General features: G+C 39.1%; 1 protein-coding gene across 9 annotated transcripts; it reads right to left on the reverse strand.

The window, feature by feature from the left end:
• Positions 1-6,067: 6,067 nt before the first annotated feature.
• Positions 6,068-48,527, reverse strand: elna (elastin a). Of its 9 annotated transcripts, none has more exons than XM_063907168.1 (56): positions 48,269-48,527; positions 36,539-36,607; positions 36,011-36,058; positions 34,897-34,995; positions 34,633-34,659; positions 24,062-24,211; positions 23,857-23,928; positions 22,425-22,454; positions 20,967-20,999; positions 20,502-20,579; positions 20,193-20,240; positions 19,997-20,059; positions 19,642-19,668; positions 19,473-19,538; positions 17,811-17,852; positions 17,626-17,709; positions 17,483-17,533; positions 17,310-17,363; positions 16,868-16,921; positions 16,619-16,666; positions 16,453-16,506; positions 16,154-16,198; positions 15,908-15,955; positions 15,735-15,788; positions 15,436-15,480; positions 15,191-15,238; positions 15,018-15,071; positions 14,753-14,797; positions 14,484-14,531; positions 14,311-14,364; positions 13,966-14,010; positions 13,715-13,762; positions 13,544-13,597; positions 13,184-13,228; positions 12,883-12,930; positions 12,692-12,772; positions 12,331-12,375; positions 12,123-12,215; positions 11,810-11,878; positions 11,506-11,700; positions 11,183-11,305; positions 11,000-11,080; positions 10,847-10,879; positions 10,666-10,734; positions 10,435-10,554; positions 10,224-10,346; positions 9,928-10,071; positions 9,652-9,711; positions 8,674-8,760; positions 8,551-8,586; positions 7,348-8,239; positions 7,226-7,252; positions 7,114-7,128; positions 6,964-6,993; positions 6,780-6,806; positions 6,068-6,110 (listed from the first exon to the last, which is right to left on the reverse strand). In XM_063907168.1, the coding sequence occupies exons 1-51, from the start codon at positions 48,342-48,344 to the stop codon at positions 8,109-8,111; spliced, it is 3,444 nt and encodes a 1,147-aa protein (XP_063763238.1). In that variant the 5' UTR covers positions 48,345-48,527; the 3' UTR covers positions 6,068-6,110; positions 6,780-6,806; positions 6,964-6,993; positions 7,114-7,128; positions 7,226-7,252; positions 7,348-8,108. The 9 variants fall into 9 exon arrangements, with proteins under 9 accessions (XP_063763238.1, XP_063763239.1, XP_063763237.1 ...); XM_063907169.1 differs by having other exon boundaries at positions 10,666-10,728; positions 12,331-12,378; XM_063907167.1 differs by having other exon boundaries at positions 12,331-12,378.
• Positions 48,528-68,823: the final 20,296 nt, after the last annotated feature.

Here is a 68,823-nt window from a genome sequence, read left to right on the forward strand (position 1 = left end):
TCCTGGTGGGCTGTAGTTAATCATGAGCCGGCATTAAAGAGTCACAGAGAAACTGACATGCATGAAACAGACTGTGGGAGGAAACTGGTGAATCCAAAGTAATCTAATTTCATTCATTCATTCAGAGATCAAACCACTGGCTGTAAGAAACCAGACGTGCTCTCTTTGAAATAATCCCAGCAGCCGTAATCTCTGATGTTCAGGAAAAGGCAGATTATGATGACAATGTGCCGTGCCATCTGCACCGACAAGCACACACAGAATCATTGAAACACTTTCCAAACAACCTGAGACGGAGCAGAGAGACTGAAACTACTTATTATTGCTGCCTCGTGTGGAGATTTGGGTGCATGCTGAGATGTGAGGAGGATGTTTGTACCTTGTTGAGGAGTCAGTGGGGCTGGCACATATCCGCCTAGACAACATCAGAGACAAATGAGAGAAAACGTGGTGCCATAAGAATAATGCTGATATGAAACCACTCTGGATCTGTCACAGTGGCTGATTTATTTGTCCTGGACAGGATGCGGTGAGACATTAGTATAATATCACATGAGAGGCACGTCTGATCCAGACACGCTCCCAGTGTAATCAAGTAATGGGTGTGCACAGAAAAAGATGTTTTCCTGTCTGTGTTTTGTATTTAAAATAAATTAAAGCTAACTGGAGAGAAGGTGCTTAAGGTTTTGCCTATTAAGCGGCTTCCTTTGAATAATATGAGCTCAGATACTGCCACATTTTCTTCTGATGTGTTTTTCAAAAAGGGAAGAAGATTACAAACATCATTCAAATTTCAATTAGCTCCACTGTCTGTAGTAATCCAATTAATCTTAGTGTAATTAGTTTCTCAGCAAAGAAAAAGGGCAGGTTGTCATTATTCAAACACAATTTAATCCCCTGAGGTAAACTCAGCCTCCCATGTGTGTTAAAAATGAGTGATGGATATTAGAAAGGAAATTAGGTTTAAAGTTAAACCACCGTTTCTGCCTTCGTGAGCTAGAGAAGTATGAGTAATATGAATCATTTCTATAATGCTAGTATGTCATCCAAACCATGCGTCTTTATGATCTTATGGTATCATTTCTTTACTAAAAGTCAGGATTTTTCAAATTTGATCAGAGATTAAACTGAGATTGCATTCTCTGTACTGTACGTCAGCTAGCAAGACAGTAATTATACTAGTTTTCTTAGGGGAGATTAGATGGATACCCGAAATGAACAGGATTTGTAGTAGCATGGTGTTTAAATTGTCAAGAACAAAAGGAAGCAGAAAAGATACATTGTCGAACATAGTGGTCATTCTGCTTTAGTTCTCTCCCTTTCCAAATCCCCTCAGCTCTAAAGGGGAAAGTGATGAGTCAGTGTTCCTGTTCTTTCATCCATACAGCTGTGTTACCTCCCGATGGGCATTAATCCGCCTTCTGATCCAGAAACAATGATGAAAAGTTAAAATTGTCCGGCTCCAAATCCTCTTCTACGTAAAGAGGTTTGGCCAGCATATTCTGGTATATGTTAGACTTTGGATGGCTGCAAAAACAATAATGACAAACAAACAAATGAACCTTTCTGTAACTGTACTGAAGAAAAAATGCTAATGACTACTTTCATCAAGCAGCAAGATCTTAAAATGAAAATCTTAAAACGTTCTTCTTCTCTTTTCCCTGCCTATTTAAGATGAATGTAGCTTTATGTAATCTGTTGGGTCCTTTCCACTGATTTATAAACCACAGGGCACTACACAGCAGGCTGTTTAACACCTAGCATTTACTTTGTCCGCAGGCACAGACATGCAGCGAGAGCAGTTGTCATACCTTGGTAGTACTGTTGGGGGTAACCTCCTCCATAACCGGGGACCACTGGAGCCACAGGAACCGCACCTGTAAAATTAAAAAGCTTTACTTACTGTACCGTGAGATGCATTGACAGAACAATATCTTCCTATCCTACTGCTAACGACAATATTCATAATACAATATAATTATTAGTTTTGTCAGTAAATCTGTTTACATATGATCATGCAATTTGGGAAAGACCACATAGTAACAACTTCAAGTGACAGTTTTAGGGACATCTAGATTGGTTGAGAATATTATTATTATAATATAAATCAATATATGCCACGTGTCTGTTTGGCAGGGCAGGCTGTTCCCAACAGGAGTACATGCATTTATTCAAAAGAAGAAAAACACTCCAGAAAAAGGGCACATTTACTCTAAGAGGTCTGTCTGTTCTCGAGGTGGTACAGTACGTACTGTGAGAATTATAGCGTGACATATTTTAATAGAAGCCAATTATTATTCACCATTTGGCAAACCCCTCTGTTTGAAAAAGCTATTGGCGAACAAGAAAAGTTATTATACCATCTGTGGAAGCATTTCACACAGACGCATATCTCTCTGGCCTTTGGGAGGAGGATAAGGGGAATGGGTTTTAAAGAGCAGCCTGGTCGGGGTCTGTGGGGCCTTGAGAGGAGCTGCTGCTGTGTGATTACACTCATCCCAGACTGACGGCCAGAGGAGGAGGACAGGACCACAGGCTACACTGCCCAAACTGTAAAGAGTGTGGTGGGCAGCTGATTTGAAATGTGTCTCATATAACCTACTATTTGTTTTTGCAGATGAAAAAGTCCTAAAACGGCGTATGAGGATCATTGTACATGAAAAATTAAATAAAACCTCTGGTGTTAGAACAACGTCCTCACACCACAGGCTGTGTACTTGTGGTTTTTGCCCAAAATCACTATATTATCAGGCATACCGACATTGAAGAGACAATTCCAATTTCGAACACCATAGTGATTTGAGTTCTCTCTTCGAAATATACTTCCATCCAGGTCCAATGTGTATTTACTTTGACCCATAATGGCCCCAATACTGTGTCCTAGCAGAGAATGCTAAACAAACGTATGGTTTTCCTCACCTGGCTGATAAACACCGCCACCTCCAAGATTACCGTAGCCTGAAAAGCAGATAAACAAATCTAAATAATCGGTCTGCTCTTATGATTTTTGTGCAGTGAGTATGACCAGTTATAGTTTTGTGGTTCCTATAGCTGTTGTTGTTTCTCCCTGAGGTGAAGTTAGTGGCTCAGCTGAGGTCCCAGCAACAACATCATCCGAACGTCTTCTGGCAGAGTTTTGCTATTTCAGAGTAATTCTCCAGGGGTTTGTGTTATGTTCCAACTGTAACACTTTGATGTTGTACACAGTTTCACTAACAGTTATCAGTCCCCATCAGGAAATGTTGTGTTGTTGACTTCAACTTGCTTCATTTACAAACTCCTACCGGCACTGTAACACTGCAGGGAGTACAGCCTCTGTGGAGCTGGAGTCTGTAAAATGTTTGGCTTTAAAGTTATTTGCTAGTTTGTCCTAAACCTACTTGTTCTTGATTATATTTATATTCATATGAACAATACTTTTTTACTGTGTTCATTATTTTTTATGTCATGTTGGTGTGGTTTGGGATGAAAAAAAGGATCCCCTATATGTTCTTATGCCCTTGTTGATGTCACAGTGTTGATTGTTTAATTTATTATGTACAGTACGTACATAAATGTTTGGTAACTTGTATGTTTTGTGCCTGAGGACGAGATGGTGCATCTCAAGGGGGTTGTCCTCTCATTATAATTTTAAAAAGCGAAACACAACTAACATGGCAGCTTTTATGTGTTGACTAATACATGCATTTTTCTTGGGACTCATCAGTTTCTCAGAAAAACACTGAATAGATTATGTTCATACCGGATTGATTTTAATACAATTAACTTAAGTAGGAAGCAATGTGGAAGACTGAGTATGAATACATATGAACCTGTCAATGCCAACACCTCCTCTACTCTAGAGTTTTTCTAAGCTATTTGACATTAAATTATGTTTCCATGTGCTTTAACAGTAACAGGTCTGTTACGCTACCTGGTTTGGGTGGTTTAGCTCCACCACCAGCACCTCCCAGTCCACCTGCAGCAGGATACGGCAGCCCACCTGTCACAAGAGACAGAGAACTCGCTTAGAGTTGATTACGTTAACTTTGCTGTCCTGCACAGGATTGTAAACCGGCTTCAACAACTGTAATTACTGCCTCCACTATAACACCAGAGGATTTTCTGCATCAAAGTTTCCAGCTTCTCCTTCCTGACACTTCCCCCCCCACGTACAAAAACTTATCAGCATGTCGGTCAGTTTCCTGCACAGGAAGTGCAACGTGATGCCATCTCCTGACTAACCGTCACTTTGAGCACTGAGCAGAACGTTAGAGTTTGTTATGTTGTTTTTTAAATTAGGGAGACATTGTGTAAAAGTGCTGTCAGGCTCCTCTCCTCTCATACATACCCTGGCCATAACCATGTTGATATGGCCTGTATCCCCCTGAATCATGACGACAGAGAAAAGGAGCATTATTGTCTGTTTGTTTAACTTACCTCATACAGTTCGTGTCAGGGACGGGCTGATCAGAGAAATGGTAATAATAAAAAAACATTCTAATAATTGTTTTGAAATATGATTTAAACCCTATGAATTGAAAAAGGAAGAAATGGGGTTTTACGAATCCAAATTAAAGGAATACATTGGATGTTTTGAAGTGGGGTTGAAGCAACAGACAGGCCCACCCTAAATTATTTTCTTTACTATGTGGGAGTGTGCTGAACTATGTGTCTACTGCAGGGAATAAGCTGACTAAGAATAAATGCCTAATACAAACCACATTTAATGAATCCAAACCATCCCTGACGCCTGTGTCAATGTTTGTAAGGTTCACACAAAATGTACGTTTTAACACCTCAAATAAAAATGTTTGTGGTTTCTAACCTTGGTAGCCTCCTGCTGCCAGTGGTATTCCTGCTCCTCCAGCTCCACCAGAAACTACAAAAAGCACAACATAAGAATGTATTAGCCATATCATGCTAAAGTCAAAACATAAGTATTTTATATAACCTAGATGGAGGTGTTTGTGAAATGTCTACAACATACCTTGAGGTTTCAAAGGCTTTGCACCAGGCAGAGTGGATGCTCCGGTACCAGCACCATAAGGAACTGAAAACCAGAAATAATTAAAGTCACTATATTTTAATCCAAGCATTAAATGTTTATGTAATTAAAAATAAACTAGCCTCCATAGTTATATCCGTTCCAATAGGGATATCCACCTCCGACTTGACCAACACCTGGAACTGAACCTATGGAGCAAAAACAAGAATGGAGGGGTAGAGTCAGAAGATTAAACAATTGCTGTGAAGTTAGCTTCATGACTACTTAAAAACACTACAATCATTTTCGAGTCCAGGGATTTGTTTCTAAAATGATTAAAGAATGTTAACACTTAGAAAACAGAGATTAATTAAACATGTAAGGATCCTTTATTGTAAACTAGGTAAATGTAGGTGTACCCAATAATGTGTGTGTGTAATGTTTGTTTTATCATTAGTGTTATAGTCTCACGGAACCAAACACTTTTTTTTCAGGGACAATAACATTTGGAGTAAAAGTAATGCAGAAAAATTATTTTGCATTTGGTCTCAAGTCCATCACACGTAAAATAGTGCAGAAAGGCAAAAAATACTGCAAACCTACAGAGGGATGAAAGTGATGACTCTTCATTCTTTTGGAGTTTTAATTGAGTAGAAAAAAGACCTGATGCAGCTTTTCCTAATATATTAACTGCTGCTTTAATCGATGCGAGTTGAGTCATCAACTGTCCAGACAGAATGTGCACAGTAAGGTAAATACAGTGTGTGAAAGTATATATTTAACATATAATAGAATCATTAAAGGTGTATTGATAATATTATTGGGCAGTTTTCATTCTTAAATAACAACATTATCGCTAACACTCGTAATAAGGTATGTAATATTTAACGATAATGCAGATAATCTTCAATCAAACAAATGTGCTTTTATTTTGTTGCAGCTACATACAGTAGAGGCATTCATGTGTATGGTAATACCACATAGTCAGGATCTACTTACAGTATATGAACAATTGTTGATTATAAAGCAGGCAAAATGAGAAAAGCAGCTATGTTGCAATATAAATTCTGATGAATTATTTATTAGCCATATTTACCTGGTAGGAACGGTTTAGGTGCTTTGCCACCTGTGCCAACACCAACACCTGAAAACAGCAGCGCTTAAAATGAATAAATTCACTGAAGACATCACAGACAAATGACAGACAGGGCTGTTACATCTGTCTCCATCATGTGGCCACACGGATGTATCACATGAAGTTTCAAAATACAGCTTGAGGGTTGATAATAACAATTAGATCAATTAGATTTTAAATCCTGAGTTTTAAAAAGAGTCCGGTTAAGCCTTAAAGGAGAAAAGAGATTAATACGTTAACTTCTTACATTTTATATCACAAAATATGTTAAGTAATGAATACATTGCAACACAAAACAATTAGCCTATCCAAACTATTAACAGAAAGCTGAGCTTTGGTTTAAAAAGCCAACAGGGAAATAAATATATAAAGCATCAAAAATACAACTTCAAATATTGTTCATAGAGTTGTAATACTAAAGAACGGTTTGGTTACTGTATGATATTGCTAAGACTCAAATGTAGCTGAATGACTTTCATTGCTATTAAAAGAAAGATTTTTACTAAGATGTTTAACATAATAATTGATTTGTTTAAATATGTGATTAGGTTCAATAATTCAGATGTTGTTGAAGTATGAGGTAAACTTTGAGGTAGGCGTGGTATCATATCGTGACCTAACTCTTATATTTTTTACATTTCAGTCAATCTCAGACACAAACACAGGCTGTTTACTTACCAGGCTGGCCTTGGCCAGTAGGACCAACTAAAACACAAGCAGAGTTACGGTTAGTGAATGATACGCATGTTTACAGAAAGAAGGAGAGCAATCTCTCACAAAAATCTATATTTCATACAAATCCCACATGATAATGTAAAACAATGAATGGCTCTGTGCAAAAGGAAAGGCATAAGTCTCCTACCACCAGAGGGTACTGCAACACCTGCTCCACCTGTGACACAAATACAAAAAGGTGGAGTCAAAAATCTAATGTCTGAATGAAAGCTGCGGAAAAAGATAGATTGTTGCATATCTTTTGGTATATTTTCAATATGAGAGAATCTTGACATACCAACACTTGTGCCAGCTGTGAAATAAAACCAAAAAAGTGAACATGTTAACTATCTAATGTTTGTATTTACAATTCATTTTGAAAAAACAATGTTGTATGCAGAACAACTCACCACTGGGCTGAAGGATGGCACCAGAAACTGTAAAACATCAGGAATAAAATTCCATTAAAACAAGATTAAACATACAACAGATTCTATAGTGAATTAAAAATATGCAATTATTTTGAACCCACCGCCTGTTTTCACACAGCCACCATGAGAGTAGGAAGTTTAACAAATAGAAGAAAAAGAAAATGAGTCAAATTGTCTTTTATCATACAACATTTCAATAATCCTGTCAGTTTCGTTTGGTTACATTTATAACAATGACATATAAAAGTAACTAAAACTAGTAGGGAGAAATATACAGGAATGATAGGAGCGAGACCTCATTTAGAAATAATGTAAAACATGTATTTAACGTTGGAAAATTGTGTCAATCAAGCAAAAAAAACAGTGATTGTGTTAGTAAAGAAGGCAAGATTGCACAAAATAAGTACTGTTGAAAATAAAGGACAACATGGGACCACAACTGAGATAATAGTTTGAGAGCGGCAGACAACAAACACACGAAATGTACCTCTCTTTCAGCAGTACATCATAGTCCTGTACTGTCATTTCTGTCCTTATAAATTATGAGTGTATTCCTCATTATAATAAATTCATGTGAGTGAGAATAAAATATGGCAGTGGAGGTTGCTGGGAAACCAATTCAGATTACCTTTATTCGTCCCACAGGATGGGAAATGTACATTAACCAAATACACCAACAGGTTTAAATGGTGATGTGGCTACACTTAAAATATTGTGCTCTTGAGATTTGATTATGTAATCATAAAGATTGTAAATCTGGATGCTGATTAAAACATTGACCTGCAAAACTAAAGATTCTGAAGTGTGTAATTAAGATATTCATTATTATTATAATAATAATTATTATTATTATTGGACTGTCCTATTCTTCATCAGAGAGAAAAATGAATGAATTCAATATAAATACCACAGATTTTATTTTAGAGCCAGAGGTTTCATGCAAACAGCAAGTCTTACTGGGCTGCGGGACCTCTGCGACAGTAGGCGTGGGCTCTGCCAAAAGACCACATGTCAAAGTTTCAACCATTAAAAAAGCGCAGAGTTAGAGAGGCTAAAAGAGGCAGAGGCTGTGAGGGAGAGAACAATACTGCCACAGCTGGGACGCTGTAAGCCCGAGATGGTCAATGGCTGCTAGCACTAGCAATACAAAGAACATGTGTGGGCAAGAAATGGATGAAAAAAATTATGATTTAGTAAATGATGGCACAGTATATACTGTAAGCGGAAATGGAGCTTCCCTTTCCACATCTATGTGTATACGTTTAAAATCCTACTACATGCAGAGTAATAGCATTTCACTGTACCTGGTTTAACAGTTCCAGAAGCACTTGTATCCGTTGCTATAAGATCAATAAAAACATGATTCATAATACAAAACATTTATAAAGTCAAATCTAAGAAATATGAGTCACTATTTTCTCCTTCACCTGGCACTCCAAAAGCAGAACCATTTGTGCCAACCCTGACTTCTGGAGTAGCTGGTGTCACACCAACACCAAACCCAGAGACACCTCCTGCAAGAAGCACACAAGGTTAAAAAATACATGCCACCGTTATCTGAATGCTAAGAAAGAAAACAAAAAGCTATTGTGCGAGTTTGTCTCCAACTGAAATGCTAACAATAGTGGCTAATAGTGTATCTGATTTCTCCTTGTCTAAAGACTCGATCGTGGTCATTGTTTTGATGAAGAGACAGTAATAGGAAGATCTGAATTTGCTTTTGGTTCCTCTATAATGCATTTATCTCAATGTGACCAAATAACACTGATAAATAGTAAGTCTAGATAGGAGCCTTTTACTGTCTCCCCCCCAAAAATGGTGTTTAATGTGATAAAGTTATTTGTTACCTTTAAGGTACACATTTATTGTTTGTGATGAACAAAGTAACACGCAGAAGAGAAATGCTACCTTTACCTGTCAAAGGAATGTACTTTCTATAAAACCAAATAGGGTAATTTAAGGCAATTTTGTAAGTTTTATAATGAAGTTAATTGTCAGCTATTGTGTTTCCTGGTCCTCTTTGTTTAGTTCATTCATGTGAAGTTAATTTAGAAAGTTAATCCACTATACTTGAGGGGTTCTTGTAGTTAATTGAACACAGCTTTCCCCCCTGTTTATACTTATTCTCCAACCTCTAATCCTGGACATGTGGAAGAGTTTGTCGAACAGATGATTTTAGGAAATAGGACGTTTTAATTAGTATAACTGGACAAAATGACTGAAAGAGTTTCCAGACGCTCCTTAACATGATTTTGTGCTTTCACACCGCCTGGATATTCCGCATGACAACTCAATAGTCAAAGTCTATAATATCATCAAAATCTGAATAGTGACACAAATGTTGTCATGTTGTAAGATGACAAATAGCAGCACTACTGTCTTTACAATAAATGTACATGCCCCACCTCCTCCTGCCACTCCCTGTACTCCTGTTCCTAACCCTGCTCCAGCTGTTCCTGTCAGACCTGAATAGGGGAAAAAGAGATCATCTTCATTTCAATCCGATTATACACAACAAATGAACAAGTGTGAATATATATATATTTTTTGCACCAATTAATATAATCTAATAAAAAGTAGAATAAATTACAAATATACATAAATGTATAACATTGAAGGTTCTATTGGAATACATTCATACACAGCTCAATGATTGGTGACTGTGTAGCTATTTATTTTACCGTATTTAGCAGCTTTTGCAGCAGCAGAGTATTGTCCACCTCCTGGGAAATAACCGGGACCTGCTGGTACTCCTCCTACTCCTGGTACTCCTCCTGCTCCTGGTACTCCTCCTGCTCCTGGTACAATCCCTGCTCCGGGAACTCCTAATTAAGGCAAATGAAGCAGCTCGCATGATTAGTTTGGTTAGTAAAATGTAATAACAAGTAGATTAAGACAAAAATAATTATTGAAGACTGCACACTTCCTTTAAGTCAACACGTGAGTGTATGCCTCTGAATATGGGATATTTGTGTACCGTATTTAGCAGCTTTCGCAGCAGCAAAGTATTGTCCACCTCCTAGTCCTGGTACAGCGCCAGGAACTGCTCCTGTTCCTCCCAGTCCTGGTACAATCCCTGTTCCAGCGCCTCCTGCAACTCCTGTTCCATTTGAAAATTATTTATTTCCAATAGGAATGAGGTAATTTACATGAAAATGTCTCTGATTGTGTAGCATTTCTACATTTACCATATTTAGCAGCTTTTGCAGCAGCAGAGTATTGTCCACCTCCTGGTAAATAACCGGTACCTGCTGGTACTCCTCCTGCTCCTGGTACAATCCCTTGCACAGCTCCTCCAGGACCATACCCTGTCAGGGGGGCACCATTATGTTTGTTACTGAAAAGTCATTGCATCATATTGAATTATCAGAAATGTTACAACAGAACCACTCTGCCTATGCTTATTTTTAACAACTTACAACCATAGCCACCGACACCAGGAAGTTGCTGTCCTGCTCCACCTGGAACTACGCCTCCTTGGCCTGCTCCTGACAAAGAATCAATTTTTCTTACAATGTTAGGACTAAATATAAAAAAGAACAGAAATGATCTGAAATGATAACCATGACACTACGTAAAATGGGTAATATCCGCTCTCACCATATTTAGGAGGTTTAGCACCAGCCGCCAAAGCTGCAACACAGCATGCCCAGAAGAGGGTGAGAAGAAGAGACGTGATTTTAGGATTAGAACCTTTTTGGTCAGTAATAACACATTCCTTATCATGTACTGTAGATAGAGGGGCGAGCTTACAGCCATATCCTGGTAAAAATGGGACTCGTCCAGGGACTCCACCAGCACCACCACTTGGAACAACCCCTGCACCGCCTAGACCTTGATGCCAAAGACAGATAATTTAGTCATGCCCACTCACTTTAAATTACTACTTGCAAGATCTATAGTTCTGGTTAGCAATTTATTTTGAAACTGGGTTACCATATTTTGCAGCTTTAGCAGCAGCTAAAGAGTGTCCTCCCGTTCCTCCTACTCCTCCTCCACCTAGTCCGCCTGTTCCTACTCCTCCTGCTTGTTGGCCTCCTGTTCCTAGTCTGCCTACTCCTGTCAAAGACAAATGTATTTCCATATGAATGGTGGTATGGTTTAATGCAGTAAATTATAAGCCAATTTAATTAACTATCTAAGTGCTTTCAAAGTCACGGCAACACAGCTTCTCCATCTATGTAGTACTGTATATACATTACCCTTAATTAATCATGTTATCATTGAGATCAAGATCTTTTTTTGTTAGTGAAACATACCATATTTAGCAGCTTTGGCAGCAGCAGAATATCCTCCTTGTCCTCCCAGTCCTCCAGTCCCTAATTGTCCACCTTGTCCTCCAAGTCCTCCGGTTCCTAATTGTCCACCTTGTCCTCCAAGTCCACCGGTCCCTAATTGTCCACCTTGTCCTCCAATTCCTGTGGTCCCTAATTGTCTTCCTGCTCCTCCTTGTCCTGTAGTGTGCAGGGGCAAAAACTCATGATACCCAATACTTGTACTTGTGAAAACACAAAATACACAAAGACAAAAAATACATTTTACAATTTGATTTATACACTATACCATATTTAGCTGCTTTGGCTGCTGCTGAATATCCCCCGAACACTGGTGCACCTCCTGGTAGTCCTGATCCTATTTGGAGCCGGCATTAATCAAGATGCTCTTATTGAATTCAAGGTTAAGTTATGAAGATATGTTTATAAGTTACTTAGACTGGTGGATATATAATGGAAACATAAATGGAAGCATATAACAGCATTTCTTTTAAATAAGTTAGTAGAAAAAAACAAAAGAACAATGCTATTCACTTTTCAGTTATAAGAATGACGGCTGTACATTTTCAGTTCAGCTTTTTATGTCTTTTGCTAGATCATACCTCCTGGCACCTGCCCTGGATACTGTCCACCAGTGCCACCAACACCTCCACCACCAACACCTCCACCACCAACACCACCTGCCACACCCAAACCTGCAGCAAAGAGCACAGACTCTGGTATGATCCAACTATGTTCTTTAATCATGTAACACAACTATATATTTAGTTTGATAGAAAAGCATTGTAGGTAATAAATGTGTTAGGCTACCATATTTAGCAGCTTTAGCCTGAGCCGGTGAGATACCTCCAGAACCTACTTCGAAAGAAAGGAAGAAGAAAGATTCAACCATTGAAGCGGTGAGTCTTAACAATAGTGAAGATGTATGCCATGTTGTTATTTTTCTCCAGCAGTGTGGCTTTTCTTTTTGTTCGCTCACAGCTAAGTTTGGTAACTTTTCTACCCTCCCTCTTTTTAAAGTTCGCTATGGCTTTTCTAAAGCGATTCATTTTTTGAGCTGATTCATTTGAATGGGACGAAGCATAAATATTTTTTCACTTGGTTACCGCTGCCCAACAGCTGAGAAGCTCTTTACATGGCTTTAAAATTGGTCTTTCGTAAGGTTTCTTACCTCCTGGCAGTTGACGTGGATACAGTCCACCAGTGCCAGCAACACCTCCAACACCCCCAACACCGCCAACTGCACCCAAACCTGGAGCAGAGATCACAAATGACAAATATGTTCTGCACTGATGTTTAACCCATAATGTAATGTTTTCTTTTTGTTAGAAAAAGCATTATAGGCAATAATGTGGTAGCTACCATATTTGGCAGCTTTAGCCTGAGCAGGTGAGATGCCACCGGTCCCCGCTAGGGTAAAAGAAAAAAAATACATTCAGAATTCTCTCATCTTCTCCATTGTTCTAGTAAAGCTGAGGGCTGTGGTCAAAGGCCTGGTGTCCCTTTCCTCCAAAATGGTCTCATTTTAAACATCAGCTTTAGGCAGAATTATATTTTTCCAACATCCAAAAATACTGTTTTCGGGTGTGGATTAAGGTTGTATCTCATGAGGGTGTGAAAAAGAGACATTTTATTTTCTAGTTTTATTTCCTTGATACCCTACCTCCTGGCCCCTGCCCTGGATACAGAACACCAGCACCGCCAACACCTGAAAAATAAATCAAAAACTTTAGTAAGATACAAATGTGTTTCTTTACTGATGTTTCCGGAATTGTATTGTGTTTTCTTGGTACAAAAGCATTGCTTGTAATAAATCAGATGACTACTATATTTGGCAGTGTGAGAAGGTGAGATGATACCAGGCCCCACTGCTACAGAAAAAACAAAATATGGATTCTTCCTCTTGTTCTGTTTTTAAATATGATTATCTCCACCTAACCACTAAATATAAGCAGACATTTTTTTCTCAAACATCCAATGGATTAAACTTTGAGGGTGTGAAAATGGTACCATGATACTCTACCTCCTGGCACCTGCCCTGTGTACGGAAGACCAGCACCGCCAACATTGCCAACACCTGAAGAACAAATATCAAACAGTGAGATAAACGTGTGTCTTTACTGATATTTCACACATTGTATTGTGTTTTTCTTATCAAAAAAAGGGAAGAAGAAATGGAAGCATATATAACTACCATATTTGGCAGCTTTAGCCTGAGCAGGGGAGATATTACCAGTCCCCACTGCAAAAAAATGAAAATACATTCAGCATTCTTTGGTTCTCTGGTAAAGCTGAAGGCTGCGGTCTAATTTCCTGTTTACCTTTCCTTTTTTTCTATAATTATCTCCACTTAACCATCAAAAATAGGCTGACTGTTTTCTCAAATATCTAATAGATATGAATTCAACTTTTAAAGAATGAGACTGTAATAAAAGTATCACGTACCTCCTGGCAGCTGCCCTGTATAAGGAACACCAGCACCGCCACCACCTGAAGAAAAAATATCAAACTTTAATAAGATACACGTATGCGTGTTTTCTTGGTACACAAGCATTGCTTGTAATAAATCATATAACTACTATATTTGGCAGCTCTAACATGAGCAGTTGAGATGCTACTGGTCCCCACTGCTTAAGAAAGAAAGAAAATCCTCTCTATTGTTGTCGTTTTTTCCTATAATTATCTATACTCAACCATTAAATACAGGCAGACTTTTTTCTCAAATATCAAATTGATGTGAATTAAACTTTTAAGGCATGAGGGTGTGAAAATGGCATCATGATACTCTACCTCCTGGCAACCGCCCTGGATACACACCACCAGCACCACCAACATTGCCAACACCTGAAGAACAAATATCAAACAGTGAGATACACATGTGTTTCTTTACAGATGTTTCACACATTTTATTGTGTTTTTCTTAGGAAAAAAATGGAAAAGGAAATGGAAGCATATATAACTACCATATTTGGCAGCTTTAGCCTGAGCAGGGGAGATATTACCTGTCCCCACTGCAAAAAGAAATAAAATACATTCAGCATTCTTTGGTCCTCTCTATTGTTCTAGTAAAGCTGAAGGCTGGGTCAAATGTCTGGTCTCCCTTTCCGTTTCTTCTATAATTATCTCCACTTAACCATCAAATAAAGGCAGACATTTTTCTCAAATATCTAATAGATGTGGATTAAACCTTTAAAAGGCATGAGGGTGTAATAACTGCACCATGATATCTTACCTCCTGGCACCTGCCCTGGATACAGAACACCAGCACCGCCAACACCTGCAGAAGAAATAACAACCTTTAGTGGGATACACATGTGTCAAATGTCTGGCCTCTCTTTTTCCTTTTTTCCATAACTATTCCCCTCTTAACCCACAAATATGAAAAATAATCCCAACATTAAACAAAACAGTTTCAGGTGTGGAATAAACGTTTAAGACATGAGGGAGTAAACATGACGACACACTTTAAGTTGGTTTTTTCTCCCTCTATACTCTACCTCCTGGCACCTGCCCTGGATACAGACCACCAGCTCCACCAACATTTCCTATACCTGAAGAAGAAATAACAAAACTTTAGTAAAGTACACATGCATTTCTTCACTGATGTTTCACAAATTGTATTGTGTTTTCTTGGTAAAAAAACATTGATGGTAATAAATGTGGTAGCTACCATATTTGGCAGCTTTAGCCTGAGCAGGTGAGATGCCACCGGTCCCGACTGCAGTAGAAAACAAAAAGACATGTCAGCGTTTTTGCTATTGTTCTAGTAAAGCTGGAGGCAGCGGTCATGTCTCGTGTCGCTTTCCTTTTTTTCTATAATTATCTCCACTTAAACATCAAATATAGGCAAAATATCCAATAGATGTGAATTCAACTTTTAAGGCATGGTGTGAAAGTGGTACCATGACACCCTACCTCCTGGCACCTGCCCTGGATACTGACCACCAACATTGCCAACACCTGAACGAGAAATCAAACTTTAGTGCGATACACATGCATTTCCTCACTAATGTTTCACACATTGTATTGTCAAATGTCTGGCCTCTCTTTCACTTTTTTCCATGATTATTCCCCTCTGTTAAATATCAAATATGAAAAAAAAAATCCAACATTAAACAAAACTGTTTTTTCGGATGTGGAATAAACATTTAAGTCAAGAGGGAGTAAACATGACAACACACATTTAGTTGTTTATTTTTCCCTCTATACTCTACCTCCTGGCACCTGTCCTGGATACAGACCACCAGCTCCACCAACATTTCCTACACCTGAAGAAGAAATAACAAAACTTTAGTACAGTACACATGCATTTCTTCACTGATGTTTCACAAATTGTATTGTGTTTTCTTGGTAAAAAAACATTGGTGGTAATAAATGTGGTAGCTACCATATTTGGCTGCTTTAGCCTGAGCAGGTGAGATGCCACCGGTCCCGACTGCAGTAGAAAACAAAAAGACATGTCAGCGTTTTTGCTATTGTTCTAGTAAAGCTGGAGGCAGCGGTCATGTCTCGTGTCGCTTTCCTTTTTTTTCTATAATTATCTCCACTTAAACATCAAATATAGGCAAAATATCCAATAGATGTGAATTCAACTTTTAAGGCATGGTGTGAAAGTGGTACCATGACACCCTACCTCCTGGCACCTGCCCTGGATACTGACCACCAACATTGCCAACACCTGAACGAGAAATCAACCTTTAGTGCGATACACATGCATTTCCTCACTAATGTTTCACACATTGTATTGTCAAATGTCTGGCCTCTCTTTCACTTTTTTCCATGATTATTCCCCTCTGTTAAATATCAAATATGAAAAAAAAAAATCCAACATTAAACAAAACTGTTTTTCGGATGTGGAATAAACATTTAAGTCAAGAGGGAGTAAACATGACAACACACATTTAGTTGTTTATTTTTCCCTCTATACTCTACCTCCTGGCACCTGCCCTGGATACAGACCACCAGTTCCACCAACATTTCCAACACCTGAAGAAGAAATCTCAAACTGTTAGTACAGTACATGCATTTCTTCCTGTTTCACAATTGTATTGTGTTTTCTTGGTACAAAAACATTGCTGCTTATAAATGTGGTAGCTACCATATTTGGCAGCTTTAGCCTGAGCAGGTGAGATGAGACCGGTCCCGACTGCAGCAGAAGAAAAATACACTCAGCTTTCTTTGGTCTTTGCTATTGTTCTAGTAAAGCTGGAGGCAGCGGTCATGTCTCGTGTCCCTTTCCTTTTTTCTATTATTATCTCCACTTAAACATCAAATATAGTCAAAATATCCAATAGATGTGAATTCAACTTTTAAGGCATGGTGTGAAAGTGGTACCATGATACCGTACCTCCTGGCACCTGTCCTGGATACTGACCACCAGCTCCGCCAACATTGCCAACACCTGAAGGAGAAATCACAAACTTTAGTAAAGTACACATGTGTTTCTTTACTGATGTTTCCAAATTGTATCGTGTGTTCTTAGAATAAAAGCATTGCACATAATAAATGTGGTAGGCTATCACATCTGGCAATTATAGTCTGAACAGGTGAGATGCCACCGGTCCCCACTGCAGCAGAAAGAGAAAACGCATTCAGCATTCTTGGGTTTTTTCTTTCGTTCTATTATAGCTGAAGACTGCGGTCAAATTACTGGCGTCTCTTTCCTTTTTTTCTCCATAATTATCTCCACTTTACCATCAAATATAGGAGGAAGTGTTTTTTTCCAACATCTGACAGATTTGTATTATACTTTTAAGGCATGGTGTAATTATGGCACCATGATACTCTACCTCCTGGCACCTGCCCTGGATACAGACCACCAGCACCACCAACATTGCCAACACCTGAAGAAGAAATAACAAACTTTAGTAAGATACACATGTGTTTCTTTACTGATGTTTCACAAATTGTATTGTCTTTTCTTGGTACAAAGGCACTGCAGGAAATAAATCAGGTACGCTACCATATTTGGCAGCTTTAGCCTGAGCAAGGGAGATGCCACCGGGCCCAACTCCTGCAGAAAAAAACCCAAAATACATTTATTTTTGTAGGACTTTTCTTTAGTTTTACAACAAATATTTTGACAGTTCACTAGTAAAAACACACCAGTTCCAACAGGATATCCAGGCCTCGACCCAGGACCAACCTGTCCTCCAGGAAGTCCAGCACCGCCATTTCCATAGCCGTAACCTGAAACATTGTAATGTGAAACATCACTCATCACAGAACAGATGCCAATGCTGTGCGAAATGTTTGCAAAGAAATTGTTAAAATGAAGAAACTTGTTTTACCTAAAGGTAGTTTGCCACCTCCAGGTTTTGTCCCATAGCCACCTGACGGGAGAAGAAAAAAAACCACTTTTCTCATAACAGCACTCGTCCAGGTAGAAGTAAAATGTATGAGTTATCTCATGTAATGCATTGCTGAGTTAGAATTGTGCTGGTAAGTGTTTTAGGTAGCAGCTGCTTTTGGTAAGCCTCCTTTTTCTGTGTTGTGTATTCCTGTAGCCTCTCGGGATGAATTGTGTTATTCACTAATGTGTTCTCTTAATCAAGGCTGGCCTGCACCATGACATTTATAGATGACAGTGAAACATGATTATCCACCCTCCTCCTGTCTGCTAAACTTGTGTAGCTTGTTTTGCCTCTATCACATAGTCCATAATAATACCCAATCTGTAAGCTATGGCAAAAAAGTTTACCTCGTATACAAATAGATGTGCAGTATACCACTTTCTTTAGATATCCTAACAGATCTTTATGCAGGGTGCGATTTGTAGGGGGGGATGGTGAGGATTTCCCCCCCTCTGGTTTTCCTATCCCTACCTCTGCTAAATTATTTTTATCTCCGGTGGGGACAAGGATTTCCCCCCCTTGATAGCGATGAATGCAACTTAACTGCTAGCCTACTTAAACTCTTGAAATCTAACGATCTTCAGTGTCTTTACATCAGAGTAGGCTATTCAGCAGCCTTCTGGCAGACGGTGCATATTTCTGAACGTCATCGAACACAAAAACATTGTAACATTTTTGTGCGGGAACTTCGCAGGAAAAACAGCGCTGAACCAAACATGAAACGCGTTCAGAGCAGCATATCATCTTACTTTACAGGACCCATTTGCAGAATTGTGGATAGAAGAGGGCCGAAATGCTGCAGACAATGCCCCGATAGGAAAAACAAAAAAGCCACCACAAATTTGTCACCAGAGCCGACTGTTTACTTTGTCTAGTTTTCCAGACCTGTCCCTGAGTGTTGACAGCACGTTGTGCTATTTAGTGAATTATTTTGAGTGTTTGATTTAAGTTAATTGGAGGGTCTTTTCATGGAGAGCATTGATGCTGTTCTATGGTGCTTTCTGCCTGTTAGTGCGTAAGCATGTTTTTGTGACGTTGAATAGAAATCCATGTATGGGTTATTAAAAGTTTTGCCATGTTGTGATGGGGACTAATCCACGGACCCGAAAAAAGGGCCTGTCTACTTTTTGCGTTTTTTTCTCCCTAGTTATGCAAGTTAAAAGTCCAATGTTCTTGTCTATGAATAAATAAAAAAAAACATCCCCCCCTCTGTTTTTTTGTCAAATCGCACCCTGTCTTTATGTATAAATTCAGTTTTGTGTAGCTTTCCTGCTTTTATTCAGGAGGTTTTTTTCAAACTAAAAAACAAGGCTCGTCAGATCGCTGATTCGGATTATGTTACAGCTGTTGAAAATCCACAACTACCATTGGCCAATAATGACTTATTTGGCAATTTCTTGTACATTTCAGTCATTTGGATTTTTTTTGTGCCCCTGCCAAACTTCATTCCTATATGAATCAGCAATTTTCAAAGTCAGCCAAAATATTTAAAGATGTTTTTTTGTTTTGAATAGCATACTGTATATATAAGGTTTGAAGAAAATCCAAATGTAAGAAAAACCATCTGCTTTGACAAATAGTGACCCCTATAGATCTCACCTTGCACTTTGGGTGATTTGAGGGGGTATCCGTGGAAAAGTCCTGGCTGCATCGGGCCACGACCTCCTATGACAGAATACGTATGTACAATATTGATGATCAAATACAAATGATACTAGCAAAAATGTAAATGTATGTTTGTAATACAGCATGTTATAAATCTAGTTACCTGGTCCTACTTGTCCTCCTCCTCCATCTGTAACAAGACCAATCAAACAATCCAATCAGACACGCTGATACAAGAAGATGATAATGGGAATGTAATTATGAGACAAGTTTTACCAATGAAACAAACACTGGACCTAAAAATAAATATTAGCTGAATATAAATCAGTAAACTGCAGTCCATGATCATTTTGACAGCCAGCCTCCTTTGTACTGTCTATTGAAGTATTGTATTGTAATGTTTATTTTATTGTTTTATCTGCTACAGCTGTTCCCTGTGATTTTTTTCATTTCAAACAGACATGCGATGGTCATTAAATGATCAAAAAATTACCCAACACTCGTGGGTGAACCCTTACTAGACTTTTGATTCAGGTCAGTTCCTGTCGCCACCCCCGGCAGAACTCCACGTCCACCAAACCCTGAAGTAGCAATGAGAAAACCAAAGACAACACATGTTTCTCTGTACAGTACTTGTTTGCTTAAACGCTGCCCAATCACTTGATGAAAAAGTTGACAAATAGTGCCTGAGATAAATCAATGAAAGAAACAAACCTTGTCCAGGTACCAGTCCACCTTGGTAAAGTCCCGGCACTCCGACACCTGCCACAGCCAATCAGAGGATAGTATTGCTCTTCTGCAGCCACAATCCAAAATGTCTTGCACACTAATCTACTTCATTTAATATATTTTGAAATTGAAATACTTTAATAGCATGTGCATTTCACATATATTTTAAGCAAAATATTCCCCATATGATGAATATATGAATGAACTAAATATTTGATAGGGATTTGCCTTCTACTAAATTGCATCCTGTCTGCCTACTTCAGCCTTTTTAGTTTTTCGTTGAGTCTCCCAAACCTGGCACTTTAGAAGCTTTCTTTCCAAGACCACCACCAACACCCCCTCCTGGAAGGCCGGTCTGAGGAATAACAGGTCCTGGAAAAAAGATTAAAAGTTACTACATTTTACAAATAATATAGGAGGTGAAAAACAAAATCATCTTCTTTAACTGGAAGTCCAAACTACTTTGCCTGTGGTTTCTGCCTCCCAAGGACTCTCAACACTGATAATGAGTAACTGTGAAAGTGTTTCTTTATTATATTACGGAAAAATACTATATTTGCCACCCAAAGTGGCTCCCGGTCAGAGAAATAAATCCGGACAAAGAGCCAATTTGAGGTTTGCAGTGTTGTAGAATTCCTAAAGCATTACATTTTCAAAAGGAATGGGAATAGTTTTATAAGTCCCTGTGGGAGGCAGAAATCACAGTATGACCATCAACAGTGCAACATGTAATAAAAAATAATGAGGTGTATGTCTTGCCTCCAACAGGAACTGCGGATCCAGTTCCTGTGCCTGTGAAAAGTACAAAGACATAAACACACAAAATTGGACCAAGTGCTCAGTAATCAGACGTTACTTGTGAAATCAAAATATATTTAAAGTATCAAACGCAAAAGTACTAGTTTTGCACAACAGACAGTTTTAGAATAGTAAACCTAACATTTTTGAGTAATTTGTATAATGGATGTTTTAATGTGATCATCTCTTTAATGAGGCAGCTGGTAATGGTAAAGCTTTTATGTAAATGTTTAGCTTTTACAGATTTTTTTCCAAAGGATAATAACGTTAATCCTAAAGTAACTGATTATAATTATTTTTTATTACATTTCTTTAAAGCAAAGTCATCAAATAGATAAGCGGAGTCAAATATTTGCCTATGAATTGTAGTTGAGTAAGTAACAATTGTACTTCAACAAAGTAGTATAGTAAATGTACTACTTGTAAATGTTAATGTAAAAATTTACTGAGCACCATTGTAGAAAGAGGATATTAATATAGATGTCCAGGTTTGCCATTTATATAGCCATTGAAAACATTTTGTGAACATAAGAGTCAAGAAAACCGTACAAAACAAGTGCTCAGTATTGTTACAACCCATGGCCACTGGAGGGCCCTGTGATACTGAGAAGAGGGATGAACAGGTTGCTTGTGCCAGGTTATTTCGTTTCAGCAGGGAGCCATCGAAGGACTGGACTTTGCTGTAGAGAGCGGCTAATCGGGCTGTACAAGCCTGCCATCATGCTATGATCAAAAGCAACATGGCTGAGTTTAAATGAAATCAGTATAGTCAGCCAGCATGCCTGGCATTTTCCTTGCCTCATCAAATGCCTCATTTCTTTGGCTATCCCCTCATGCAGGAAATGAGCCGTCAACTTAACTCGTAAGGGAGTTTGGCAGCAGGATAAAACACATTGGTTTGTTTGTTGAAACATTTTGGTACATTTTTCATGTTGAACTCCCCGGACGTTGCAGGACAGACATTGCGCACTGCCTTAAGTATGTGTTCTGTGAGATTTGATGAGGAAACATTTGGAAAGGGAATGTTTTGTGTTGTCTGCGCTCTTGAACTTGGAGGAATTATTGTTATTTTGAGTGTCATGAAAAGAGTACAGACTGACTCTAGTCATTGCCAACCAATACTTAATAGCAGGCTCTTCGCCACGGGCCATGCTTAATCAGACTCCCTAATTTCAAACACGTTGTGTATGCACACACAAAAAGCACAGACTTTAAGGTCACTCTTTGTTGAAGTTTAAACAGTCCTAGGTTTGCAGGTACAACAAAAACATCTGCTAGTGTTTGCCAAACTGTTTTTCATGTTGACTTACCATTAATGTGAAACATTCATATTGGCAACTTAAGCATGCAGATCTGTTAAAGTTCATGGCTGAACAGTAGTCATTGAAATATATGCCATCTGGCCAACAATCAGCTTACCTGCATGTGGGAGCAGAGGGCCTCCTGCACCTGTGCGGAGGACACCAGAATGTAAGTGTTATTCGTCACTACAAAATATTTAGGTTATAACCCTCAAGGAACAGTATCAGATTATCTGTGGCTTTTTATGTTAAGTCTCAAAAACAGCAAATGTTTTCATGTGTGGCAATGAGTCAACCAAACAGATTTGTGCAGTTTCTTTCCTGAGAAATTACAAAGGCTGTGTGGAAAAGTAGCGAAAGCTTTAATATTACAGTTAATGTGGATGATACCTATACTGATGCTACATAAGGAAGAGATCATCTTTGTGGTTCAAAATATAAATTCTAAAGAGATCACAATTTCCATTTCACAAGGATCTTTTAGCTCAAGCCAAAAAAGGAGACATGAGAACTGAATTTGCGAAACTGAAAGGTTGAAACAAAGTGGAAAGCCACATATTATCAATGTAGTCATCAAAACAAACATCTCAAAACAGCGAGTGGAATAGGAGCAGTGTCTGCTTCCAAAGAAACAATAATACATCATTGTGTTTGATGACCCCCAGTTTCCATTCCCGTCACTGAGCCTCCTGCGCTGACACTGTTTTAGAAAGATGCCTGTTTAAAAGTCAAGAAAAAAACTATGAGTCATATTTTGTGTCTGATGGAAGGATAAACGTTGGAAAAACAAAGAATTTCAAACCTAGAGTAAATATTGATATACAAATCTATCTTACGTTTAAAATAATAAGAAATAAACCAAGTGTCTTGTTGTTAAGGTGTAATTCATATCTTCAAAATATTTCTGAGTAAATGATACAGCTGAAGCAACAAAGTCAAACACACTCAAAGCTGTTATAAACTTTAAGTCATATTTTTTATATTAATTACTCATCCCTTGTTTCCTTACATTCTTGAAAAAACTTTTTTGCATGCATTTCTTCATGATGATGTAGATCCAAAAAACAACTCTTGGTGAATTTAGGTAAATGAGGGCTGTGTTTAAACAGGAAACAATACTAAAACTTTGGTTATAAACTCTCACACAACACTTGCAGAATAATCCAGTTGCCATTAATCAGGTCACACGTTCACTAAACACATGCATGATCTCCGCCAGCAGTGAGTAAACAAAAGATCAAATGAGACCTGGATACAGCACTTTTGGGGTGAAGTTTTATTTTGGAAAAGTCGATTTCACTGATGTACAACTACAACAGAGTGCCATAGAGTAGTTGATACCTCACTTTAAAGGTCACCCTGTGTCTCAAAGAGTTCATTAGACTCTGAAAGTTTGACAATATGACTGACATTTATTTTTAAAGAAAAGGCTTCCATTATTTGGTTAAACATAGCACACTAACCTATAAACAAGGTACCATTAGCCGGTCCCTTTATAGGAAATGTATGTAGAATATCTACCCAGACCCAGTTTCTGCCCTCTGCTGTACCTCTTTTACCAGCCTTCTGTCCAGTTCCAGGGAAAAAGCCCCCAGTTCCTCCACCATATCCACCGTAGCCACCTAAAGGAAAAGGGCAAAGGTGAGTGTCATAACCTATGGTGGTATAAAGAGATTATAATCTTACAAACTTCTTTCAACTAAATGTTACACACACCAGCAATTTCAGTTTTAATTCCCGATGACAAGAACTCACCTCCTCCATAACCCCCACCACCACCTCCAAGACCACCGCCTCCTAGACCACCTCCATAACCTCCACCACCGCCTCCTAGACCACCGCCTCCAAGACCACCGCCTCCAAGACCACCGCCTCCAAGACCGCCGCCTCCTAGATTGCCATAACCTTGGCAAGAAAATGATAAAGTGAGAAATATTGTAACAAAAGATGAAAGCAATAATAAGTGAAACGTGATTTATTCAGCAGTAATTACCCTTAAATAAAAAACATCACGCAATCTTTCATCAAGACATTTTACAGAACCTGTAATTTCTCCTTCCTAATGCGTTAAAAAAAAGAAGGCACATGAAAAATTACACAACATCATGTGTGCTTGATTAGGTTTGATTGAAAACATTGATGTTTTTTGAGACAAGAACTGCACCTTAGGCACCGGGGAAAGAGTTGACCCCCACTGAGTAAGAAGCATGATAAACCAAACTTGAAAAATGGTTGATCATCTGGTCATGCTGTCATCTAAACACTGGAGGGAGCAGTCTGTTCTTTCTGAGAGCAAAAGCCTAAAACTAATCTCTGGGCGGCTAAAGCTTTTTGGCCTGACTTAACACACAATTAACGTTATATCCCAGCTTTGGTATCTTGTTGCTGACTAAAGCAAAAATATTGAGCACAAAGAGAAGTTGAAATAAGTTTGGAAAGAGGGAAAGGACATGAAATAAAGTGCTCATCACCTGCTCATGAATAGGAAAAAAATAAACATAAAATGAAAAGCCCAGACGAGAGAGTGAAACCAAATGTACAGACGATACCATTATTCATATTGAATTTCAAACTCAATTGTTTTTTATCGTGGCCATAAATCTTAAAACATGCACATATAAAATTGTTATTAGAAGAAAAAAATTGGGAATACTTAGAAACATTCATAGGTGGCTTATTGCACTGCTTGGGTTAAGAGGCTGATGTGAAATAGAAAAACTAATTGTAAATAAAAGACAACTGAGTTGATTTGTCACACATATGTGATTCCAAGACAAAAACAAATACTATAAGTCAACTCATACATATTAATGTTCATGCATATATTTCAATGTACAATATAAACAGTACATGGAAAAAATGAGTGAAAGTGGGATATTATTCAAATTCAGATTCATAAAGTTGAACTTCTTCCTTATAACTGTCATTTTGATTTATTTATATTTTCTGGGGCTAACATATGGGACCCCACATTTTTCCTCAAAATTGTGTTTCTCAGAGTTGTATTAAAAGACGCTGTGAACTGCTTTTCCCAAATCAGAGATAAACATGTTGGAGTGATGACTTGATTTGTAAGCTGCCAGCAAGCAAGTCCACCAAGGAAGTTGTTTTCATAAATGTTAAAGCCAACTAGATCTGGGGTCAGTGCAACTAAGCATGGGAAACAAGCTGAGCAAGGCGTTGAGGAGTGGGGGGGTCAGACTAAAGGGCAAGATCGGAGTCCAGCAATCTGCAGGGTGCAGGTAATGATACTGACGAAGATCAGGAATGTGCAGGAAGACGCGTAGATAAAGTTGGAAGTGTGGAGTTTCATGATTTAGTCAAAACAAATGTGGGCACCGGCCTTGCCAGATAAAGCATGTGATGCGAGCCCAAACACTAAGCTAAGCATCCTTTCAATAATCCATCTCCTACAAAGCTTTCAGCTCCATATGCCTCGATTGCTCAACCATTCCAAGGCACACCTCAAGGTAATAACAGCAATCAATTCTTATATAAATCAGTCTGATATCGGGCTTTCATTTATCCAGTGCATCTTGCATTGACACAAGGAATCCATCTCATTTGTCCATCTTTTTTTATCAGTATGCTCCACATGCCTAAAAAATGTTAAGGAAACAAAACAAGATAGTAACAAGATCTGTCACATTTTTGTAACATTTTTGATATTTCTTTAAAACTATTCAGTCTGGTTTGGCCTTTGGATTACAGAATGTCCAATGTGAAGGGTTTATGTTTGTGAGTGTTGGAATATATACAGCATAGTCTGCGCAACAGAGATTATATAAGTCAATGGAAAACGATACTTTCAGAGGGAGCAGAGACAGGCCGGACTTTGGAGACTTTTTGGTTATTCATCCATCATCTGGCCCACCTGTGCTAGCATGTGCATCACCGAAACTGGCTCTGGCAGCCCCGCTCAGGGTCGACCAGCACCTGCCACGTTGAACTCAACTCTTTGATTTGAGTTCATGAGAAAAGTTGAAGACACGCAGAAGTCATCCTCAGAGGGTGTGTGTCCGTGTGTGTGACCGTGAGTGCAGGCCTTGACAGATATAAGGTTTGTACAAGGAAGAAAAGAAGAGAAACTTTATCGTATGTAGTTCTGACAACACAACACTGGGAAAATAATACACTCCAAAGTAACAAATACTACCCTGGAGAGTGAGAATTATGAGGGTGGAAGTGGGTGGACACGCTAACAAATTCTGGACCACTGTTACTTTGGCATCCAACTACTGATTGTATATTTGGTAGAACAAGGGTAGAGTTTTTGGACCAGAGCTCTCTGTTCTTTTGTTAAACTACTATTGTTACAACATGTCAGTTCACACAAATAGATCTGTTTTAGATCACACATTATTGGAATTCTGCACCAATGTTGTTTGTTTTCTTGAGCCACACACATTGAAAGTTTGCACCAATGGCCGTGAAATCAATTCATCGTGTTTCTTTGGACCTGCTCCCAGTATTTCGTTGATTGCTGACAATCTGGAGGATTTCTGCTCACTTAGGTAGTGTCTTGTTTTCTTTGTGATCATCAAGGCATTGTAAAAAGCCACAGAGACCATTTGAAACCCCCAACTGTCTTTGGACTTTGGACAAAGGAATCCTTCAAAAGGTCAATACTCTGAATTTGAAATGGAGGGGACAGAAACCAAAGACTACACAGGAGGGAGGACTCAGGGCCAAGGAAATGTGAAGGTATGTGATGCAGTACTGCAATACATCATAGTTTCCTCCATTCAAATTTCTTAGAAAAAAAGGTGACAGACACATGGTTTACTAGCCAGTTTCCATTCAGAAAAGACCGCTAGCTTTCCCAGCTGTGCAGTGCACCTGAAGGTTATTGAGGTGAAATTTAGGATGATGTATCAGTGAATAATTTAGCATCATCCTACAGTGGTGATTAATTTGTGGTGGCAGATTAGGGTATGACCTCAGTGAGGGTACACAAGTAAGTCCTAAAATTCTCTGACAAAGAAGGAGTCTTGTTTTCAGAGGAATGAAAATGTGATGAAAGACAGGCTGTCATATTCATTGCCTCCTGTTGTAGCATTTCTTGTGCATTGGTATTAAAACTGAAGACTGACACTGGAATAAAACTGGCCAGACAGTATGGCTGGTTCTTTCAGCCACCGGTCATGTTGTCGAACTCGGGTTTAGTACAAGTGATGGATGTGAGCCAGTGAGCACAGATATATCTGGTTTCAATCTCAAAATGGCAATGTTTTGCTCATGCTCCATTGGGGTTAGGTAAGGTAATCCTGTGTTTCAGAACCAGAGGAATAGAAGAAACATTAATCAAAACATTGTCTTCAGCTCTTAGTTCCTCTCTCTTACTTTGTTCTCCCTATTTTTGCGTCCTTTTCTCTCCTCTCAAAAAGTCACATAAGGAGTTGCACCTACCAGACATGAAGTGTTAATGGCAGAAAGCAGAGGATGCCAGACTGGAGAATTGAAAGATGGATTTACTCTCTCCATTTCATCTCCCCTCTTCCCCTTCTCTCTACTTTGTGAACCAGCTGGGCCTGGTGAAGGGTTTAATTTAAGAGAGCAAGGAATTCCATGGCAGAGGTCCACGGTAACTGACAGCAGACGCGCAGAACCGATTTTGGGGTCTTGAGCTCTGGAAGGTCCAGGAAATTTGGGGGATTTGTTTCTCACCATAGTCTTTGTTTTAGCTCATATGTGATCAGGTTAAAGGTCTAAGAACAAATCTTTGTTTAGTGAAAAACCAGAGGACATAAAAACTGCTTGTACGTCTTCCTGAAACATATAAAATATAGTTGGTGAGAAAGATGTCTGGCAGGACAGGCATAAATGATCAATTGCGATTCTTCAGCTAAACACCAGAAGTGATACAAACGTCAAACCATGAACACAAAGAGTAGAGGGAATGCTAATGCTGCAATTTTCCCAAATCTGACAGAAAATCATCATGATAACTTTATCGTCAAAGGCTCTCTGGAGATCACCTGAGAAGCAGTCCACTGTGAGATTCCGATCTGCGGCTGTGGTCCGATATAAATTCTCACTTTAAAAGAAAGTCCATTATTATGTCCCTCGCTGTCATGACACCAAATTTGTATCAGTATCAAATTGTCACACTGTTCCACCTCCAAGTTGGTTGGATAGATTACATTCTTTTGAGTTGACGGAAAACAAGCTGGATGAAAGCACAATGCTGTGAGGTGCTCTAGTGATTCCATATCGCGTGACACAAGTGGACACCCTAAAGCTCTTCTTGCTTCCTCTCCCCCTCCGTCTCCTTTGACCTCCCCTGTTTCTTGTCACTTCCAGGTTCTCTGTACTGTCAGTCACAGGAACCAACTGCGAGAAGCCGGACTGGTCGCATGTTGGACTAATTAGGTATTCAAACAGTCACACCACTACAAACAAACTCTCTTCACCTCTGGCTGGTGTGGAGCCAGCAGACTTTGGCGGCAAGCCTTTTATTGTTTTCGCTTTCCTTTTCCATGGAGTCATTGACACTATGAGAGGTCCCAAAGCCTCAGTCTCCCTCTTTGCCAGATGACCCCAAGTGCACAACTGTCAGAGCTCCTAGAGACAAACACGGAAAGGGTCTAAGGTTGCCTCATTATCTATTATATTTTCTTTTGGGGCAGCCTTCAGGTTAAAATCAGTGTGAACATCATCGGTAGGTGGTCTTTTTAAATCTGTATAGAGGACAAGTATATCAAACTAAAGAAGAGACTGTTCTTTGTCTCAATGTGTTGTAAGCACTAACAATGACTAAGGAACTTTGGGGGATCTCATCAACCCCCGCATTTTGGCATCAAAACAGACACATGATCTCTCAGGCATATTACAAATAGTTCCAAATTAGCGTTTACTGTGAAAGTCCCCATTACACACTATGTGTAATACAAGCAGTGCCACGGTGCCAAACTCGGCTGCTTTGCCCACTTATGTCTGTGGTGGTCTGACCTCACCAGCCTGAGTGCTTGTGAGTCTCTCTCACCACAAACACATGCCTTAGTTCAAACACATCTGATCAAAGACCATTACTGCTGTCCCTTAATTCAAACTGTGCTAATTTGAACACTATGCATTACAACACATTCGTTTGTTATGTAATTGTTTTTGCTACAAGTCATATGGAGCAGAACAAGATATGCTATAAGTTTTCGCCAACACTTTCTCTTGTCATAGTTTCTGTGAGAGTTGAGATCCTCTGCTGTTCCACTTTTAACCACTTTTTAAGGAATGCCACAGTTACTCTGCCAACACTGAGCCTCTGAGTATGTCTGAAGAGACTCCCTAAGCCGGTGCTCATACCGTTACCCATTTTAGCTTGGCGCACACACACACACACACACACACACACACACACACACACACACACACACACACACACACACACACACACACACACACACACACACACACACACACACACACACACACACACACACAGCATGTTCTGAAAAGCCATTCAGACGAGGCAGAAACAAACTGCAAGCATTAGAGTATACAGTGAAACTTTAAAACACTGCAAATGTAAAGTAAGTAAGTTCTATGTCTAGAAAAGTTAATTATGCAAATATTTTATAGGGTGTGATAACCAGTAAACAAACACAGCCATGACAATGGTATGTAAAGTTGGCCAAGTGTGTCTCCTCTTCCAGATGTTCCACACATGCATGTAACCGCTATTCTGCTGAATACTTTTCTGACAACTCAGGGTTGAGACCAGTGCTCTACAGGTCAGCTCGGCTTAAATCATGCATATTGAAACACTGATATTAGAGTCATGGAGTCAGCTTTAAAACCATTTTCCAAGTTCCTGAGTCATTATAAAGGCTGTGATCATTATGCAGTCATCTAAATCATTTCACTATTACAAACATATGGGATATTTTACAAAGAAAAAGTGAGGAATAGATGAGAAACTATATACTGTAAGGTCAATGCTGAAGTCATTTAAAAATGATTAATCTTCAAAAGTAATTCAATACAGCACTGAATCTGGGGGAAAAAAAACAGATATCGAAAACATTTCACCAAGGTGATATAATGTCAGTGACTCGCATCATTACAGATTTACTGAAAAATCATTAAACAACATTTCAAAAGCCTTGCTTTAAGTTACAACACAACACTGCACGCTTGCATTATACTTAAACTCAGACATACTGTAAGATATGTGTAAATAATTGATCATAAACCGTGTTTCTAATCTTCATATGCCAATAGTCACCTTCCCCCGATAGTGTTGCACATTTTGATCAGCTACAGTTAACCTTGCACAGTGTTAGACAAATAGCTACGACCTGCATCTGCTGGATCACTAAACCTCACTGTAATTATTTACTCGGCCACAAATCCACTAAACAGGCTCTCAGGTTTAACAGGCCTTGGTTCACAATAACTACAACAAGGTCCTTCAACTGGTGATATGTCTTCCTGGACTGTTACTCCATCACTACATAAACAACACTCAGGCTGTGCTGCCAGATGGACAACGATAGCGCTCCATGATCCAGGCCTTCTGGCAAATGGAGCAGGGGAGAGGCTGTGAGAGCATGCTAAGGGATGGCTCATCATCTAACACAGGGAACATGGAAAGAAATTAGACCGGTGGTAACATACTGACTGGAAAACTATCATGCAAACAGAACAGGCTGGTGGAAGGCCAGTATGCTGTTATGGAGTCATAGTGAAAGCCTTGGTTCAATTAGGGAAGTTAGAAATTGTAATTAGCGTGACTGATTAGACACAATTTAGAACTAATAAAACCCTTATCTTTATCTTGCTTCACGCCAACATAATTTTATTCTTGGGATAGATTAGTGAGATTATTGAGGACACTAACAACATCTTGTGACATCATCCACAAAAAAATGTTTGGGTAGCTACAGGCATTTCCAATGTGAACAAACATGCAGTAATCCCTGTGTTTGGGTGGGCTAATTCTAATCTCTTCTGCAGACAGTCTAGCTTCAAAGATATTTAACACTTGGAACTGAGACTCGTTTTAGGAAATATTATGGAATTGTGCAGGAAAGACTGTGTCTGAATAACCTACACTTAAAGTGCCTTGTGGTGTGTGTCTTTGTATGTCCATGAACATTTGCAGGCAGATGCTTGCCGTCTCTGAAAGCAGAGGACAGGTCTGAGCTCCGGTAATGAGAAGCACATGTGTTCCAGGAGACTAAACCTCCTCCAAGTTCATCTTCTTTTGGCTAAACACTTTCATCCTCACCTCAATCTATCAGTCTACTTCCTTTCATCAAGCTCTCTAAGCATGTGTGTTATGTAAATGAATCTGCATATAATGTGTGTGGTATGTGTATGACATACAGTATACGGTATGCTCTCAAGAGTTATTAGTCGTTTCTGTCCTCCTTGCTTCAGCCCTGTCTCTTCTCTGTCCTCCCAATATCCCTTCAATCTTTCTATTTCTCTGCATTTCCGAGGACACTTAACATTTCTTCAATCCTTGATATGTTCCAGACGGTTTGAAGGTTTTTGAAAATAGAAGATCCAGGTGTACTGAAGAGCTGTGCGTTTTAAATTGCATATTAGATTCACATATTATTGAAAGCAATCCAAAGAGTGTAAATTGAGATGAGAGGGTAGGGGGTGCATAACAATGGTCTTTGGTACCTACAAAAGAGGAATATTTCTAAAAGCAGCCTCAAAGTGAGCAATTGTTTGTGTTTGCCACAGGCTATAAAACCTTAAAATTATTAATTAGAGTCATTTTATAGGTATATAACTCTGCAGGATCCAAGATCTTGTAGACCTGTTTTGTTATTGACCAATGTAATCTATCATCTTAAAGTATGTACATATTTCCATCTTTAAGCCTGATTTTATCTTGCATCTAATTGCCGGGACTGTTTCCATTGTTTCACATTGTTATGATAACTCACTGGTAAAGACGAGCCAAAAATAAAGGTGAGATAAGTAGTGAGAACAATATAAACTCAGCCTTCAGTTCATTTGTAATACTTACAGTATCTAAATCTCATGCAGTCATACCCTGCAATAAATCCTGCTTTAATGAAGCAGGCTGTGGTCTGTGGTTCTGCTGAGATGGATTGCATTAAAGTGTTATGTTGTGTAGTGTGCTCATATTATCAGGCTGCCATTGTCAATTTCCACAAAACACCTTTTGGTTTGGCGACTCGGAGAGGCTTTGCTCTTGCAAGCTGATGATGCCAACCTCATGCAAGCTGCAAAAAACACGCTGCCAGCCAGCCGACAAATTCTTTACTTGAGTCATAACTAATTATTTTCACACACTTTATGTGGCCAGATTGTCAGTTATGCTTAAACAACAAAGAAAGATTTTTGTAGACATGTAGATCCTCATTGATAACAAGGATGGACAAAATATTGATAAAATATACATGTATATATACTTACACTATTTGGATTGAACACACATTCTCTCTCAACCTAAAAACGGACTGTTTTAATAGTAGAGTAAAACTACGCCAAGAGCAAAAACTTCTATGTTCATTATGAACTGCTTCAACACGGTCTGAAAGGGACAAGAGGATAGTCTACAAGGGACAAGTTTGGCAACCACACCATGAGAACTGAGCCCACCTTTGCTTAAGGGAACACAGGAAATGAGAGGTGTCCAACAGCTGTTCATAAAGAGGAAGTTCCTCTTTCCAACTTTCAGTGTATTGTCAAAAGCAGTGTGCTGACAGCCTTCACAATTAGTGTGACATTTACAAGATCTCGCATGAGCTGGGCTGCAATTCACTGCAGTCACGCTACTCATAAAGCCAGCTGCTGTTCTCCATTACTGGCCAGGGAAGGTGCGTATCTGTGGAATGTGATGTCCCTGCATGGATTTCACATAAGAATGAATGGCAGCTCTGTTAATGTGTGTGTGACCGTGCATATACAAGAGTAGTTGTTTGCATTTGTGTGTCTTCAGCAACAGAATCATGCTTTATAAACTAACGGTTCATGAAATGAGCTTGTAGCATATCAATTCTTCTGGCATGTGTTCTGCAACATAAGCCAAAAACTGACTAACTAATGCAGATGGATTTAACCTGCCATAGAGAGTCTTACCTGCTGCTGCACTGTGGACGTGCATTTGAATAGCAATGGAAATATTACTCGTAAGATATGCAAAAAGTTTTCATATCCAAACTTGGATATCTTCATATCTGATGGAATGCAATAAGGCCAAAAATGAAAAGTAAACGCTGTTAAGTTACCTATTAACACCATATATTACATATTACAACCCTTTAGGGATTGTAAGCCCTTTATGTAATTCATGAAACCTCAGTAGACCCTTAGCTCTCTGTTAGAGATTAGTAATGGAGGGAGCACCTAGATCTAAACAGCACTAATTAAAAAAAACACACGGAGCTGCTTTTAACATCCTGTGCCATGCACCAGAGGAAGAACTTAAATACGTACAAAAGCCAGGGCAATATTTCCCACACAGCTCTGTTGCTACCAGCCAAAACAAACTTCTACCAAATACTTGATATTAGGTCATTTTCATGAAATGGCTCCCCTGTAACTCCTGTTAAGGGTGAAGGTGTGGCACTCCAGAGTCTATCAAACGAGTGCTTGTTTCCTTATCTTTCTCGACACATAGAGGTAAGCCAAGATAGTATCAGCAATGCTTACGGGAATTCAACTATGGCTAAACATTGCTTACATAGCAATGCAGCACAGAGAGTGATACAGCAAAGGAAAATATTGAGTGTATGGTATCGGAGAGTAGGGCTGTGGTAAATTTCAACACGGGGGTTTCCAGATATTGTAGGGGTCTAACTTTACAATAACATTAATCAGTGCTCTGGCACCATTGTTAGGCAGGCGTTGATGCCCGTTCGCCAATCATCACTCCCTCATACAGCAGAGGTTTAAGATTCCTGGAAATATCAGGATGTCAGGACGCCACACAGCTGCCAAGCAACTCTGTGATAAGAGAACTTGGTGACAACCAATCAAAGACTCTTTTGCCCCTTGGCTGCATCTGTGCATGTCTCCCTATTCTACTAGTGCGTGAACATATTGTAGTCTATACATTAACCTACTTTTTCCACCCCATACTATACATTTCCATTTCCTTCCTTTCAAGGCATTTCAAAAGACTTTTCCATTCAACAATCTGTTCACCTTTACTGCTTTATAGCTTTGAATTGTAATTTAGTGTACTGTAACATAACATGGTTAGGAACACGTTTTCAAATCTAACATAAAACTGTGAATATATTTTTCCCTTTTAATATATGCACATTCAGCATAAATAATATTGTTTCTACTAAGTTTCACCCGAAAATCAATAACAAGCAGGAATGTGTTTAACTAACCTGGTTTAGGGGGCTTTCCACCTTGTCCTGTTGGGCGAAAACAAGTACAAACATATGTGAGGCTATGCTTTTCCTCTGTATCAAAACTGTCCATATTGTCATATATTCTTGTGTACATTATATACCCTGTAGGACAATAATGATTATCTGTTACCAATCATTTAAAATATGTCTTGATATGATTTAAATCTTAATTTAAAAGACCCATGAATGTGTTACAGGCAGACTATTGGCGACAACAAGGTTTTCTTTTCATCTTCATACCTCCTCCCAGTCCTCCAACGCCCAGACCACCATGCCCAACACCTCCTGGGAGCAGACCGCCTGGCCCTACTCCTCGTCCCCCACCTCCATAACCTCCGACTGTCAGGATCAAACAAAGTGAATGTGATCATATTGTCATTATTGTTGTCACAATGTATTGCTATTATATGCTAACAATGTTCTTGTCGTGTTGTCATGAAGTAATCATCATTACTTAGGCTTTCCATTGCTAAGATTGGGATAACCATTACTCACCACTGAGCTTGTACAAGTGAAATGTGTAACAGGCCTCAATTTTACAGACCTCAAACCTCAAAGTGTTTTCCAATAAACTGACTGAATATCCGTGGTTGGCTCCACACAAATTGTTTATTGCTACAGCAATGTTCTGAGCCTTTGGGGCTAAGCTTGTGGTAATGTGACAAGGAATTTTCAGCATGTGTTTCCGCCAGGTGTGACCGGCCCGAAACTGAGTATTGACAAGGGATTGGTTTTATATAACTATTTCTTCTTGGACCTCAGTTATTTCTGCAGAAATGGCTTTAGTACTCCTGGCTATAAAAAAGTACAGAGGGTCAAACTTTGGGAAATAGGAGATGAGCCATGCCAGGAGTCAGGACACTGCCTATGGTGGTTGAACTGTTGCTAAAGTGGACTGACAAATACGAGCTAGAATATCTTGGGTTCTGAAACAGAGGGAATGGCAAAATGGACAAGACCACCAGGATCCTGGAAAAAGTGCAACACTGCTTTTATAAGAGAAACGAAATAGAAAATATGTTATTTATATTGCGGTAAAATTCGCATTTGTACCTTTAGAAGCCAATTGTGATCAAAGTGGAATAGGGTTCTATAATGTATTGAAATAATTAATAAACATAAGTAATCTAAACAGTTGGTATTAGGTTATCATGAGGCTTATACATTTTATTTATTTAAATGTATTCAATCAAGATTACTAAATACTTAACAATGCAATTCCCTACTCACAAACAGTGATCCTTTTAATATCCAAACACTGAAACAGAAGTGCACCAGTGTACGTTAAACCAGATGTGATTCTTATACAGGAGATGCAGTAAAGGATCATAAATCTAATGTCTCTTCTACTCACCTGCAGCTTTTGCTGGTTTATAGCCTGCAGGGACTCCTCCAGTAGACCCTTGTAAAACAATAAACATACAAAGTATATAGTTATGGTATGCCTGCATGTAGTGATGTAATGCACAGGGGCTAAGCAATTTATTATTGCATCAGCTGACGTCTTACTTTCTTGCAGGTCACCCTGATTGAGCGTAATGTGGCGTTTTGTACATGTCTGACAGATTGTATGAGCTTTATATCTTATTTATTTGATACATAATTCATACTGCAATGAAGAAAAGGTGCTTACTGTTGCATGATCCTAAAGGCGTGTAATTTATACAACAATTGTGTTAAGCATTGTTTCTTTTATGTATAACAATTATTACTACATTACTCAGATATGTGTTATACCTACCTGTGTTAACTTTCAGTAAGACCTCTGTTCTACAGTAGTATAATTTCACTGCTACACCTATGCTTAACACCAACAGACTTTGTTTGTTTGTCGCTGTGTTGGATTGTTCTCTGTCCAGGCAGTCAGCAGAGGCTCTGTTACCTGGAAAGAATCCAATTCCTGGTCCGGCACCTCCTGGTCCAATCCCAGTACCAGGTGGTACATACACACCTGAAACATACAAAAGAGAATGCAATGGTCATGACACCATCTAAAAGTTATCCAAAATAATAGTGTGGCCTGATCAGTTCTAAGACGTCCATGTCTTTTTGATTATTCTTTTATTGCAATGCTAAGACATATAACAGCATTTCTAAACAATGACCCCTCCTTTTATTAGATAAACATTCTCTAACACTTCCATCATCTCTGACACAAAAAGGGAAATCTATCCTTGGCAGAAACATGTGCCCAAGGTTAGGTCAGGTGATGAGCTGCATAATGAAATGTGAACACAGCAGTTCCAGCCAGAGCGAGTGAAAGCAAAAAACTAAACTTTATAGGTTTGATCATGAGAAAGTTCTAATTGTATTCCTACTGATGAGGTATTGCAGTTGGAAACCTTCTCTAAGAAAGCTGCTGCAGCACTGTGGACACCCTCCACCCCCACCTACATCCCCTAGCCCTGCGGTTCCCAAACATTTTTTGCGGCGCACCCCCTTCTACGTCCCAACCGGGTTGACGCACCCCCCAAAAAAACAAACAAAAAAAAAAATGCAACAAAGCTTTGTTTTATCGCCATATAAATAACTTTGTCATGAGACGTTCCACTTGACATTTTCCCTGATTACAGCCAGTTAATCATATTTGAAAGAATTAATGAAACGAGTTGGCGCGCATATATCCTAGGCTACAGTGAAACGTATCAAAAACTAATAAATTATAGTTTTTTGATTTAAAATAAAAGGGATTACAAACGAAATGTTTATTGTTCCTGTTTTTTATTGTAGCCTATGGAAAAATCCCACTTAAAAAACAACACTGTGTAATATTTTTACACCAGACCACCATTACATGTTTCATCTCGCGCACCCCCTGGTGGCAGCTCGCGCACCCCCCACACTTTGGGAACCCTGCCCTAGCCTAATTTCAAGACAGATTTCCGGCATCAACCCATGCAGAGAAACCCCTGAGAGGGTCATTCTGGATCCCGGACATGGTGGCCTCATGTGTGCAAGAAACAGCAATGAAATAAAATAAAAGGAGGATTAAAAAAGTACCTCCAGTTGTTATGGGATGACAAAAAGCTCAATCCAACGAGACTTAGGCCAGAATTACATATTTATTTGAGGGAAAAACCTGGTTCATATCAATAAAAACAAAAGAGGCGAGAACAGAGCTACAGGATCACTGTGATTATGTTTAATGGCAATTACATGCGGTGGGAGGTCAACTAATTTCAACCACATGTCAAAGGCGGTCATATGTTTATTAGCAAATACTGTGTAAACACTGTGCTTTGTTCTGTCCACTGAGTGTAGTTTAGACATTGGGGGGAAGACATTACAAGTGTGTCACCTAAGGAGGCAAATGTTGGGAATATGGTGTGTCTGCATAGTAATCAAGTTCACTAAACAATGCTTTAACTTTTCAATGCTGTGACACATTAATTGGTTTGTGCCCCAGAAAATGTGTATTCTTTCTTTCTTTCTTGTACTTTTGGAGTTAAGAAAAAGAGCAATCAGCGCTGATTAATGAAACAAACTTGTGATCTGCATTATCCAGCAGCTCTATCCAAGAATCAACAGTTGGAGATTTAAGCATATACCCGATACCAAAAACAATCAGGTGTGGAATGACTGGCTAGGAAAGAAAATTAGAAAGAGTTTGTCTTTTTAGATACACAATCTGAAACTACACAGCATATTCTGAAAGCCAAGATTTCAGAGTATGGTCATGAGCAACGTAAGCAAACTTTCCAGAATTTTTGCTTTTTCATGCAGCAGTATAAGTTATGACGGCAGCTGTGGCTTTGGACACAAAATCATTCCACGAATGAATGAATGGACAGATGAGAGGAAAATTTACTTTTTAATTTATCCAGGTCTGGGACAGAGACGATGGCAGAACTAATCAGTTTTCCTGAGATCTGGCCTTGTAAAACTGAGGACTTACTGCAGAGAAGGTAAAATCCTGCAGGCTCAAATAAAAATGAGGAATAAATAATGAAGTCCAGGGTCATGTACTTGATCATCAAATGGCGTCAGGTACTTGATCATCAAAAAGTCAATGCGATTAATGTGTATGCATGTGTTTGTGTCTCTGTCAGTTTGCCAATACCATTGGATCTCAGTTGCAGGCCCCACACGCCTGGGATGAAGTGATTGTTTGGAATTTTGCTTCCTCCTCATTTCACAATCAAAAAGAGGATTTCCTGTCTCGACACAGCAAGCGGGGCAAGGCAGAATGTCAGCTCCAATTTTCCTTCCACTCAATCCCATCATGTTACAATCCAAATTCTAGAGAGCACCAGGTTCACTAAGATTGTGCACGTGTCCATGTAAGGCACACACCGAGCTTTGCCAGGGGACCTTCCCTACCTTAATAAAAAATAAAAAATGTAATTCTCCTTAAATATTGTCATCATCATCACACGCTTACGTATCTTGTGATCTCAGCCAGGTCATGGGAATGTGCTGGAATGTGTGTGATGGACAATATTGACTTGGAGAGCTCATGGGATTAGACGAGGCAAAATGTATTGCAGTCGACTCCAGTCAAGAGTTCACTGAGTGTTTGTGATATGATTCATGGTGGTGAATAATAAATCCTCGGAAAGAAAATTTGAAATTGTTACCGTGTGGTGACCTTTTTTATTTGTGATGTGATCTTGCTGAAACAATGGCTTGACTATTGAAATATAAGGATGTAAAATATTACCTAATGTGTTAAACTAAGCAAACTAGAGGATGACCGGTTAGACGCCATCACTGACTACTATCTTATGAGGCTTGGTGCAGGTGCAATATACGACAGAACTTTTGAACTTGTTTAAATAGATGACCTTCAAACACATTGGAGCATCAATAAATGTACAGCTGCAGTTTGAGCTAAGCATGACAGTGATTTAAATCTTTCATCACTCCATTTTGGATTTAAATGTGGCCAACTTAAGGTTAAGGTCAACAGTGAATCAGTATATTAGGAACACAGCCAGTAAAGCAAAATGGAAAAAAGTCAAATTGAATGTATGGGAGAAAGATTCTTGAGACATTTGTATAAATTATTTCAAAAACAAAGTGCATAAAACTGGTGGATGATATGTTAGGCTCCTATTTGGTTGCAAAATGTTCAGCCCATGAGTGTGTCATAGAGATTTGTAACATTTCCAAGACTCACTTATCAAACCCCAGTAGTATGTACCGTATAAGAGCAAAAGGGTTTTGTAACAACAAAGAAATTTAGGGTAATTATTTTATTTATAGGGGAAAATCCTGTCACCACTGACAGTTTCACATGGTTATTAAATAAACAGATCCAAAAAACCTGTGCAATTGATGAGAAATTTCATAATCAGATTTAGGCTTCTAGAGGATTCACATGTGTATTTGTATAACACACAAATTATAGTAAGCCGCTCAAGGGCTTAGCCTTAGAAGAAAATCATTATCGTAAACAGTATACACATATGTGGGTGTTTTGGTCTTTCGAATTGCCTTGTTTTGAATTTTGATAAAATGACGTAGTCCATCCGACACAAGCTAGCAAGTGGAAAGTACACCAGCCCCTGTTTTGTTTAGTTTTGCATCATGTACGCTGGCCTAGAAAGAATGAATTGACATGTTCAACAGTATTTTACAATATCAATACTACCAATGGAAAGTCAACAGAAAAATATTATCCAGTCTTGGTGGAAAAAGTCACATTGCGCTTTATTTTTTTTACAAATGTTATTTAATTTAAGAGTTGAAGAAACATTGTAATGGTGCTAGGAGTAAAAACAGCAACACATGCAAGCTCACCAATGCTGATTAAGGCTTTCCCCAAATGTTTCAAAAGATTTACAGGACCATAACCATTTACGATCCCAGAGCTGCGCTCTAAATAGTTTGGGAAGTCGTTTGGAGAGCAACTTTGTAATGTGTTTATATCGACCACGTGACATCACTTCCAATAAAAGAAAGTAAATATTTTGGCAAATCAACAACTGTTTTTTGTGTTTAGAAATATCCAAAACCACTGTCCCAGAAGAGAAGGTTTGGTCTCTTGGTTTATGGAAAGCCCCCATACTGAAACCCAGAGCAACAGAGCAGTGAAGCAAACACTGTGGTTGCTGGCACCTTCAAATGTCCTGTTATCAGACATGTGACAGCTGGCCCACTATCAGTCACCCCTTGTCTATTTTACACAGCATGTTCTAGGCAAGTGAACGAGAGTGAAGAGCTTCAAAAAATGTAAAATAAATGGTTCAGTCCATCTTTTCCTTGTAACCGACCTCAACCTAACTCCACCGCTGCTTTCTACAGGGCCAAACCTTCTCTCAGTGAAACTACCCTGAAGAAGAACATTGGTGTTAGGTACAGTATAAACTGGCAAACAAATTCACAGCCCATCATCGGCCATATTTTAACCCCTAAGACGACTTGATTATAATCCTGTTGTTAAAGAATGTGGCCTTTGAGTGTTTGCAGTATCGTCTACCCACTGACAGAACATCGTTACATAATGAGAAAAGATGTGACTTCGAAACTTAAAATGGAGTTTGATATGGACTTCCTGTTTAGGTATTTCATAACCGATCCTTGTGAAAAGATAAGCCGTTATTAAACACAATCATTAGCCACATTTATTATTGAGTCAGACATGAAAAACATATAAAAAATGTTATGTGCTTTCTCTTTCTTTCCTCTATCTCATGGCTGCCCAAATTGGGGCCCGTTGGCCTGCGACCGATTATATTTGGCACGTGCCTTCCCGCACTGTCCCACCATAAACGATCGGAAGCTCTCGTTGAAAATTATGTATTGGCGCACTACCAAATAATGCCATAGGATGGCGCTGTTGAGCTCCAGTCAGCTCCTAGCTATCCGATAACGCCCAAGACCAGTGAGTGAGAGGATTCAAGGATGGAGCGTAGTAGGCTGTGGCACACAGACAAACGAAAATTTTAAAAAACTTGGGAACAGGATTTTTTTTTTACCGAGGTAGATTCCAATGCAGTGTGTCTGGTATGTAAGCAGAGGGTCGCTGTTTCAAAGGAATACAACATTGGCCGTCACTATCTAACATGCGGCTGAGTTCGCAAAAGTACACTGGAGAACATCGCAAGGTCAAGTTAGCAGACTTGCTAACAAAGCTAACCACCCAGCAGCGAACTCTACTTCAGCCGTCGACTGCACAAGAAAATGCCACTCGGGCTAGTTATCGCATTAGCAATGCAATCGTGAGAAGTGGGAGAGCTTTTGCAGCGGGTGATTTCATCAAGGAGTGTTTGACAATTGCCCAAGATGTGTGTCCAAATCAGATGCGTGTATTTTCTCAAATTAGCCTGTCACGGAACACTGTCACCCGCCGCGTTGAGGACATGGCCGAAGACGTTCGAGGTCAGATAGCCCAAAGAGCAAGTCACTTTTCTGCCTTCTCCATTGCGTGCGATGAAAGCACCGACCTGTCCGACTCAGCACAGTTGCTGGTGTTTTTGCGAGGCGTCAATGAGGACTTTGAAGTGTGTCAAGAACTAGCGGGCCTTGAAACATTGAAAGGGACAACAAAAGGTGTGGATATTTTTATGGCAGTGGAGCGAGTTCTGGACAAGAACGGTTTGAAGTGGGAAACCCTGTCTGGCATCACGACTGATGGAGCCCCCGCCATGGTCGGGAAGCGAGCAGGGCTAACTGCGCCTGTGTCGGACAAGGTCTCCGAGTTTGGTGGCTCGATTTTAAAGTACCATTGTATTTTGCATCAGGAGCAACTGTGCGCTAAAAACATGGGCTTGAAAAACGGAATGCAGGATGTCGTCGCCATTGTCAACAATATTCGCTCAAAGGCCCTCTCACACCGTCAATTCAAAGCTCTGCTTGATGAGATGGATGCCCAGTATGGTGATGTATTGTACCATCAGGAGGTGCGGTGGTTGAGCCGTGGGAAAGTTTTGCGACATTTCTTTGATCTGCGCGAGGAAATAAAGAGAGTTTCAAGCCACGAAGACGAACAACATCCAAGTGCCCACGGACAGTCACTGGCTTGCAGACCTGGCTTTTCTTGTGGACATCACAGAGCTGCTGAATATCCTCAATCTTCAGCTCCAAGGGAGAGACCAGATGATCACGCAGATGTATGACCATGTCAAAGCCTTCAAGCAAAAGCTCCAGCTGCTTAGCAGACATCTTTCAACAGGTGAGATCTAACTTTAATATTTGATTGAACATAAAACAATGTATTACGCTTGTTGTCACAACCATGCTATCATAGATATATTGTTTGTGATGCATGTATACTTTGTGTTGTTGGAAAATAGATGTTCTTTTTAAAACCACTAAACCAGGCATTAAATCCAAAACAGTAGTTGTATTGCTTTTCATAGTCTACTGCAGCCATAAACAAAACAAAATATATCCCCTGCCCACCATTTGATTGATGATTGGTATTTCATTTCATTTCATGAACAACCTTGCATCTTACATTGCTGCTTTTGTCTTTGTGTCTGTATTTTCAGGAAATTTGGCACATTTTCCCAGCCTCAGAGAAGTTGGGTTGATGGAGGAAGACACACCAAAATACCTCGACATTCTCAACAATCTTGTGGTGGAGTTCGACCATCGCTTTGAAGATTTTCCTGGAAATACAACAGCATTTGAGCTGTTTGCTCAACCTTTTTCTGTGAATGTGGATGCAGTCAGTGAGGAGCTTCAAATGGAACTTTTGGAACTTCAGTCTGATTCAGACCTCCATAGCAGGTTCAGAGAGCTTTCCTTACAAGATTTTTACAGGTCTATTCCCGCACACAGATATGGCAAGATCCGCAAACATGCCCAGGTTATGTTATCCCTCTTTGGAAGTACTTATGTCTGTGAGCAGGCTTTCAGCCTTATGAATCTTAACAAGTCCAAACTGAGGAATGCTTTATCTGACTCTCACCTACATGACATTCTCACTTTGTCAGTTAGTCAGCTTGAACCTGATATTGAGAGGCTTTTAAAAACCAAGAACAGGCTTCATGTTTCCCACTGATTGACTACTACAGGCAGAATATGTAGGCCTGCCCTAGGCCCCCATTGTGTCACCTGGGAGTATGGTAGGCCCAAGGACTGGTAATGTTCCACACCTGTCCACAAATATTTCATAGTGCTTCAGTTATTTTTTTAATTTAAAGAAGCCAGATCGATGTTATGAAATGTTATTGACCTAAATGTGAAGCACAATAAACAGTGCATTTTTCAAAATGACTTTGTGATATAGTGTTTATTTTGCACACATATGCTTAACTTACACACGTAATGTACTGCACTCATATATTTACCGCACACTTAATGTACTGCAAAATGATCATTTTGGCCCTCGGCCCTCCCCTCACGTTCAATTTTGGCCCTCCATCGGGAAGTATTTGGGCACCCCTGCTCTATCTGAAGCTTTTCAACATAAAACATAATGATCTGAAGCAATACCTGTCAATAGCATCAAAATGACTGAGTAGTAAACACTGCTGAAATCGTATCAGTCATAAAGTTTATGTTTCCAAAAATGAAATTGCATTTTGGAATGTAGAGTTGTTTCCCAACGTCTGAAATATGAGAAATAACATGACTGAGACAAGGAATCATAAATTAAATGTATCAGCAATATATAGACAGTTCAACTTTTATCCTGGCGATGACAAAAGACGTTCAAATAGTGGGGCACAGGGAAAGCATAAAATATTTGATTTATGTAAATGAGAAATTCATGGTCATCCAGTCGAGTCTGCAGGCAATTTATAAAGAGTATGTGGGAACAGGACGTGTTCTCCAGTAGTTTTGTTACGAAAACCCAACAAACACTTCCAAAAATGCTGTTTTGTTTGGTTTAGCCCAATGTATTGATGCCAAAGGCCTAAAGCTGCCATGTTTACTCCCCCCTCTTTCACAAAAACTAATATAACACAGCATAGAATGCTTTCATGCCCGAGGATTTGATTATATTGACGTAATGTGTTTAATCAGATTGATTTTATTACCATTTTCTCTCATCAGTTTATCATCAGTTATGGCTTTGAATTTAAAAAACGTTTCTTTAATACTAATGTTGTGCTCATTTTGTCATATTGTTTGTAAACCTATAATATCTTGGACATACGTAGGCAGTGGGGGGTCGAGAGGAAAACATTGTGACAGAAGCCATTTCAGTTTACTGGCCCAGTGAGAGCGCTCCAAGCAGCTCACAGCCCAGTGAGGTCTGCCTGCAGAGTGGCTGGAATGAATCATTGGAGTTAATGTGCTTCTTTGTTGAACACTTGGCAGGGTTTGATCGCACACCAAACATCTGACTGGGAGATGCTAGGACTGAAATTCTTCCACAGTCAGAGTAAGGTTTAGAACTTACCAAATTATTAACTATGTGTTTCTAGCTATAATGAGGACTAAGTACTATGTGAATACCCTTAAAGTCAATGTACACATGCTGTACAGAAAATCTACATACGTAAAAGTATGCAAAACCTGTTGGCATTTGATCAACGGATTTGTGATTCAACATTTCCATAACTGAACCATCCATTTATGATGGAATTGGCATTAAACAGTCAATAAGGTATGACGACAGACAGTAAAAATGTTGGGTATAGTGCAAGAGACAACCTGAGGCTCAGAAAAGAGTATCCAGTGCCTAAGTCATTTGTGTAGAAGTCAATGAAAAAATGACCACACTTCTCAGTTGGTCATTGCCACTTCTAATATACACTGTACGGTAAAGTGCAATGGAGTGGTACCCATTCAAAGTACAGATAAATTACTCGTCTTTTAAAACAACCCAGACATACAGTCAGATCCCTATACCACTATAGCTTGTAACCCAAAGGCTCCCTCCCAAGAAAGTACTGAATGAGGTCACCTCACTACAAATTGCATAAAACCCCTCGACATCATAAAATCTAAATGCCTTTGTGGGTCCAATATAATGGAAGTTGAAGAAATTTAACAAAAAAACGTAACTAAAGAAAAACCTTCAAGGCTTCTCAGACAGGTCTATTTCTTTTATTCCAGAGCGAAGTCGTTAGGAACTGGAATGCCTACTGAACTGGAATGCCTACTGTATGTGTCTGACGTTCACCCAGTATGCTATGGTTGGCACTGAACCTAGCCAGAAGGGGGATTAAAGCCAGAGAGTTGTTCGTCATCACAATACAAACAAAGGCTGAAGCACCACTTTCTTGATGATTCAACACAATCAGTTTGGGTATCTACCAGCAAAGCCGGAGTAAAGCTGCAATTCATCACAAGTGTTTTATGACAACATAGTCATGCCATCCAATCAGCACTGTTTTTCATTTAACTTCACCAACAGCCAGGCAGGTGTCAAGTATTAATGTTAAATTCCTACAATGTCTCAGGGTTGAACTTGGCCAATGCCAAATGAGGCAAACTGGCTTTCACCAGCACTAAAGAAACATCCCACAACGTCTAAGCCTGCGAAAAAAACTGAGGAGCTATTTTCCCCGTTTCATCTCCCACTGGCCAGTCAGAATTGTAATTTTAACTGTCATAAATCAATGACTCCAACTGGCACCACCAGTTGGTTGTTGCCAAGTCAATACCTGTGGTACAGGATACTTGGTACTCTGGGAGTTTATAAAGTAAAAGAAAATAATAAACATTGGTATCATTTCACAAGAATTTGCGAATACTGTATGAGATGATCACTCTTCCTTTTATTACTTTTATTTTATCAAGCAAATAAGCTTGAATACATTCCTAAGTTCGGAAATCTATTCCTAGAATGTTATCAACTGTCTAGGTCTGGGTTTGATTAAGTTATCAAATGCAGCTATAAAAATTAGAGGTCAGAAAAGCATTCAACCTAACTGCACCCATGTGACAACAGTTTGTTCGTAAATTTTAAGTGCATCTGCCTACTCCATTATACTAAGGAGAACCAGCAAAAGTAACTGAAGTACCTGTACAGTGGTTACCATGACAGACGGCATATTTATTAACATACTTCTTTCCAGATGTTTCCTCCAGAACCATAATTCTTGTACACTTGTTGATAGAAAACACTACACTACACACTATAATTCAAGGATTGAATTTCGCATGTGTGAGAGGTGTTTTCTGTACAAAGGCATTAAATACATGGATTGTGTGTTAATAGGGTTTATGTTACTCACACAATTGACCCTTGCACTTTGCAGAGAACCCTTTTACCCTCAAGATAGAGTGCGTAGTTACAGATGGAACAAGTTTGAGCGCCATAGAGAGGTTTGATTTAGACAGATTCAACAATCCCTTGAGATCAAAGTGCTCTAAAGCCAATATTGATATGTGTTGGCTCCTTAACCTACTACATAATTTTCTTCAGTGCACCACAAAATCTCAACTGAAATTTCTCTGGCACAAAGAAGAAAGGACGAATGTGCAAGGAGATGGAGAGAAGATGGGCAAAGTACATTTTTAGATACTCTATGATAATATATGTCCTGAACAACCCAGACTTGGTAAACTTTGTCAATGTGAACAAATTAGAGGAGGCCAATAAAATAGCTAGAAAGAATGAGACTTTATATGGACAAATCAGTTCTTTCATCTTACAATTCAAACATAATTAATCTAAAAGGACTCTGGAAGACAAGCAACATAATCAGCTGTGATCTTTAATCAAATAAATATAATACAAAATATGGACTTGACTGTAGAATAGCCAGCCCCAGAAGCTAAACATGTTTCCCAGATTCAGGCAGAATAACCTAGAAAATCGAAGTGAAAACGCAGTTCATAAACCTGATCAAAGCAATGCAGAAAGGGGAGAAAAAGCTAAATCACGGGTCGAATGAGAGTGGAGGAAACGCGTGATCAAAACCTCCCTCTGCATGTCTGAAACAGATATGCTGCAACTACAAAACTAACCACTCAAACCTGCAAGTTTCTGCTTCATTGATTCTAGACAGAACAGTCCTCTGACTTCAGAAGACCTGACACTCATATGCACTGTGTCCACCTGGGAGTTCCTCAAGGGTGATGTAAGACCAAGTGCTTTTGGCAAAGTGAAAAGAGGGACCAGCTGGGTAACCTTCTCTTCCTGACATGTTATAGGATAGGGTCTGCAGCCATGTAAACATATACTATGTGTGCATAAGTGTGTGTGTAGAGAATGCACTTTAACTGTCTGAAGAACATGAAAATAGACTAGTATAGAGACAGAAATTAACAGTTACCAGGGTATGAATTGACATAACAAACAATTATGATGCAGGGTTGGTTCTTATGATTAAAGCTGGAGTGATAAACATGTACTGTCAGTGAGAGTAATTACCATACAGAAATATTTGTTCAAGTTCTGGACAGTGCTAAATTCGCAAGAACAGACATTAAAAATATGATGCAAAGAAAATATCCCCAGGTTCCATCCCATCACATTTCAGGGCTTTAGAAAATGTGCAAAAGATAGAGAAGACTTGAACATCTTGAATTTCAAAGAGTAAAAAGAATCAAAGCCCTAAAAATAATTTTCATTTTATATACATTTACAATGCAAAAGATAAATAATACATGCTTTATGAATAAATATGTGTACCTACTGTACCTAATGGCTTATAAGAATTAGCAAAACTTTGAGGAGGCACACAATCATATTGCACCTGTTCTAAGCCTGTGAGTGATGCAGTCAAATAAATGTCTCAGTTCAGCTGTAGCACACACTTACCTCCTTGAAGAGAGGGCTGAATCAGTGCTAAGAGGAAGAGTCCACAGAAGAGCAACAGAATGTTTCTGTGAGCCATCTCGCTAGAAAATGCACCACCCCTCTCCGATCAGCTGGTTTTATTCTCTTCAAACTAATTACCACAAGCCCCCATAAGAGTAAGGAAAAGGTGAAAAAAGGGAAAAAATATGGAACTCGACGTAATTAAGACAGGGCAAAGCCCCCTTGTTCAATGGATCACTTTGCTTTTTTTGCTCCTCTATGTCTGGTGTTGCTGTTTTTATTCTGGTCACTCCTGCCAACAGCACAGACGCTGCTGCCAGCAAGGAAAGAGAGAGAAAGGGGAAGCAGACAGAGACACACACACACACACACACACACACACACACACACACACACACACACACACACACACACACACACACACACACACACACACACACACACACACACACACACACACACACACACACACACACACACACACACACACACACACACACACACACACAGATTAGGGAGAGAGAGACAGAGAGACACCCCCCCTCTCATCCAGAAGGAATTGAACTGTCTGCCAAACATTTGCATGGATATTGAGCATACTTATCTGTGAGAGTCAAAAGACAGACAGAGGAAGAGCAAACCGAATACCCTAATAATTATCTTTCCTCATTGGCTCCAATGTCCAGCCAGTTGGTTTTTTACACAAGCAGTAAAAAAAAGCTTCTGCTCTTGCTCTTAAGCAATTGATCCAGAAAACTTTAAAGCAGAGGGAAAAGAACACAGCAACTATCAGCATGCATCTACAAAATATCAGAACAAGACATTACAAACTCACTCGCTGCATGAAGAAGCTGGAAACAGCAGTGCACTGTGCCTGGCAGTCCATGTGTAGAAGTCAGTCACAGTGGTAAGCAACGAGAAAAGAAAACTGTCTGCATCGCACATAGATGACTGGGAAAAGAGAACCTGAGAAACATCAGCCTGCTAGCCTGTGCAGTCTCACAGCAAATTCATCAGGGTAATTGTCAATGTCTGTCGTGTAACAGATATCATAAGTAGAGGGAGGACCAACATCAGTCCACTCTCAAATTTAGAGAGCTTTAGATACTATTAGAATTGTAGTTTTGTTGCGAAAGAGAGGACTTGAACCCTGGACCATCAATCACGTTACTTTACAGTATCTCAACAACCAGTTTTTCTATGTACTTTTAACAGTAACTTCAAAGAAGAGATAGATCACAGAAATTGCACATATGGATTAAATATTACTTTTATGGTCTTCCAAAGTCAGAGATCAACATATTGTGCAGAATCAATCACAGCAGGATCCTCTTCTCTTGATACCACCTGTATATGCGGGGTAACCTGTACCATCACAGGCTATCGGACGTCCATCTGTACAACACGTTAGGCAGAGCATGACATTGCTTTGGCAAATACAGGTTAATGAACTGGGAAAGAAGTATTGGTAAAAGAAAAAAACTGCTACAAAAAGGTTTTACAGCTTCATAATATCAACAAATCACTTCAAAATATCTTTGATGAGTGATTAACTGTTTCACAGATCTTGTGTCCATGGCAGAATTGAATTGGTGTTCAGTCCAGAACAGGAAACATCCTCTCCAGGCACCTGTGTGCCGATTCATCTTGGCTTTACATTCAGCCATTACTTAAAAAACACCTCACTGCTGACAAGTCTGTCATTGTCCAATTTTTTTTTTGTTCTGCCCCGGGACACATTTTTGGGGTTCCAAGTAGAAGAGGTTGAACAGCGGTACTTATTACTGGCGAGAGCTGCAGCCAAAGTCATTAATCTCTCAGACACAAACCTGACAGACTGGGCTGTTGCATGCATGCTAATGGGTTCTGCTTTCCAAGAAACACAGTATCCTTCATAGTAGTGAAGTCCACCATTAGTGTTCAAATTCCCTCAAGCTGATTGAAAGGGGTCCTTACGATATCAGATGTTAAAGGACTGAGAGGAAAGCATATTTTCCCTTAGTACGGCTACGAATAAACATATAGACTATAGACTATATTTTTAGTCGAATAGATTTTCTATTCTACATTTTGAGACTTATGCAAAGCAATCAACCATAATTTCACATTCCTTTTAGCTGATCAAAAACAAGATATTTGGAAGTAAACTCATTGTTATACCATATATATTTAGACACTGCCCAAGACAAAGCCAAGCATCATTAATGGGAGCTGAATAAATTAAGATGAATGAGACTAAATGATGGATAGTACAAGGGACTGATTAAGAAGACTATATGAACTTGATGTTAGACGCATTTAATTATTTGGCCAACAAGTAAATGTAATGAGCTGCCTGACTTAGTTATTAATCTAAAACAATAGGTTCGTATATAAGCCCATTAAATTGTTTAGATCGGATTAAACAATTTCATTTTGTATGGCTGTGTATGGCTTTACATGCCTACCTCTTCATTCAAAGCCAATTGCAATGTATAACTGCTAACAATCTTTCTATTATCATACATAGTGTAATAATGATTTCAGCAAGTGAAACATCTGTTTTCCAATGAACTCATCAGATAAATGATTAAAAACACAGTGAATGGAGTCTCAAAAATCTATTAGTCAATACATTTGAAACATTTGAACTGCGCTCAGCTCTTATGATTACAATAAATCATTATTTACAATCCAAACATCAGGAGGACACTGACCTAATGCTGTATCCAGCATGGTACTATGCTTTCATCGTTTGATTTAAGACCAAAGCACCAGCTGAGGAGTCTGTTTGGGAAGCAAAAGTGTACTCTGGATGAGAGTAGTGTTTTTCTTCATTTATTTGAAAGTCTAAATTTCTATTTTAGCTCATGTCTGGTACTCCTTTGCGTGTGTTTTTGCCAAAAAAGCTGAGGCTGAACATGGCCAAGCATGGACTTTGGTGAGACATGGAGAGGGGTCACACAGTACAGTTATACATCACACCATACACTGTAGTTTCCTTATGACACTTAGGTTGATGTAAAGGCTTTCATTTTTGACAAGTCAAATGAAAAAGGTAAGCTTGTTATCTAGTCACAAAAAATACTTATTCCTCTTGAATAATCTTTAAAAGCTGCTTACAATTGGTAATCCAAGAGAATTTATCCATCTGACAGCTATTGCAATTCAAGCTTATCAAAGCTCATGATTATTACATGTGTGCCTAGGGCTGGTCACAATAAAAGGCTTCTCTAACCAGTATATCTTGCAAAATTAGATTAGATTAGGTATTCTAAACTATGAATTTTACATGACTTTGGCTACAGATATGAACAGATAGATTTTGCTCACTTTAAGTTGGTAACGAAGAAGCACTGCGGACCACTGGACCCCAGTAAACTGCTAAGAACAGCTCATTTTCTGACCGTTTGATTTGCAAATCAACAGCTGTGCATCGGTTGTTTGGCAAAGAAGATCTTGCAGGTCAAAAAGCCACATATGGAGGTCCAGGTTTGGCATTGTTACATGTATTCTGAGGGTGTGAGGCTGGTTTAAAGTAATTCCAAATGACATTAGAGATAGTTATAGAGACGGTTATGTTTGTGTAAAGAACATTGCCTACATTTCAGTAGGTAACAGCTCAGACATTAATAGTCAGCATGCTGGTGTTCTCACAAATGTGTGACATCTAAAGCAATGTCTTATAAAACATGCAAAGCGGCTTTATATTTTGACCAGCCTAAGAAACCCTTTGTATTAATCACGCTGTTTGATCAGCATCCTGATAAGCCATGGAGTATTTCAAACGTGGTGACTAACAATGTTTGCACAAAAATACGTATTTTATTTTAACTTAATATGAAAGTTTTGTGTTTGTATCTGTCTTTAGTGTAGGCTAAGATATCGTCAGCTGTAGCATATTCATAAATAGTGTGACTTTGGTCACAATGTGGTCCACCTTTATATCATTTGCTTAACTACACAGCGACGTCATTTATGTAGTTGTTCCTTCATTTCGAGATTTTCTTTTTCTCATGACAGTGTAACTGTGTTTCTTTACACAAAAAGGAGTAGAAGTGTCTGGGTTTCTGTGAATAGAATCCACTAAACAAGTGCTGATAAAATCAAGGGTTGTTCTGTCAGCAGTACTAGGCCGCTTACCAATCATTTCCACTGATTCTGAGCCTGATAACAATGAAATCATGTGCTCCAAGCTCTAAAGTTCTAGGTGAGTTTGGACCTTCTTTGTGCCTTTGTCAAATTACATTTACCAACATGCCGCAACATGCATGCATCCTTGGTTTTCTCCTGGAAACAACTAAGTATTTCAAAGGACACTTGCTTTAATGGCTTTGCATCTGCAGGCACCGTTGGCAGAGCATCACAACATAATCCTCGTCAACCTTCCAAGTACTTTTGGCTTCGGTGGAACGGAAATGAAGTCAACCATGTCAACTCACTGAGGTAGAAGTATAAAAATGTAATTAAAGAAATACACTAATTACTTCTCTGCTCCAAAACGTCATGATGTAGATTCCGCGGTTCAGCAACCAATTTGAAATCAGACATACAGCTGAAGACAGTTGCACTATTTCAATTAAAAATAACCCACAGAGAACAGCATTGCTTTAAAAACAAGGTGGATGGAATTTATTGTATCTGATTAAATCAGATAGATAGCTTACTATTAATTATTCTTAACTTATGTGCAGAAGTGGTGCAATAAATAACTATTGACATTATGGAAAATCAGACAAAATATACTTTGAGTGGGCACTTTTGCATAGAGAATGGGATTAAATGTGCAACACGTTTACGGCCTTCTACTTTATTTAAATATGTAGATTGTGTAGACTATGGCTCACAACTTTCTCTCCCAACCCACTATGGGCATGATGTTAGAGGCATTCAACATCTGTTACCTAAACAGAAAACACTTTTTGGGTGGCATCCACAATAACCTGAACTGAGTGTGCTGCCTGTGATGGTCTTATGTTCAAACAACTAGTATACTGATACAGATGGCATGGTAAATCAGTAGGGGAAATTACTGTATAACCCTCTACACATGGACTGCTATTGGTACAATGAACCTTTGTTCATTGGGTAAGCAGTCACATGTAGCTGTGTGGTGCTGCACAGGATCAGCTCTGAGATCGTTATCGTGCAATAATCACAAAGTAAAGTTGGCCAGCTGTGTTGGGTGGCTATAGCACAACATGCATCATGGCATGCCAAAGATTCCGCCATCTTCTTTTGATGTTAGGCTGACACTCTACAGGTTGGTTTGATGTCCATCCAGTCCACACTTTATTTGTTTTCAGCAACCAACGGACATGCAAAGGGTCAACGCCAAGGGTCAGACCACAGATGGAGGCATTCTTCCTCTTTGCGCAGTGGGACACTGTAAAGTGAAAACTATCACAGTCAGAGGTGGATGAAGAGTGCCCTAGTCTAGTACAAACGTCATTCTTGGTCTGTGGAGTCATCAATAGACACAGACAGGGAGGCTGGCCTGTCTCCAAAGTGTGAAACACACATCCAGAGCATACTCCAGATGTGGTTTCTCTGCAGTTAACATTGCTCCGTATACAAAGCATGTTCCAGTGAACATCAGACCCAAGCGCAGGCACCCAGGGAAAACTGATGAGTTCTGGTAAGAGCCCGACCAGGCAGCATGGTGACTCATGTTTGGCATTAAAATCTCCAGGACTCCAACTTTAAGAGAGCTTTGCATGCACACAAGTAAAACATCCAAGTCTCTATCTATCCTTGCTCCTTCAACCTTTGCAGGGAAGATTAAATGTACTACATGTGTTTCAACCGCATCCACACAAATCCCAAGCATTTGGTTACATTTTAGCATAGACGGCATTGCGGCTTCAGAGCTTGGTTCAATTAATGTGGTGGTGCATTTAAATAACTGAAAGTAGCTTGGTCAACTCTATCTGTAGTGGAAAGTCAATGCCAAATATTTGGTCAACAATTCCTAAAGTTAAAAGTAGCTGTGAAACAAGCTTTAGACATTACATCACCACTATTAAAAGGTGATCATTTTAAGGTTGTTGACAGATTTCCACTGCATGGTACAGCGGGTCTCTGACACACTTGACTAATTTAGTTTTTGGTTTTTTTTACAACACTTAACACCACTGTCTAAGAGAATCGTCACTAGAGCTACATCCTGAAGAAACAAGATTCAGATGATAATTTCCTTCTTCAGAAAAGAAAAAGAGAAGAGAGCAGAACAAGAGAAGTGCCTCTGGTCCCTCGATAACCCCTCGCGTTTAATCTGTTAAAATGTCAATAGTCAGTTGTCTTTTTGAAAAAATGTGTCAATGACAGAAATGATTTACCAAGAAATCTGTCTCTCACTCCTCTAAATCACTACAAGCTTCTAATGACATATGACACACAAAGTGCAAAAACTTTTTTCACTCACCATGTACCCATCAGCTATCAAACAGAAAAGATCGACCTTCCAGATCTGCACGCCATGAAAGAACACAGAAAGGGTTGCATTTAAGATGATGTAACAGCAGTTGACAAAAGTGTCACTAAGACGTTCGGCTAGATTCCTGCCGACACCGGTGGGTACCATCTGCAGGAAACCGAAAAAGGGCCTGGTACCAGCAGTGAAGTGAGTTGAGTTGAACCGTGCAGTGGAAATGAGGCACACAGTATGCGCTACTATTTGCTAACTTTAAAATATTATTCACCACAGTGAGTAACACCCAAAAATAATCGCTTGCAAAAAGTACATTTTGGTAAACAACTTAACCATCCTAATGATTGTTTTGAAGTGCAACTTCTGAATCTCCATAATGTTTTCATAATTAGTCAATTAAAAAATGAGAGAAGAAAGAACCACCCAAAAAAGTTATCCCTTTTTCCTCCAATAAAATTATGAACAGTGCTGTCAGCATAATGAAATGACATAATTCACAGCAATTGTTAAATATTAGTAGAATGTTTTATCAGCTTATCAGAGTGTTTCTCAGGCTTTCTTTGGGACTCTGGGGCAGGAAAGTCCGGCAATGTGCCACTAAAGAGTCAGCTGGAGTAGGCAGCAGAATTTACTGGCAATATATTTTTGCTGGGAGCCATCTGACGTGATGAAAAAACCTTTCATCACGTCAGATAGCAACCAGCAAAAGACAGGGATACCAGACCCGTTAACTAAGATGTTTTACCCAAGACTTGGGAAAACTGCTGGAGGCCAAAATTAACAACACTCCCATGCATTTCACCAACGTTTCCAAACTTAAAAAGCTGAAAAAAAAACATTGGAATTTCCTGCTCCCACAGATTCAAATGATTTAGGAAAAAAATTATTTAAATTTGGTTGAAGTTTAACCCCGTTTCTAAGGGCTCGGTTAAGTGCAGTCACATTTCCGACAGGCACACTAACACACTTCCTTTACATTGTTATAACTTCCCTATGGCACCGATAACGGACCTTCCCCTGACGTGATAAGAATTAAGTACCTTAGTTTACTCAATGTGTGTGTTCTTAATGGCTGAAAATGAATCAATGGCATACTGTAGAAAGGCTGTGAAAAACTGACCCAATCTAAAGATAAGCCAGCAAGTTCTCACACAAAGTCAAAGTGGGTCACACAGTCAGATTGGACGCTATCCAAAGATGTGCAATCAAAAGGATGAGTAGGGCCTAAGTACGTTTTTAAGATATGGATGTATACCATGACATTTATTTGGGGAACTCAAAATAAGTGGCCATTTATCCAAAGTTCTTAGGTCATGTCGTTTCTGACTTGGGTTCAAACCTTTAGTGAAGAACCAATGTAGCCACGGAGGGAGGGAAAGACTTGCCCTACACTGTAACACTGCATTACAGTAAGGTAAATAAACTACTGACTGCTTGCAGACTTTCCGCAGTGTTACTTGAATCCCGCCATTCAACTCTGTTGGCCATGAGACCTGCTTTATGGCATTACCCAAATAACATAAATATACACAAAAAACGATGGTATTTAGTGAACTGTGTTTCACTCAGTTTTTGTCGTCCATTCTCTGCACTATCCTTGTTTGACACTATGCTGAGTACTTTAGAGAGTACAAAAGACTGTGTGTGTGTGTTTGGCTGGGATGAGCATGCCAAGTAGGTTCAGTTACAAGTATGACACAAGAAAAAAAATCTCAGTTCATGATTTATGCAGACACCTGAAAAAAAGCAACAGCAATTACAAACAATCTATTTGACCACTAGGGGGAAGAAATATTCCAAAATAAAGACACGGATACAGATCATGTTGTGGAAGATGTGAAGAAAACAGCTTACCAGTTGCACTTCCAGCTGAAATAAAGCATTTTACTTTCTGTTCAACATAAATCTAGGTTTTTATTGCATCTAACTCGCAACTTGTCCCTTGTTTGGCTGTCAATCAGTTGTCATTTTTTCTTTAAAGAGCTCACAATGCTATGTGAGTGAACATTAGAGATATTGTTCTGCTTCCAAATTTTTTGGCATAAATCATTGCGGTTCTTAAAGAAATTCCGTTCAAATTCAATCAAATCAGAAATAACTTCAACTTAATGGCACTTAATGAGAGGTATCAGCATACTGAATCATGGCAGGTAGATGCCAGTATCAACACAGAAAATATAAGAATAATGGGACCATTAACCTGGAATAAGACATGGAGAATAGAGAAATAATATTTGGAGAGGTGAAAACAATTGACAAAGACATCACCTCCTTTTATGGACAATGAAAAAGGCAAAGATTCCTATTCAAAATCATATAAGTCTCTTGTATTTTACAATAAACCAACTTGTGTGTATGCCAAAGTCAATAAGCTATTTTGGAGGTCATGGTTTTCAGGTAATCAACATCGTTTTGCATTTCTGACAATATCAAACTGTCCATCTAAGACTAGTCACATGTCAAATAGGCCTGCTGTACGTCAGTGTATGTTCTGTGCAAGAGGCATTACCATCAATGTGCAGCTGCTTAAAGCTGCATGCCAGGTCGGATGTTTACCTACAGTGAGATCACATCAGATACAAATCTGAGTACTCCCAATGTCACAGTCGAGTATCACTACAAGAGCAAAAGCATTTACCGTACAAGTGTAGTGTGCAAATTATACACAGACATCAAGCTTCGATGACTATAGTGGCCCTTTATTCCAAAGTTCTAAGTTCTTAGGCCATGTTGTTTGAATGGAGATTTCTTTCTGACTTGTGTTCAAACCTTTAATGAAGAACCAATGTAACCACGGAGGGAGGGAAAGGCTTGCCCTACACTGTAACACTGCATTACAGTAAGGTAAATAAACTACTGACTAATTGACACATTAACATGTTAACACAATAGCAAATCGTATGTTTACACAGTCAGAAACTTTTAACGGTCCACCCAGCAGTCCAGCAGTGGCTCAGTCAGTAGGGGCTTGGACTGGGAATCGTAGGGTCACCGGTTCAAGTCCCCAAACAGACTTGAAATATGGAAAGTGGACTGCTACTTGGAGAGGTCCCAGTTCACCTCCTAGGCCCTGTTGTGGTACCCTTGAGCAAGGCACCGGACACCTCCAATCCCCCCTCCCCATTGCTCCCCGGGCGCTGCACAATAGCTACCCACTGCTCCTAGTACTAGGATGGGTTAAATGCAGAGGACCAATTTCACTGTGTGTGCTCTGCTGTGTGCATGTATGTGACTAATAAAGAGGGATTCATCCTCCGATTCTATCTATCCTTGCATGTTTTCCACATTTGCTGCTTGCATACCGCCATTCAACGCTGTTGGCCATGCACACTGAGACCTGCTTTAAGGCATGAATCTCTGTTGTAAACAGTAACAAACATAACCCCAATAACATAAATATAAACAAAAAAACAATATTATTCATTATCAAGTGTTGTACAACATACACCATTTCCCAGACGTAATTATATGCCCAAGAGGCGCTTACATTGATAATTCCACAATCCCCAAATTGACCACCTCTCTTGTTCTTGGCAGTGCACTCTCTCTTTGTCTTCTTAAGTTACATGTTGAAGCAACGTGATTAATACATCACTGCACTGACACAAACTATTGCTTTTTATATTTTTTTGGAGGGCGTTTTGCCTTTAATCGGAGAGGACAGTGGAGAGTGACAGGAAAGTGGGAGAGAGAGTCGGGGTGGGATCTGGAAAGGACCACGGGTCGGAAATCGAACACGGGTCGCCGGCATACGGTGCAGGTGCCCCAGCCAGTTGCGCCACGGCCGGGGCCACAAACTATTGCTTTGATGCAGCCAATGACAACGTGCACAAATATACAATCAATATAAAACAGAACTCATAATACAATTAATAGTGAATGATCTAAAAACAGGAAATTCATGGAGAATGGTCAAGTCAGGAAGGAGCTTATGTGTGATCCTCCAAGGCGCCACAAATGTAATTCCAATTTTAGCCTTGAAATAATTCCAATTTACCCAGCTTCCCACTGGGAAAAATGTAGCCTAAAACTCATTCTGCAGCCCTTTTTAATTATGACTTCTGTCCCCAAATTTCAAGAGTTCAAGATGAAGCGCGTGTTGTGCAATATCTAGCATGCCGAATTTCTGGATTAACGTGAACTCCTAACAATCAGCTGAGTTTTTAAGAAGATTTATTAGGCATATTATTCAGTGCTTTCCATTCATTTGTAATGAGCTGTGGCTTACAGTGTCATTCATAAAGTATTAATTTCACTTTCCTTCCAGTTTCTTTTCATAGGAGTGATGAGATAAATGATTTGTGGTATCTGCTCATCAGCGTACATACCCTGCACATGTAATCCCTGAACTCTATGACCCTGTTCTTTTATTAAAAACATACCTAAGTTGAGCTATGATTTTTTTTGTACTCAGCATCTCAGACAGCAAAATAACATAACTAATTACATCCCTTAAGTTTTATCACAAATGTCCCATATCTACTTTGTTTACATTTTGTATGACAGGAAGCTACTGTATAAGAGCGGAGTAAATTATGTAATGGTGTATTTAACAGCAGCAACAGTAACGATCCCCAAATTTGTATCTATTCATTATCTAGTCATTCCTAAAATGTTGTACTCCAGCTCCCCTAAACTGGAGACAAGGCCAGGTTCACAACAGTGTACTGAATTTGCAGGGATGAGACAAGCAGATCAAATTTTCTTTTCGGTGGGGCCATCCACAACCATGGGGCCCTGGTCTGAAGACTCCGTAAACCTGTGCCTGTTGGCATTACCCGGTCAGGTAAGAAAGCACTAGCACTCAAAAAACAAAAAAAAGTATGATTGCAGTTATAAAAAAAATCTTCTTGAGACTTTGAAACTGAACTTTTAACATGGCGCATTCTCTGATTTACTCAGTCCTTTGACCTATTGTGGTTAAGACATTTTCCATTTCAATACAGAAGCAAACATGACCTTAGGTGCCTCATAATCAGAATGGTAGTGTAGCCGCAACACTGTGAGGCCAGGTTTGAAAATGTTTTAATAGTTTATTTTCAAAGCGGACAATTCAGCCAATACTTAACTGGCTCTGTTGTTTCCACAAATATCAGTTATGTTCATTTAGAGCGGCAGTGAAAAGAAAAGGCTTGAGAGTGAACACTTCCTCATGAAACAGATGCACTATTCAACAGTAGAGGCTTTTTCCTGACAATCCCTTTGGCACATTGTTGCAGTTGTCTCACATTCATATAGCTATAAGCTGGCCTGTTCATTTCTGGATGTGGTTCTTGGCATGAAGGTATGGATGCTTAATGGTGCAAAACCAGTGCGTAATGTCTGTGATATGTCCACTAAACATGCTCAGGAAGGGTTTGGCATTATTGTTCTGTATGTGAGCTAATTAAGTAAGCACTGCCAGCTTGGTCAGATTGTAGACACTAGGGAAACAAAAACAGCCCCCATTCTCTGTTACTCCTGAAGTGGTTCTTGTTCTCTTGTTTTCCAGCAGCTGTGCTTGCCTGTGAGGGAATGACGAGAGGAAAATGTGAACTAAGTTGTGCCCAGGGTGCCAGTTTTTGAGTTTGAAAGTTACTGATGTTTGTTGTTGCTTCCTTCTCAATATTTAAACAACTGTCATGTCTTTTGTTTGGAGCACCGGACTGATGTTACAGGTGACACACATTACATTGTTTTACTCACTGTTCCACACACTGTTCAATAGTGGCCTTTTATTTACTAAGAGATCAAAAACCAGCAATAACCGACTTCAGTTACCAACAAACAATCTGTTTATAATTCAAAAGTAATCAGTATAATATTGCTGCACAAACGTTTTGTGTTACACAGCTGATCCTTATATTGACAACATAATTCAAATAAGGAGCTAGTGACGTCAATGAAATGTGCATTCAATATCCAGATTATAAATAATGTAATTCTAGCAACACAAAAGGAAGTAGTCAGTAAGTCATTATGTCATGTTTTTGTTTCAAATTGTGGAGAAAGGAGACTTGAGACCAAACATTTCCTTCTTCTGTTTAAATAGTGTGTTGTGCCAAAAGAGACAGTGTCATTTACCCCCATATGTCATCAAAGTGTAGTTCACTGAATCTAGTTCAGAACTTCTCTGTAAACTTTGGATTCTCATTATGAACAAGAATGTGTTTCCTATTTTATGTCCTGTTGTACAAAATGTCCTACAACTTCACAGCACTCACAGGGAGTTTAAAGAGTAAATGCACAATATACAGTATTTGTTCTGAGGCTGCATAAGGAACATATTTCTTGATACTGTGTTCAGCTGTTTTCAAGAAGCAATAAAAGCTGTGTGCTACCATAGACAGTTGTGATTCAACATGAGACAGACTCAATTGATCCACATCGCGATATCAGCTGATGAAAGGGTGTACATTTAAAGTTTTAAATGATTGATTCCTCACCAAAATGTGTGCTGATAGGTATATGACTGTCAAGCAGCATAAAGACAATGCTTGTAATGACTCTGGTGGTGAGCATAATGGGGCAAAAGGTGCATCATGAGACAGGAACACTTCTCGAGATGCAGTAGCATCACGCTAACTGAGGTCATTTCCAAAATCATATCCAGAGATGTACATGGAGTGCTTTCGGGTGTGTCCACTTAAAATCAATTCAAACACCATGACACAATTCCATCAGATTAATGATAAAGACCTAGAGGACACTATTCAACATCTGAAGTCCTCCTCCTGCTGCCTTGATATTATACCTACAAGCTTTTTCAAAAATGTTTCTCTTGGCATGTCCTCAGAGCTACTTCATATAGTAAACAGGTCTCTTCACTCAGGTGTGTTTTCACAGACCCTGAAAACTGCAGTAATTAAACCGCTCTTAAAAAAGAATAATCTGGACGCTTCAGTAATGAATAATTACAGGCCCATATCAAACCTCCCATTTCTAGGGAAAATTAAACTCAGACAGTGGCAAGATCTCAGTGTTAGTATTATTAGATCTCAGCGCTGCATTTGACACTATTGACCACAACATATTACTAGACCGACTAGAAAACTGGTTGGGACTTTCGGCAACAGTTCTAAATTGGTTTGAATCTTACTAAAAGGACAGGAACACTTTGTATCTATAGGCAGCTACACATCAGAGTTGACAAATATGACATGTGGGGTTCCTTAAGGCTCCATCTTGGGGCTTTTTCTCTTTAACATCTACAAGCTACCACTGGCTCAGATAATGAAAAGCAACAAAACAAGTTATCATAGCAATGCAGATGATACACACATTTACATTACCATTTCACTAGGAGACTATGCTCCAATTCAAACACTGAGTAAGTGCATTGAACAAATCAATGACTGGATGAGTCAGAACTTTCTCCAAATAAACAAAGACAAAACCGAGGTAAATGTTTTTGGAACAAAGGAGGAACGACACAAACTCAGTACTGAGCTTCAGTCAGCAATGTTCAAAACAACTGCTAACGCCAGAAACCTAGCTGTAGTCATGGACTCTGACCTGAACTTCAACAGTCGCATTAAAACAATCACTAAGTCCGCCTACTATCACCTGAAGAACATATCTAGGATTAAAGGACTAATGTCACAGCAGGATCTAGAAAAACTTGTCCACGCTTTTATCTTCAGTAGACTGGACTACTGTAACGGTGTCTTTACAGATCTCACTAAGAAATCCATTAGAAAGCTGCAGCTGATTCAGAACGCTGCTGCTCGAGTCCTCACTAACACTAAGAGAGTGGATCAAATCACTCCAGTTCTGAAGTCGTTACACTGGCTTCCTGTCTGTCAAAGAATTGATTTCAAAGTTCTGCTGCTGGTTTATAAAGCATTGAATGGTTTAGGCCCAAAATACATTTGTGATCTCCTGCTACATTATGAACCATCCAGAACTCTCAGGTCTTCTGGAACAGGTCAACTTTCTGTCCCCAGAATTAGAACTAAACAAGGAGAAGCAGCGTCCAGTTATTATGCTCCAAATATCTGGAACAAACTCCCCGGACCCTGCAGGTCCGCTGCTACTCTTACTACTTTTAAATCCAGGCTGAAAACATTTCTTTTTGCCGCTGCTTTTAATTGAACTGTTCTTATCTAACATTGCGCTCTGACTTTATTCTGCACTGTAATTTTATTCATGTATTGTATACCTGTTGTGTTTATTTCATTATCTTTGCTCTTAAATGACTGTTTTTAAATGCCCTTTTATAATGTGTTTATGCTGCACTATGTTTTACTGCTCTAAATGTCTTTCATGTTTGTAAAGTGCTTTGAATTGCCTTGTGTTGAAAGGTACTATATAAATAAACTTGCCTTGCCTTGCCTTGAACATGTGATTATTCTTGTCATCACTATCGCCTTCCAGCTGGATGCTATAGCCGTCTGATTTTTGACAATTGGCAATCGTCCTGTTTGACATCATCCTAAGCCAATCAGGAGCGTGATGAGAAAGTAGTAAAGATGCAGTATTAATGGACACCAGCTTTAGAATCACCATCATCAGCATGTATGCAGCTTGAACAGTAAAGCTCCAGCCAGTCGAGCACAAGATCTCTGCAGTGATGCTGCTTCTGTTCTTTTCATCTAATCTAACAAGTGCTGGGTGGCCTGGAGCGCTGCTGGGCCTGCGCTCACGTCTGGCTATACTCACAGCCATGTAAAGGGTCAGTGTTTTGTAATGTATTGGCACCCACAATCGTGAAGAATTATTATAAATAATTATGACAAAACATGAGTTGAGGATGAAGATGTTTTCTTTAGTCTCTTCCTAACAAGGTACAACTCAGGTGTCCCTGAGCAAGGGCAGCCCACTGCTCCTAACACTAGGATGGGTCAAATGCAGAATTCTCAAATTTCCCTACGGGGATTAATAAAAGTTTTAGCCATAACATATAACTGAACTATGATCAATCAAAGTAGTCATGTAACCCTCATGTTTATATCAAGAATACTTCACAGGCTTTGCAGGTGTTTCATTACTATATCTGACCCCAACACCACACTGGTGTATTAACCTTTGATATAACGTAGTACAAAAAAAGATTCTCTAAAACTCTATATATTTAAGGCAAGAGGAGAAGTTCAGCAGTATCTCAAGGCTTTAACCAAGTTCAAAATGCACTCCAACAAGGGTTATTGTCTACTCAGGCAGGCCCATTGACTATTTTTTGGTTTGCTTTGCTGCTCTTACGCTGCTTTATCCCACACTCACGTACGATGCTATCACTGCCCTTTTCCTCTAATCAATGCCCTCAGCCTCTGTGGCTTGATCTGTCAAGACTGCTCAGCTCCATGAGGCAGTGCAAGCTTGAGACAGTGAAGGATTGTTGACTGACAGATGACTGCACATGGTGCTGGATCAGTTCAGACCCTGCCAGTATATGTAGCAAGGAGAACATACAAGCTGTCTGCCATAAACTGCTTGTTTTGTTTGTTTTGTAAGTTTTGCTAATATGATCATGAGAAATCAATTAAAACGCCATAAATATTCACACAAAATGTCAGCTCCTTCAGCTTCATCATTAACTATGTGCAAATATTGTGTGGTAGGATACTGAACTAGCCTAATAATATAAAACATAAATGGAAAATCCAAGGGACTCTACATCATGTCTGCCATAGCGTGACTCCGCCTGAAACTCATTCATCACAAAGTAAGGCACACTTTAGCTGGCCATTATAACCTTAGAGATGTGATATCACATCAAAGCTCAAACATACCTGTCAAGATGATGTGTCATCGCTTCATAAATCATCAGAGTGGAATAAATGTCTTGCCTGTCAAGAGTTTTGACAGGCAAGGCAAACTGTGTTACTCATAAAAGCAGTAAGAGCCCAGAACAACCGTTTTCCACAGACCCTGCCAAGGGGGAAAAACACAAAAATGATATTTTACTATTATGGCATGGTACAGTACACACCTCTTGGACCTTTATTTAGATCAAATTGTTGGCACGGAGGTGTAAGGTTTGATGAGACAATTGGGTGATCCCCTGATTCACTATCATGTAAAAATACTACAGTATTTGGTACACTTCAGAATGAGGTGGGGGGACACTTGGATGCAGATTTTAAACAAGCATGTTTGATTTTTGCACATGTGAAGTTACGGTTAAAGAACTAAATGCATGTCCTCTAGATGACTGTCCCAAAGCTAGCATCCCAACATTTGGTTTCGTTTAAAAGTGAAAATAGTTGGGGTGAGGAAATTCTAATAGCGATAAAAATGGGCGGAAACACCATTGGTTATACAATCATAATTTATGACTGTGATGTTTCAGTCTAAGATGGAAACTCGACAGAAAAGAACGTAACCTTTTTAGCAAGAACTTAAAAGAAGAGCAGAACTGTTTGTTTTAAAACATAAAAGTGTGTCGCTGGAGCTGTGTCCAATAGAGTTTCTATACAGTTTCCATTCTTCCGATTTCATTTTGGTACCAAAGCAATACAAATCGGCAGAAACACCATTTTAACAATCATGTACCTGTCACAACAAACAAGGATCTTTATCCCAAATACATCCTATAGAGTTATTTCAATATCCCTCAACATCCCACTCCCCTACTCAGGCACACCATGTCTCAGCAAGAGCACCCTTTAACAACTATTTCCCCATGACACAGCAAGATGAGTTCAAATAAAAACTTGCTCCCCAGAAACCAGCAACTGCGTTGTCTCAAATCACCCCCCATAACCTTACATCTTCTGTTACAACGGAACAAACTTAGACACAACACAAGTCATTGCTGACTTGGAAAGCTCTATAAAGAGTGATAAGACTGCTCTATAACTAACATTGTGACTCAGATGTAGGCAGACTCCTACATCTTTTGTCAAAAAATACCATTTCCAATAACGGACACACAATGAAATCAAAGTTTTAATTAAACCTGACATTTTGGTCCGGGGATAGCAGCATTGGCTGAATACAAAATCTAGACCATCGTATTCACGTAGTCAAACAATGACTTCCTCATGTTCAATATAAATATTAATTAATGAAATGGGAGTACAAAGCTCCAAAGAAAACATATGCAACAGCTTATTCTTTACAAATACATAGGCTGTCCAATCTGCTTATATTTAGTAGTTGGACACGTTTAACTGTATCTCAGTAGAAGGCTCTAACAAGGGAGGGTTTTTTGGGCCCAAAAAGTTCAAATTTTGTATGAGAATTTGTATATCTTAATATTGCACTGTGATATCAGTGGTTACACATTGAACAGCGCCAAAATGTAACACGAGTAATGAATATGATGACTTGTTACAACGTCAAACCTTTTATATTAACCACCGATTGCCAATAAATATAATTACAGTTAAACATTTGACAGATGCATTTAATAAATTAGCTCAACACTCGACACAGACAGAACACATGGAGTAAGAATGGGTGTTTTTTTGTAAGAGACCAGGAATGTCAGTCAGTCCTATCATATTGCAAACTCGAAGCATGAAACGGCCAGAGAGGTGACGCATTTTGTTTTCATTGTCATGCTTTCTTTGTAATGACTAGACTTTTGATTTCAAAGAGAACATAGTCAAGGCAAATCAAATCAGTTGGACTGCCACAGGTTTTTTTTTATAGAGATTGCTATCTTCCTCCACATGCCTGTATGTGTTAACAAATAATTTGCAATGGTCTGATGTGGAACGATACTTTGTTTTTTTCATAACAAGAAATGTAGAACTGTCCGTATTTTGAGCCTTTCATTTGTCAATATGTGAGATTAGGAAAAGGTTTATCAGTGTGTGATAATTCAGCAGTCGTCTTCGGAACATAAAGTCATTGATAATGCTTAATTGATTATCAAGTTTTGCATCATTATGTGCTCATTGGCCAGGGTTGTTATATGAAACAATTTTGCATCACTCTAAATCAACGAGAGAGGAAGCACAAGGTGGCCGCCTGCAGACATTTCACATGACCTCAAGTTTAGAAGACAATTAATCACTCAATAAAATTCAGAAAAAAGCAATTCTGGGGAGCTAAATTAAGCAAAAACAATACAGCGATAAGCTTTGAGCTGTGCTGCAGAGTATCCCATCTGTCACCACACTGGCAAAGTAGCTCACGCTGGAAATTTTAAAAAATTGCACATATAAAAGGCTAATTTTAACTCTATGCCTAACGAGATGTATGGAATATGAAAGTATAAATTGCGAACGATCTGAAAAAACGTTTAAAATTTATCACTATCTAGAATTGATATTGAAGAATAGCATAGAAGAGGAGGCTAACATCATCACATGCCATTTGCTTTACCAAGAGTAAGGAAATGTGAGGACTGTTAACCTCCACATAAAGTGTATAAAAGAGGCTGACATCAAGTTCTTCATGCGATAAACTGTGTGGCCAGCAATCCAAATTGGGATCTAACTTTGTTTAAAACAAGACAGAACCAAACAAATAAGAATGCTCTGTGCTGTGGGAAAGCCAAGTGACAAATTAAATAAGATTAGATTAGGCTGATGTTAACTTGTTTCATTTTTTCTGTCTCCTAAAATTGTGGGAATATGTATTCAAAAGCGTCTGTAACCCTTTTGAATACATCAACACATCGGATGCGAGTATTAAGACATCAGTCATATTTATTTCCAGTCATTTTTAAATGTGCGACATTCCTCATACTTTCTGTATTAAATGTACATGTATAGTTTACAAGCCTTCAGGCTCTGAGCGATTGAATTCATTTTGAACTTACTTGGGTTGGGTTTACGATGATTAACACAGTCTGTAAAACCATGCTGTGTTCAATTTTGTTAATGTGATGCCTAATGCTGGAGGTTCGAGTCTGTCAAAGTTCTGTCAACACAGCGAGCAGAGTGGGAAGAAACAGTACACATGCACAGCTTAGGGTCTAACTTTTGCCAGCTGTTTTCTGTCTTTACATCAACGGACGGAAACCTTTAGGGTTCTGTTCATGCCTCGGCTCTTGTGTCACCATTAAAACATCAGACACCAGGTAAGGAAGGAGGCACAACAGCCAACTGTTAAAACTTGTCAACATTTCATTCATGGATTAAACAGCTTTTAGAAAGTAAGTTTGTCATATACCTTATGTGTCAATGTTTATGGAGGCAACCTATAATGTTGTGGCATGTACTTGCTTTTTCATCAATATCCAAATCAACAATTTGGTTTTGAATCAAACCAATGCAAAGTATTAAATTGTATTCTAAATCGTATTTTTTACTTTTTATTTAGGCTGTTTAGACATAAAAGTACAACCATACGAAGTGTAAGCTGCTCTAGATATTTGAAACTTTAAAAAGACAATCAACAGTCTTTATTTTACATTCAGAAATATCACAGCCAACGATCAACATAGGTGTATGTCTGCTTTGTAATATTGAAATTGGTATTTTTTTCAAACAGGCAAACAAACGTAATTTCCAGGGAAAACAGTGAAGCACACGATGACTGCAGAGCCAAAAATATGAGATCACATCCAAATAAACAACCCATGTTATTTGTCACTGTCACAAATGCACAATGGGACTGTAGAAAATGTGCTTTTGTTCCACTTTCTTTCTATAAAGCAGTGGTGGGGTCACATTTTTGTCAAGGAAGGTATTCCATTGTTTTTATTTTTTCTTAAAAAACAGGCCTAAACGATTATTTTCCATAAAAAGGGTCATACAGTCCCTCAGCTAGTAGTCTGTATTGATATATGCTAAGTTAGGTGTTACTGCTTTTCTGCTAAATAAATGTAATACCCTCCCGACAGTTTGTTGAGGTCTCTGGTTGTTGGTTCAGCTGTGTTACGGGACAGATGAAAGGTGGTGTTGCTCTTTAGTAAATGGCAGGTGCACGTTTACAGTACACAGATCATCAGCAGCTCACCATCAATTAAAAACGCCCAAATGCTTGACCAACTTCAAGAGGAAATAATGGACCTTCCCATGCCTGAGGTTGTGTGTACATTAGTAAGGGATAATGTGCAGCGAAGCCGTCATTGAAAACACACCCGATCGAGATCCCTCTGCTTTGCGTCGGTCTCTGTAATAATACTGTGGGTGGTTTTTTTTCAACAATGACCAGCTCGCTGCAAATTTGCAGAAAGTGGGCTGGGTTGAGACACTGTGTGCTGTATTAAATAATAATAATAATAATAATAAATGTATTTTATAAGCGCTTTTACAGGTGCTCAAAG

This window comes from Eleginops maclovinus, chromosome 18, assembly GCF_036324505.1.
Source record: "Eleginops maclovinus isolate JMC-PN-2008 ecotype Puerto Natales chromosome 18, JC_Emac_rtc_rv5, whole genome shotgun sequence".
Taxonomy (NCBI): domain Eukaryota; kingdom Metazoa; phylum Chordata; class Actinopteri; order Perciformes; family Eleginopidae; genus Eleginops; species Eleginops maclovinus.

Coding starts and splice junctions, on each gene's coding strand:
- elna (XM_063907167.1), bottom strand. CDS start 48,344: ATGGCTCACAGAAACATTCTGTTGCTCTTCTGTGGACTCTTCCTCTTA. Junction 19,669..19,996: donor TGACCTGAATCAAAAGTCTA/GTAAGGGTTCAC, acceptor GTCTTGTTACAG/ATGGAGGAGGAGGACAAGTA. Junction 12,773..12,882: donor GGCTAAAGCTGCCAAATATG/GTAGCTACCACA, acceptor TCTCTGCTCCAG/GTTTGGGTGCAGTTGGCGGT.